The sequence below is a fragment of the Crotalus tigris genome, unplaced genomic scaffold (assembly GCF_016545835.1).
Source record: "Crotalus tigris isolate CLP2741 ecotype Arizona unplaced genomic scaffold, ASM1654583v1 scf7180000019953.484404808:943566, whole genome shotgun sequence".
NCBI lineage: Eukaryota > Metazoa > Chordata > Lepidosauria > Squamata > Viperidae > Crotalus > Crotalus tigris.
This window is the reverse complement of record NW_024097788.1, coordinates 849,197-921,285: the sequence shown is the minus strand read 5'-3', so window position 1 is coordinate 921,285 and position 72,089 is coordinate 849,197. Positions and strand designations below refer to the sequence as shown.

Sequence of the window (72,089 nt, the reverse complement as noted above, 5' to 3'; positions counted from 1 at the left end):
ACATAGATAGGGCAGGCTATAAAAATCAGGGCCCTCCTAACACTACCCAAGCACTCTGAATTTGTTCGTACTGTCCATTTTGCTGTATGGGTTCGTGGTGACCTAAACCTAACCCTAAGTGGAAGTTTCCTCCAATGGGATTTTCCCATGTATTTTACCAGGAAACATAGATAAGGCAGGCAAGAAAAGTCAGTGCCCTCCTAACCCTACCCAAGCACTCTGAATTTGTTGCTGATGTCTATTTTGCTGTATGCGTTCTTGGTGACCAAACCCTAACCCTAAGTGGAATTTTCCTCCAAAGGGATTTTCCCATGTATTTTACCAGGAAAGGTAGAGAGAGCAGGACAGAAAATTCAGAGCCCTCCTAACCCTACCCAAGCACTCTGAATTTGTTCGTACTGTCCATTTTGTCTGTAGGTTCGTGTGACCTAACCTAGCCCTAAGTGGAATTTTCCTCCAAAGGGATTTTCCCATGTATTTTACCAGGAAACATAGATAGGGCAGGAAAGAAAAGTCAGTGCCCTCCTAACCCTACCCAAGCACTCTGAATTTGTTCGTACTGTCCATTTTGCTTTATGGGTTCGTGGTGACCTAACCCTAACCCTAAGTGGAATTTTCCTCCAAAGGGATTTTCCCATGTATTTTACCAGGAAACATAGATAGGGCAGGCTATAAAAGTCATAGCCCTCCTAACCCTACCCAAGCACTCTGAATTTGTTGCTGATGTCTATTTTGAAGTATGCGTTCTTGGTGACCAAACCCTAACCCTAAGTGCAATTTTCCTCCAAAGGGATTTTCCCATATATTTTACCAGGAAACATAGATAGGGCAGGCTATAAAAGTCATAGCCCTCCTAACCCTACCCAAGTACTCTGAATTTGTTGGTACTGTCCATTTTGCTGTATGCGTTCTTGGTGACCTAACCCTAACCCTAAGTGGAATTTTCCTCCAATGGGATTTTCCCATGTATTTTACCAGGAATCATAGATAGAGCAGGCTACAATAGTAAGTGCACTCCTAACCCTACCCAAGCACTCTGAATTTGTTGGTGGTGTCCTATTTTGATGTTTGAGTTCATGGTGACCTAACCATAACCCTAAGTGGAATTTTCCTCCAAAGGGATTTTCCCATATATTTTACCAGGAAACATAGATAGGGCAGGCTATAAAAATCAGGGCCCTCCTAACACTACCCAAGCACTCTGAATTTGTTAGTGGCGTCCATTTTGCTGTTTCAGTTCATGCTGACCTCAACCTAATCCTAAGTTAAATTTTCATCCAAAGGGATTTTCCCATGTATTTTACCAGGAAACATAGATAAGGCAGGCAAGAAAAGTCAGTGCCCTCCTATCCCTACCAAGCACTCTGAATTAGTTGGTGAAGTCCATTTTGCTGGATACGTTCTTGGTGACCTAACCCTAACTCTAAGTGGAATTTTCCTCCAATGGGATTTTCCCATGTATTTTACCAGGAAACATATATAAGGCAGGCAAGAAAAGTCAGTGCCCTCCTAACCCTATCCAAGCACTCTGAATTTGTTGCTGATGTCTATTTTGCTGTATGCGTTCTTGGTGACCAAACCCTAACCCTAAGTGGAATTTTCCTCCGAAGGGATTTTCCCATGTATTTTACCAGGAAACATAGATAGAGCAGGCTATAAAAATCAGGGCCCTCCTAACCCTACCCAAGCACTCTGAATTTGTTATGGTTCCTTTTGCTGTTTTCAGTGCATGGTGACCTCACCCTAACCCTAAGTGGAATTTTCCTCCAAAGGGATTTTCCCATGTATTTTACCAGGAAACATAGATAAGGCAGGCAAGAAAAGTCAGTGCCCTCCTAACCCTACCCAAGCAATCTGAATTTGTTGGTTCTGTCCATTTCGCTGTATGCGTTCTTGGTGACCTAACCCTAACTCTAAGTGGAATTTTCCTCCAATGGGATTTTCCCATGTATTTTACCAGGCAACATAGATAAGGCAGGCAAGAAAAGTCAGTGCCCTCCTAACCCTCCCCAAGCACTCCGAATTTCTTGCTGATGTCTATTTTGCTGTATGCGTTCTTGGTGACCTAACCCTAAACCGAAGTGGAATTTTCCTCCAATGGGATTTTCCCATATATTTTACCAGGAAACATAGATAGGGTTAGGCTATAAAAATCAGGGCCCTCCTAACCCTACCCAAGCACTCTGAATTTGTTAGTGGTGTCCATTTTGCTGTTTCAGTTCATGCTGACCTCAACCTAGTCCTAAGTGGAATTTTCCTCCAATGGGATTTTCCCATGTATTTTACCAGGAAACATAGATAGGGCAGGCAAGAAAAGTCAGTGCCCTCCTAACCCTCCCCAAGCACTCTGAATTTGTTCATAGTGTCCATTTTGCTGTATGGGTTCATGGTGACCTAACACTAACCCTAAGTGGAATATTCCTCCAAAGGGATTTTCCCATGTATTTTACCAGTAAACTTAATTAGGGCAGGCAGGAAAATTCAGTGCCCTCCTAACCCTATCCAAGAACTCTGAATTTGTTGGTGATGTCTTTTTTGCTGTCTGGCTTCATGGTGACCTACTCCTAACCCTAAGTGGAATTTTCCTCTAATGGGATTTTCCCATGTATTTTAACAGGAAATATAGATAAGGCAGGCAAGAAAAGTCAGTGCCCTCCTAACCCTAACGAAGCACTATGAATTTGTTCATACTGTCCATTTTGCTGTATGGGTTCATGGTGACCTAACACTAACCCTAAGTGGAATATTCCTCCAAAGGGATTTTCCCATGTATTTTACCAGGAAACATAGATAGGGCAGGAAAGAAAAGTCAGTGCCCTCCTATCCCTACCCAAGCACTCTGAATTTGTTGGTGATGTCCATTTTGCCGTATGCATTCTTGGTGACCTAACCCTAACGCTAATTGGAATTTTCCTCCAATGGGATTTTCCCATATATTTTACCAGGAAACATAGATAGGGCAGGCTATAAAAATCAGGGCCCTTCTAACACTACCAAAGCACTCTGAATATGTTAGTGGTGTCCATTTTGCTGTTTCAGTTCATGCTGACCTCAACCTAATCCTAAGTGGAATTTTCCTCCAATGGCATTTTCCCATGTATTTTACCAGGAAACATAGATAGGGCAGGCTATAAAAGTCATGGCCCTCCTAACCCTACCCAAGCACTCTGAATTTGTTGGTACTGTCCTTTTTGCTGTATGCGTTCTTGGTGACCTAACCCTATCCCTAAGTGGAATTTTCCTCCAATGGGATTTTTCCATGTATTTTACCAGGAATCATAGATAGAGCATGCTACAATAGTAAGTGCCCTCCTAACCCTACCCAAGCACTCTGAATTTGTTGGTGATGTCCATTTTGCTGTATGCAATCTTGGTGACCTAACCCTAACCCTAAGTGGAATTTTCCTCCAATGCGATTTTCCCATGTATTTTACCAGGAAACATAGATAGGGCAGGCTATAAAAATCAGGGCCCTCCTAACACTACCCAAGCACTCTGAATATGTTAGTGGTGTCCATTTTGCTGTTTCAGTGCATGCTGACCTCAACCTAATCCTAAGTGGAATTTTCCTCCAATGGCATTTTCCCATGTATTTTACCAGGAAACATAGATAGGGCAGGCTATAAAAGTCATGGCCCTCCTAACCCTACCCAAGCACTCTGAATTTGTTGGTACTGTCCTTTTTGCTGTATGCGTTCTTGATGACCTAACCCTATCCCTAAGTGGAATTTTCCTCCAATGGCATTTTCCCATGTATTTTACCAGGAAACATAGATAGGGCAGGCTATAAAAGTCATGGCCCTCCTAACCCTACCCAAGCACTCTGAATTTGTTGGTGACGTCCATTTTGCTGTATGCATTCTTGGTGACCTAACCCTAACCCTAAGTGGAATTTTCCTCCAATTCGATTTTCCCATGTATTTTACCAGGAATCATAGATAGGGCAGGCTACAATAGTAAGTGCCCTCCTAACCCTACCCAAGCACTCTGAATTTGTTGGTACTGTCCTTTTTGCTGTATGCGTTCTTGGTGACCTAACCCTATCCCTAAGTGGAATTTTCCTCCAATGGGATTTTTCCATGTATTTTACCAGGAATCATAGATAGAGCAGGATACAATAGTAAGTGCCCTCCTAACCCTACCCAAGCACTCTGAATTTGTTGGTACTGTCCTTTTTGCTGTATGCGTTCTTGGTGAGCTAACCCTATCCCTAAGTGGAATTTTCCTCCAATGTGATTTTTCCATGTATTTTACCAGGAATCATAGATAGAGCAGGCTACAATAGTAAGTGCCCTCCTAACCCTACCCAAGCACTCTTAATTTGTTGGTGATGTCCATTTTGCTGTATGCATTCTTGGTGACCTAACCCTAACCCTAAGTGGAATTTTCCTCCATTGCGATTTTCCCATGTATTTTACCAGGAATCATAGATAGGGTAGGCTACAAAAGTCAGTGCCCTCCAAACACTACCCAAGCACTCTGAATTTGTTGGTGGTGTCGTATTTTGCTGTCAGACTTCATGGTGACCTCACCCTAACCCTAAGTGGAATTTTCCTCCAAAGGGATTTTCCCATGTATTTTACCAGGAAACATAGATAAGGCAGGCAAGAAAAGTCAGTACCCTCCTAACCCTACCCAAGCAATCTGAATTTGTTGGTTCTGTCCATTTCGCTGTATGCGTTCTTGGTGACCTAACCCTAACTATAAGTGGAATTTTCCTCCAATGGGATTTTCCCATGTATTTTACCAGGCAACATAGATAAGGCAGGCAAGAAAAGTCAGTGCCCTCCTAACCCTCCCCAAGCACTCCGAATTTGTTGCTGATATCTATTTTGCTGTATGCGTTCTTGGTGACCTAACCCTAACCCTAATTGGAATTTTCCTCCAATGGGATTTTCCCATATATTTTACCAGGAAACATAGATAGGGCAGGACATAAAAATCAGGGCCCTCCTAACCCTACCCAAGCACTCTGAATTTGTTAGTGGTGTCCATTTTGCTGTTTCAGTGCATGCTGACCTCAACCTAATCCTAAGTGGAATTTTCCTCCAATGGCATTTTCCCATGTATTTTACCAGGAAACATAGATAGGGCAGGCTATAAAAGTCATGGCCCTCCTAACCCTACCCAAGCACTCTGAATTTGTTTTTGACGTCCATTTTGCTGTATGCATTCTTGGTGACCTAACCCTAACCCTAAGTGGAATTTTCCTCCAATGCGATTTTCCCATGTATTTTACCAAGAATCATAGATAGGTCAGGCTACAATAGTAAGTGCCCTCCTAACCCTACCCAAGCACTCTGAATTTGTTGGTACTGTCCCTTTTGCTGTATGCGTTCTTGGTGACCTAACCCTATCCCTAAGTGGAATTTTCCGCCAATGGGATTTTTCCATGTATTTTACCAGGAATCATAGATAGAGCAGGATACAATAGTAAGTGCCCTCCTAACCCTACCCAAGCACTCTGAATTTGTTGGTACTGTCCTTTTTGCTGTATGCGTTCTTGGTGAGCTAACCCTATCCCTAAGTGGAATTTTTCTCCAATGTGATTTTTCCATGTATTTTACCAGGAATCATAGATAGAGCAGGCTACAATAGTAAGTGCCCTCCTAACCCTACCCAAGCACTCTGAATTTGTTGGTGATGTCCATTTTGCTGATGCATTCTGGTGACCTAACCCTAACCCTAAGTGGAATTTTCCTCCAATGCGATTTTCCCATGTATTTTACCAGGAATCATAGATAGGGCAGGCTACAAAAGTCAGTGCCCTCCAAACACTACCCAAGCACTCTGAATTTGTTGGTGGTGTCGTATTTTGCTGTCAGACTTCATGGTGACCTCACCCTAACCCTAAGTGGAATTTTCCTCCAAAGGGATTTTCCCATGTATTTTACCAGGAAACATAGATAAGGCAGGCAAGAAAAGTCAGTGCCCTCCTAACCCTACCCAAGCAATCTGAATTTGTTGGTTCTGTCCATTTCGCTGTATGCGTTCTTGGTGACCTAACCCTAACTATAAGTGGAATTTTCCTCCAATGGGATTTTCCCATGTATTTTACCAGGCAACATAGATAAGGCAGGCAAGAAAAGTCAGTGCCCTCCTAACCCTCCCCAAGCACTCCGAATTAGTTGCTGATGTCTATTTTGCTGTATGCGTTCTTGGTGACCTAACCCTAACCCTAATTGGAATTTTCCTCCAATGGGATTTTCCCATATATTTTACCAGGAAACATAGATAGGGCAGGACATAAAAATCAGGGCCCTCCTAACACTACCCAAGCACTCTGAATATGTTAGTGGTGTCCATTTTGCTGTTTCAGTTCATGCTGACCTCAACCTAATCCTAAGTGGAATTTTCCTCCAATGGCATTTTCCCATGTATTTTACCAGGAAACATAGATAGGGCAGGCTATAAAAGTCATGGCCCTCCTAACCCTACCCAAGCACTCTGAATTTGTTGGTACTGTCCTTTTTGCTGTATGCGTTCTTGGTGACCTAACCCTATCCCTAAGTGGAATTTTCCTCCAATGGGATTTTTCCATGTATTTTACCAGGAATCATAGATAGAGCATGCTACAATAGTAAGTGCCCTCTAACCCTACCCAAGCACTCTGAATTTGTTGGTGATGTCAATTTTGCTGTATGCAATCTTGGTGACCTAACCCTAACCCTAAGTGGAATTTTCCTCCAATGCGATTTTCCCATGTATTTTACCAGGAAACATAGATAGGGCAGGCTATAAAAATCAGGGCCCTCCTAACACTACCCAAGCACTCTGAATATGTTAGTGGTGTCCATTTTGCTGTTTCAGTTCATGCTGACCTCAACCTAATCCTAAGTGGAATTTTCCTCCAATGGCATTTTCCCATGTATTTTACGAGGAAACATAGATAGGGCAGGCGATAAAAGTCAGGGCCCTCCTAACCCTACCCAAGCATTCTGAATTGGTTGGCGATGTCAATTTTGCTGTATGGGTTCATGGTGACCTAACCCTAACCATAAGTGGAATTTTCCTCCAATGGGATTTTCCCATGTATTTTACCAGGAGACATATATAGGGTAGGAAAGAAAAGTCAGTGCCCTCCTATCCCTACCCAAGCACTCCTAATTTGTTGGTCATGTCTATTTTGCTGTATGCGTTCTTGTTGATCTAACCCTAACCCTAAGTGGAATTCTTCTCCAAAAGGATTTTCCCATATATTTTACCAGGAAACATAGATAGGGCAGGCTATAAAAATCAGGGCCCTCCTAACCCTAACCAAGCACTCTGAATTTGTTAGTGGTGTCCATTTTGCTGTTTCAGTGCATGCTGACCTTAACCTAATCCTAAGTGGAATTTTCCTCCAATGGCATTTTCCCATGTATTTTACCAGGAAACATAGATAGGGCAGGCTATAAAAGTCATGGCCCTCCTAACCCTACCCAAGCACTCTGAATTTGTTGGTACTGTCCTTTTTGCTGTATGCGTTCTTGGTGACCTAACCCTATCCCTAAGTGGAATTTTCCTCCAATGGGATTTTTCCATGTATTTTACCAGGAATCATAGATAGAGCAGGCTACAATTGTAAGTGCCCTCCTAACCCTACCCAAACACTCTGAATTTGATAGTGGTGTCCATTTTGCTATTTCAGTTCATGCTGACCTCAACCTAATCCTAAGTGGAATTTTCCTCCAATGTGATTTTCCCATGTATTTTACCAGGAAACATAGATAGGGCAGGCTATAAAAGTCATTGCCCTCCTAACCCTACCCAATCACTCTGAATTTGTTGGTACTGTCCATTTTGCTGTATGAGTTCGTGGTGACCTAACCCTAACCCTAAGTGGAATTTTCCTTCAAAGGGATTTTCCCATATGTTTTACCAAGAAAGGTAGATAGAGCAGGAGAGAAAATTCAGAGCCCTCCTAACCCTACCCAAGCACTCTGAATTTGTTCGTACTGTCCATTTTGCTTTATGGGTTCGTGCTGACCTAACACTAACCCTAAGTGGAATTTTCCTCCAAAGGGATTTTCCCATGTATTTTACCAGGAAACATAGAAAAGGCAGGCAAGAAAAGTCAGTGCCCTCCTAACCCTACACAAGCACTCTGAATTTATTGGTGCTGTCCATTTTGCTGGATGCGTTCTTGGTGACCTAACCCTAATCCTAAGTGGAATTTTCCTCCAATGGGATTTTCCCATGTATTTTACCAGGAAACATAGATAAGGCAGGGAAGAAAAGTCAGTGCCCTCCTAACCGTACCCAAGCACTCTGAATCTGTCGGTGATGTCTTTTTTGCTGTTTGAGTTCATGGTGACCTAACCCTAACCCTAAGTGGAATTTTCCTCCAATGGGATTTTCCCATGTATTTTACCAGTAAACATAGATAGGGCAGGACAACAAAAGTCAATGCCCTCCTAACCCTACCCAAGCACTCTGAATCTGTTGGTGATGTCTTTTTTGCTGTTTGAGTTCATGGTGACCTAACCCTAACCCTAAGTGGAATTTTCCTCCAATGGGATTTTCCGTGTATTTTACCAGGAAACGTAGATAGGGCAGACAAGAAAAGTCAGTGCCCTCCTAACCCTACCCAAGCACTCTGAATTTGTTGGCGATGTCCATTTTGCTGTATGGGTTCATGGTGACCTAACCAAAACCCTAAGAGGAATTTTGCTCCAAAGGGATTTTCCCATGTATTTTACCAGGAAACATAGAGAGGGCAGGGATAAAAATCCGGGACCTTCTAACCCTACCCACGCACTCTGAATTTGTTGGTGATGTCCATTTTGGTCTTTGAGTTCATGGTGACCTCAACCTAACCCTAAGTTTAATTTTCCTCCAATGGGATTTCCCCATGTATTTATCCAGGAAAGATAGATTGGGCAGCAAGAAAACTCAGTACTCTCCTAACCCTACCCAAGCACTCTGAATTTGGTGGTGATGTCCATTTTGCTCTTTGAGTTCATGGTGACCTAACCCTAACCCTAAGTGGAATTTTCCTCCAATGGGATTTTCCCATGTGTTTTACCAGGAAACGTAGATAAGGCAGGACAACAAAGGTCAGTGCCCTCCTAACCCTACCCAAGCACTCTGAATTTGCTGGTGATGTCTTTTTTGCTGTACGGGTTCATGGTGACCTAACCCGAACCCTAAGTGGAATTTTCCTCCAATGGGATTTTACCATATATTTTACCACGAAACGTAGATAGGGCAGGAAAGAAAAGTCAGTGCCCTCCTAACCCTACCCAAACACTCTGAATTTATTGGCGATGTCAATTTTGCTCTATGGGTTCATGGTGACCTAACCCTAACCGTAAGTGGAATTTTCCTCCAATGGGATTTTCCCACGTATTTTACCTGGAAACATAGATAGGGCAGGCAAGAAAAGTCAGTGCCCTCCTAACCCTACCCAAGCACTCTGAATTTGTTGGTCCTGTCCATTTTGCTGTTTGAGTTCATGGTGACCTCTCCCTAACCCTAAGTGGAATTTTCCTCCAAAGGGATTTTTCCATGTATTTTACCAGGAAACGTAGATAGAGCAGGACAGAAAATTCAGGGCCCTCCTAACCCTACCCAAGCACTCTGAATTTGTTGGTGGTGTCCTATTTTGATGTTTGAGTTCATGGTGACCTAACCATAACCCTAAGTGGAATTTTCCTCCAAAGGGATTTTCCCATATATTTTACCAGGAAACATAGATAGGGCAGGCTATAAAAATCAGGGCCCTCCTAACACTACCCAAGCACTCTGAATTTGTTAGTGGCGTCCATTTTGCTGTTTCAGTTCATGCTGACCTCAACCTAATCCTAAGTTAAATTTTCATCCAAAGGGATTTTCCCATGTATTTTACCAGGAAACATAGATAAGGCAGGCAAGAAAAGTCAGTGCCCTCCTATCCCTACCAAGCACTCTGAATTAGTTGGTGAAGTCCATTTTGCTGGATACGTTCTTGGTGACCTAACCCTAACTCTAAGTGGAATTTTCCTCCAATGGGATTTTCCCATGTATTTTACCAGGAAACATATATAAGGCAGGCAAGAAAAGTCAGTGCCCTCCTAACCCTATCCAAGCACTCTGAATTTGTTGCTGATGTCTATTTTGCTGTATGCGTTCTTGGTGACCAAACCCTAACCCTAAGTGGAGTTTTCCTCCAAAGGGATTTTCCTATGTATTTTACCAGGAAACATAGATAGAGCAGGCTATAAAAATCAGGGCCCTCCTAACCCTACCCAAGCACTCTGAATTTGATAGTGGTTTCCATTTTGCTGTTTTATTTCATGCTGACCTCAACCTAATCCTAAGTGGAATTTTCCTCCAATGGGATTTTCCCATGTATTTTACCAGGAAACATAGATAGGGCAGGCTATAAAAGTCATTGCCCTCCTAACCCTACCCAAGCATTTTGAATTTGTTGGTTGTGTCCATTTTGCTGTTTGAGTTCATGGTGACCTCACCCTAACCCTAAGTGGAATTTTCCTCCAATGGGATTTTCCCATGTATTTTACCAGGACACATAGATAGGGCAGGACAGAAAATTCAGAGCCCTCCTAACCCTACCCAAGCACTCTGAATTTCTTCGTACTGTCCATTTTGCTGTATGGGTTCGTGGTGACCTAACCCTAACCCTAAGTGGAATTTTCCTCCAATGGGATTTTCCCGTGTATTTTGCCAGGAAACATAGATAAGGCAGGCAAGAAAAGTCAGTGCCCTCCTATCCCTACCCAAGGACTCTGAATTTGTTCGTGGTGTCCTATTTTGCTGTTTGAGTTCATGGTGACCTCACCCTAACCCTAAGTGGAATTTTCCTCCAATGGGATTTTCCCATGTATTTTACCAGGAAACATAGATAAGGCAGGCAAGAAAAGTCAGTGCCCTCCTAACCCTACCCAAGCACTCTGAATTTGTTGGTGCTGTCCATTTTGCTGGATGCGTTCTTGGTGACCTAACCCTAACCCTAAGTGGAATTTTCCTCCAATGGGATTTTCCCATGTATTTTACCAGGAAACATAGATAAGGCAGGAAAGAAAAGTCAATGCCCTCCTAACCGTACCCAAGCACTCTGAATTTGTTGGTGCTGTCCATTTTGCTGTATGAGTTCGCGGTGACCTAACCCTAACCCTAAGTGGAATTTTCCTTCAAAGAGATTTTCCCATGTATTTTACCAGGAAACGTAGATAGACCAGGACAGAAAAATCAGAGCCCTCCTAACCCTACCCAAGCACTCTGAATTTGTTCGTACTGTCCATTTTGTTGTATGGGTTCGTGGTGACCTAACCCTAACCCTAAGTGGAATTTTCCTCCCATGGGATTTTCCCATGTATTTTACCAGGAAACATTGATAAGGCAGGCAAGAAAAGTCAGTGCCCTCCTAACCCTACCCAAGCACTCTGAATTTGTTGGTGCTGTCCATTTTGCTGGATGCGTTCTTGGTGACCTAACCCTAACCCTAAGTGGAATTTTCCTCCAATGGGATTTTCCCATGTATTTTACCAGGAAACATAGATAAGGCAGGCAAGAAAAGTCAATGCCCTCCTAACCGTACCCAAGCACTCTGAATTTGTTGGTGCTGTCCATTTTGCTGTTTGAGTTCATGGTGACCTCACTCTAACCCTAAGTGGAATTTTCCTCCAATGGGATTTTCCCATGTATTTTACCAGGAAACATAGATAAGGCAGGAAAGAAAAGTCAGTGCCTTCCTATCCCTACCCAAGCACTCCGAATTTGTTGCTGATGTCTATTTTGCTGTATGCATTCTTGGTGACCTAACCATAACCCTAAGTGGAATTTTCCTCCAAAGGGATTTTCCCATGTATTTTACCAGGAAACATAGATAGGGCAGGCTATAAAAATCAGGGCCCTCCTAACCCTACCCAAGCACTCTGAATTTGTTGGTGCTGTCCATTTTGCTGGATAAGTTCTTGGTGACCTAACCCTAACTCTAAGTGGAATTTTCCTCCAATGGGATTTTCCCATGTATTTTACCAGGAAACATAGATAAGGCAGGCAAGAAAAGTCAGTGCCCTCCTATCCCTACCCAAGCACTCCGAATTTGTTGCTGATATCTATTTTGCTGTATGCGTTCTTGATGACCTAACCCTAACCCTAAGTGGAATTTTCCTCCAAAGGGATTTTCCCATGTATTTTACCAGGAAACATAGATAGAGCAGGTTATAAAAATCAGGGCCCTTTGAACCCTACCCAAGCACTCTGAATTTGATAGTGGTGTCCATATTGCTGTTTCAGTTCATGCTGACCTCAACCTAATCCTAAGTGGAATTCTCCTCCAATGGGATTTTCCCATGTATTTTACCAGGAAACATAGATAGGGCAGGCTATAAAAGTCATTGCCCTCCTAACCCTACCCAAGCACTCTGAATTTGTTGGTACTGTCCATTTTGCTGTATGAGTTCACGGTTACCTAACCCTAAGTGGAATTTTCCTTCAAAGGGATTTTCCCATATATTTTACCAGGAAACATAGATAGGGCAGGCTATAAAAATCAGGGCCCTCCTAACACTACCCAAGCACTCTGAATTTGTTAGTGGTGTCCATTATGCTGTTTCAGTTCATGCTGACCTCAACCTAATCCTAAGTGGAATTTTCCTCCAATGGCATTTTCCCATGTATTTTACCAGGAAACATAGATAGGGCAGGCTATAAAAGTCAGGGCACTCCTAACCCTACCCAAGGATTCTGAATTGGTTGGCGATGTCCATTTCGCTGTATGGGTTCATGGTGACCTAAACCTAACTGTAAGTGGAATTTTCCTCCAATGGGATTTTCCCATGTATTTTACCAGGAGACATAGATAGGGCAGGAAAGAAAAGTCAGTGCCCTTCTATCCCTACCCAAGCACTTTGAATTTGTTGGTGATGTCTAGTTTGCTGTATGCGTTCTTGGTGACCTAACCCTAACCCTAAGTGGAATTTTCCTCCAATGGGATTTTCCCATGTATTTTACCAGGAAACATAGATAGGGCAGGCTATAAAAATCAGGGCCCTCCTAACCCTACCCAAGCACTCTGAATTTGTTGGTGCTGTCCATTTTGCTGGATACGTTCTTGGTGACCTAACCCTAACTCTAAGTGGAATTTTCCTCCAATGGGATTTTCCCATGTATTTTACCAGGAAACATAGATAAGGCAGGCAAGAAAAGTCAGTGCCCTCCTATCCCTACCCAAGCACTCCGAATTTGTTGCTGATGTCTATTTTGCTGTATGCGTTCTTGGTGACCTCAACCTAATCCTAAGTGGAATTCTCCTCCAATGGGATTTTCCCATGTATTTTACCAGGAAACATAGATAGGGCAGGCTATAAAAATCATTGCCCTCCTAACCCTACCCAAGCACTCTGAATTTTTTGGTACTGTCCATTTTGCTGTATGAGTTCGTGGTGACCTAACCCTAACCCTAAGTGGAATTTTCCTCCAATGGGATTTTCCCATGTATTTTACCAGGAAACATAGATAGGGCAGGCTATAAAAGTCAGGGCACTCCTAACCCTACCCAAGCATTCTGAATTGGTTGGCGATGTCCATTTCGCTGTATGGGTTCATGGTGACCTAAACCTAACTGTAAGTTGAATTTTCCTCCAATGGGATTTTCCCATGTATTTTACCAGGAGACATAGATAAGGCAGGCAAGAAAAGTCAGTGCCCTCCTAACCCTACCCAAGCACTCTGAATTTATTGGTGCTGTCCATTTTGCTGGATGCGTTCTTGGTGACTTAACCCTAACCCTAAGTGGAATTTTCCTCCAATGGGATTTTCCCATATATTTTACCAGGAAACATAGATAAGGCAGGCAAAAAAAGTCAGTGCCCTTCTAACCCTACCCAAGCACTCTGAATTTGTTGGTGCTGTCCATTTTGCTGTATGAGTTCATGGTGACCTAACCCTAACCCTAAGTGGAATTTTCCTCCAATGGGATTTTCCCATGTATTTTGCCAGGAAACGTAGATAGGGCAGGAAAGAAAAGTCAGTGCCCTCCTAACCCTACCATCATTATTACCGTGTGACATACTATTTCAGCCAGAAAAAGTAGTGAGCCACAAGAGAACCGATGCCAGGTTATTCTTCCATTCACATCAACTACCAGAACAAAGACATGTGCTGGGACAAGATTTCTGCTTCAAAAAATGTCAAATACCAAACTTGGTGCATTTCAAAACACCTGAAGGCCAAGGACTTGGGCGATGGCGAATGTCCCAACAGAGAGCGCTTTGCGTGCTACCTGTGGCACACGTGCCATAGATTCACCACTAATGAACAAAGACAGCAAAATAGAAATTCCAAACCAATTAGGAGTGCTTGGGTATGGTTAGAAAGGCATTCACTTTTCTAGCCTACCCTATCTATCTTTCGTGATAAAATACATGGGAAACCACATTGGAGGAAAATTCAGAGTTAGGATTACGTCACCATGAACTCATACAGCAAAATGGACACCAGCAACAAACTCGAAATGCTTGGCTCTGTTGAGGAGAGCACGAACCTTTCTAGCCTATGCTATCTATGTTTCCTGGTAAAATACATGGCATTGGAAATTTCCACTTAGGGTTAGGTCACCATGAACTCATACAGCAAAATGGACCAGCACCAACAAATTCAGAGTGCTTGGTTAGGGTTAGGAGGGCACTGACTTTTCCTGCCTGCCTTATCTATATTTCCTGGTAAAATACATGGGAAAATACCATTAGAGGAAAATTCCACTTAGAGTTAGGATTGGGTCACCATGAATCCATACAGCAAAATGGACATCACCAACAAATTTCAGAGTGCTTGGGTAGGGTTAGGAGGGCACTGACTTTTCTTGCATGCCCTATCTATGTTTCCTAGATAAATACATGGGAAAATCCCATTGGAGCAAAATTCCACTTAGGGATAGGCCACCATGAACCCATACAGCAAAATGGACATCACAAACAAATTTCAGAGTACTTGTGTAGGGTTAGGAGGGCACTGACCTTTCTTGCCTGCTCTATCTACGTTTCCTGGATAAATATATGGGAAAATCCCATTAGAGGAAAATTCCACTTATGGTTAGGGTTAGGTCACCATGAACCCATACAGCAAAATGGACAGCACCCACAAATTCAGAGTGCTTGGGTAGGTTTAGGAGGGCACTGACTTTTCTTACCTGCCCTATCTATGTTTCCTGGTAAAATACATGGGAAAATCCCATTGGAGGAAAATTCCATTTAGGGTTAGGGTGAGGTCACCATGAACCCATACAGCAAAATGGACATCACCAACAAATTCAGAATACTTGGGTAGGGTTGGGAGGGCACTGATTTTTCTTGCCTGCCCTATCTAGGGTTCCTGGTAAAATCAATGGGAAAATCCCATTGGAGGAAAATTCCTCTTAGGGTTATGGTTAGGTCACCATGAACCCATACAGCAAAATGGACATTGCCAACAGATTCAGAATGCTTGGGTAGGGTTAGGAGGGCACTGACTTTTCTTGCCTGCCCTATCTATCTTTCCTGGTAAAATGCATGGGAAAATCCCATTGGCGGAAAACTCCACTTAGGCTTATGGTGAGGTCATCATGAACTCAAACAGTAAAATAGGACACCAATAACAAATTTAGAGTGCTTTTGTAGGGTTAGGAGGACACTGACCTTTCTTGCCTGCCCTATCTATGTTTCCTGGTAAAATACATGGGAAAATCCCTTTGGAGGAAAATTCCACTTAGGGTTAGGGTTAGGTCACCATGAACTCATACAGCAAAAAGGACAGAGACAACAAATTCAGAGTGCTTGGGTAGGGTTAGGAGGGCACTGACTTTTACTGCCTGCCCTATCTATGTTTCCTGGTAAAATACATGGGAAATCCAATTGGAGGAAAATTCCACTTAGGGTTAGGGTTAGGTCACCATGAACCCATACAGCCAAATGGACAGCACCAACAGATTCACAGTGCTTGGGTAGGTTTAGGAGGGAACTGACTATTCTCTCCTTCCCTATCTATATTTCCTGGTAAAATACATGGGAAAAACCCATTAGAGGAAAATTCCACTTAGGGTTAGGGTTAGGTTACCATGAACCCATACAGCAAAAAAGACATCACCAACAAATTCAGAGTGCTTGGGTAGGGTTAGGAGGGCCCTGACTTTTCCTGCCTGCCCTAACTATGTTTCCTGGTAAAATACATGGGAAAATCCCATTGGAGGAAAATTCCACTTAGGGTTAGGGTTAGGTCACCATGAACACATACAGCAAAATGGACAGCACCAACAAATTCAGAATGCTTGTGTAGGGTTAGGATGGCACTGACTTTTCTTGGGTGCCTTATCTATGTTTCCTGGTAAAATACATGGGAAAATCCCATTGGAGGAAAATTCCACTTAGGGTTCCGGTTAGGTCACCATGAACCCATACAGCGAAATGGACATCGCCAACCAATTCAGAATGCCTGGGTAGCGTTAAAAGGGCCCTGACTTTTATAGCCTGCCCTATCTATGTTTCCTGGTAAAATACATGGGAAAATCCCATTGGAGGAAAATTCCACTTAGGATTAGGTTGAGGTCAGCATGAACTGAAACAGAAAAATGGACACCACTAACAAATTCAGAGTGCTTGGGTAGGGTTAGGAGGGCCCTTATTTTTATAGCCTGCCCTATCTATGTTTCCTGGTAAAATATATGGGAAAATCCCTTTGGAGGAAAATTCCACTTAGGGTTAGGGTTAGGTCACCAAGAACGCATACAGCAAAATAGACATCACCAACAAATTCGGAGTGCTTGGGTAGGGATAGGAGGGCACTGTCTTTTCTTTCCTGCCCTATCTATGTTTCCTGGTAAAATACATGGGAAAATCCCATTGGAGGAAAATTCCACTTAGGGTTAGGGTGAGGTCACCATGAACTCATATAGCAAAATAGACATCAGCAACATATTCAGAGTGCTGTATGGATAGATAAGGCAGGCAAGAAAAGTCAGTGCCCTCCTAACCCTCCCAAGCACTCTGCATTTGTTGGTACTGTCCATTTTGCTGTTTGAGTTCATGGTGACATAACCCTAACCCTAAGTGGAATTTTTCTCTAATGGGAATTTCCCATGTATTTTACCAGGAAACATAGCCAGGACAGGCAAGAAAAGCAAGTGCCTTTGTAACCCTACCCAAGCATTCTGAATTCGTTGTTACGGTCAATTTTGCTGTATGGGTTCATGGTGACCTAACCGGAACCCTAAGTGCAATTTTCCTCCAATGGGATTTTCCCATGTATTTTACCAGAAAACATAGATAGGACAGGGAAGATAAGTCAGTGCCTTCTTAACCCTACCCACGCACTCTGAATTTGTGGGTGATGTCCATTTTGCTATATGGGTTCATGGTGCCCTAACCCTAACGCTAAGTGGAATTTTCCTCCAATGGGATTTTCCCATGTATTTTAACAGGAAACATAGATAGGGCAGGCAGGCAACAAAAGTCAGTACCCTCCTAACCCTACCAAAGCACTCTGAATTTGTTGGTGATGTCCATTTTTCTGTATGGGTTCATGGTGACCTAACCGGAACCCTAAGTGGAATTTTCCTCCAAAGGGATTTTCACGTGTATTTTACCAGGAAACATAGATAGGGCAGGACAATAAAAGACAGTGCCCTCCTACCCCTACCCAAACACTCTGAATTTGTTGGTGGTGTCCATTTTGCTTTATGGGTTCATGGTGACCTAACCCTAATGCTAAGTGGAATTTTCCTCCAATGGGATTTTCCCATGTATTTTACCAGGAGAAATAGATAGGGCAGGACAACAAAAGTCAGGGCCCTCCTAACCCTACCCAAGCACTCTGAATTTGTTGGTGATGTCCATTTTGCTGTATGCGTTCTTGGTGACCTAACCCTAACCCTAAGTGGAATTTTCCTCCAATGCGATTTTCCCATGTATTTTACGAGGAATCATAGATAGGGCAGGCTACAAAAGTCAGTGCCCTCCAAACTCTACCCAAGCACTATTAATTTGTTGGTGGTGTCCTATTTTGCTGTTTGAGTTCATGGTGACCTCACCCTAACCCTAAGTGGAATTTTCCTCTAATGGGATTTTCCCATGTATATTACCAGGAAACATAGATAAGGCAGGCAAGAAAAGTCAGTGCCCTCCTAACCCTACCCAAGCACTCTGAATTTGTTGGTGCTGTCCGTTTTGCTGTTTGAGTTCCTGGTGACCTCACCCTAGCCCTAAGTGGAATTTTCCTCCAATGGGATTTTCCCATGTATTTTACCAGGAAACATAGATAGGGCAGGAAAGAAAAGACAGTGCCCTCCTATCCCTACCCAAGCACTCCGAATTTGTTGGTGATGTCTATTTTGCTGTATGCGTTCTTGGTGACCTAACCCTAACCCTAAGTGGAATATTCCTCCAAAGGGATTTTCCCATATATTTTACCAGGAAACATAGATAGGGCAGGCTATAAAAATAAGGGCCCTCCTAACCCTACCCAAGCACTCTGAATTTGTTAATGGTGTCCATTTTGCTGTTTCAGTTCATGCTGACCTCAACCTAATCCTAAGTGGAATTTTCCTCCAATGGGATTTTCCCATATATTTTACCAGGAAACATAGATAGGGCAGGCTATAAAAGTCAGGGCCCTTTTAACCCTACCCAGGCATTCTGAATTGGTTGGCGATGTACATTTCGCTGTATGGGTTCATGGTGACCTAACCCTAACCGTAAGTGGAATTTTCCTCCAATGGGATTTTCCCATGTATTTTACCAGGATACATAGATAGGGCAGGCTATAAAAGTCAGTGCCCTCCTATCCCTACCCAAGCACTCTGAATATGTTGGTGATGTCCATTTTGCTGTTTGAGTTCATGGTGACCTCACCCTAACCCTAAGTGGAATTTTCCTCCAATGGGATTTTCCCATGTATTTTACCAGGAAACATAGATATGGGAGTCAAGAAAAGACAGTGCCCTCCTAACCCTACCCAAGCACTCTGAATTTGTTGGTGCTGCCCTATGTATGTTTCCTGGTAAAATTCAAGGAAAATCCTATTGGAGGAAAATTCCACTTAGGTTTAGGGTTAGGTCACCATGAACCATAAAAAGCAAAATTGAAATCACCAACAAATTCAGATATCTTGGGTATTGTTAGGAAGGCGCTCACTTTTCTTGCCTGCCCTATCTATGTTTCCTGGTAAAATACATGGGAAAATCCCATTGGAGGAAAATTCCACTTAGGGTTAGGGTTGGGTCATAATGAACCCATACAGCAAAATGGACTTCACCAACTAATTCAGAGTGCTTGGGTAGGGTTAGGAAGGCCCTGACTTTTGTAGCCTGCCCTATCTATGTGTCCTAGTGTGTGGGGAAGCCAGCAGGAGGTTGCAACTTCTAGGCCAACAAATAGGTAAGTGGCTACTTCCAGATGGGGGAGGAAGTGTGGGAGTATGCGAGAGCATGGCATATGTCAAGGAGAGTTCACAAAGGTGTAACACAGCCAGACAGTGTGCAGGTGGTGTGGTGCAGATTGGAGAGGGTGTGCAGCGGTGGCCAGTGCAACATAAACACAGATTATTTGGGTGGAGTGTCCAGAGGGGAAAGGCTTACCCAGCAACTTGTATCTTTCCTTGCTAGATCCCCATCGACTTTCTTCCTTCAAGCTTCAGAAAAATAAGGTCACTAGGGAAGTAGCAGGAAGTAGGAAATTGCTTCTGCTTCCAATGGTTTTTTTTTCCCTGCCTACCCATGGTTATTCTGTTGATCTGTTTAGATAAGTAAATATCTATGAAACAATGTTTCCTGAATAAACTGAACTGAATCAATGACTGACTGGATCACAGGTTGTCTAGTATGGAATGAAAGTAGAATTGACAATATTGGCCTAGAAGTATATTCAGTGTAAGGCATTCTTACACTGTATGTATCTGTGCTTCTGAATTTATACACTATGTAAGTTATCTTGGTTGGTCTGGTTTCATAATTGTGATGGCCATCAAATACTCCTAATATGAACAATTTGTGATATCTGCATGCATTGAATTATTTCACAGTATTATCTATCATTATATGTTCCTCCAATCCAACAGGACTCTGAATTGCTTTTATAAGTCTTGCATTCTCTTCTTTGCTTAGCTGGCTCCCTGTGTTTTTGTTTATACTGAAAGGCATCATAACTCACTCTTAAACACATATTTGTTCTAAAGGTCCCAAATTTAGTTTGCAGCTAAGCAATCTGGTATCAGGTGTTAGGAAAATGTCTTTGTGAAAACTGTAGGGAGCTACCAGTAGTTAGAAAGTGAGATAACTCTAGATCAGGGGTCTTCAAACTTGGCCCTTTTATGACTTGTGGTCTTTAACTCCCTGGCTGAGGAATTCTGGGAGTTGAAGTCCACAAGTCATAAAAGGGCCAAGTTTGAAGACCCCTGCTCTAAGATAGAATCTCCTTGAGAACATTTGTCAGAATTTAAGTCTTCATTGAATTCTATAGACATTGTCCAACCTAATATGGGGCATGAGAAAACCAAGTTCCAATCCAAAGGCTAAGTTAATACAGCAATACATTAAAATACGGTATCTAATCTGTAGCTGAATGCATCATGTAAATACTTTCAGTAAAGTTAATGCTGTATGAATCCAAACAGTTGTAATAAGTCAACCAACTATGAATCCGTTAACCATGAATTAGCACATTATATGAACATAGTCAGTATAATGTAGCATCATTTGTTCATATGTTTAGATCAGCGTTTTCCAAACAGGGCAAATCACAAATATATGAAATTCACCTTTTGGAATTCCCCATCTAGCATTATTATTGCTAGAAATGCTTGAAGTATATCTACCTGGAAGTTGTCTAAGTTGAGAAACACTGTTTTATATCTATAAAAGCATTGTCAACCTAAAAACTGGAGGGATTTTTATAAGGTAAGAAAGGTTAAAGGAAGATGGATACCATATTCTGCTGAACCAGATTAAACTCCCCCAGATGACTGGGAATCCTGGTTGTCACCAATACTTAGCTGTGGAAAGAACTAAAATTATATTCAGCCACCATACTGTGGAGATCAGGTCCATGTAATAAGATGGTTCCTCTACCATTTGACTTCTGAATAGCATGAACAGGGTTTTTAGGTACTGTGAGACAAAAGAATCAAAGAGCCACATATTTTAAATGAAAAAAATAGCTTTATAAAACAAGGTTAAAAATCCAACTTGAAAACCCATCTCTTAAATAGGGTACATTCATGTTCTAAAACAAAATGTACAGCTTCTTAATGAGCTACTTGCAACATGGTTCCCCCCCCCCCTGGAAATTATTTCCAAAAGGTATTACATTCTATACAGAGACACCTATGAAACAATCTTTAAAAATCCACAGAGGAAGAATAACAGACAGATCTACTGCAAAACAGAACATATAAATATCTCCCCATCCCATTTAGCTTGAAAATAAACAGTACATATTCCATTCATTCCCCTCTGTAAATCTGAGGGTGAAAACAGGCAAAAAGCTTTTGACTTGGAAATTTTATCAACCTTGGAAGCCAGCCAACAGACAATGCAAAAGATTAGACAGCCTGCTTGTTCTGATGACATCACTGGAGTCCTGCAACTTATTTATAATTTAAATTAAAGATTCCTTCATACACTCAGGATTAAATTGAAAAATGAAACAAAACAACAATACTTTTTTTCTTCAAGAAACAGTTATTGCAACTGCTTGTTTAGAGAAAGCTTCAAGCCTGCTGTGTATGGATCCACACGAGTGCCACTTGGAACAAGGAAAAAGTGATTTTAGATAGTAGAATTTGTGTTTTTAGTAAAAGAAAAAATATTAATGAATCAGGGGCTTGGAGGGAGAAAGGAAAGGATATGTTAATTTTTTTTACAAATATATATATATATATTTCCCTTGGGTGGCAGAAAGTAGCAAAAATGTTTGTTTCCTTATATTAACTCAAGTTCATTCAATAGATGTGAACGTGGGACTGAACTGGTAGGAATACTAAAAAATAATCCAATTTAGCTTGGGTGAACTTGACACCTACAGGCTACAAATATTGGGAACTGCAGTTTCTGCCCATCTAAAAACCACAATAGCAAAAATGGACAAACACAGAACTAGCCACTATAACAGAATTTAAAGATTTTGGATCTATTGAATTGAAACTATAGCAATCATTTCTACAGAGTTATGGGAAGCAAAATGTGGGATACTTTTTGAAACTTTTGCGCGTGAGATGAATACCACTGACTCTGTTCTGGAATCAAGTATGTGCTTCATGACAGAGATGTAAGTAAGGAGTAGCTTGAGACATGGCAGAAAAGTGAGTTGAACAATGTTTCTCAAACTTGTGAACTTTAAAATGTATGAATGGGCTGGGGAATTCTGGGAGTTGAAGTCCATGCATCTTAAGATTGACATGTTTGAGAAACACAACTTTAAGATGCATTGAGTTCAGTTCCCAGAATTCCCCAGCCCTTCCGTGCATGATACGGCTGATAGGTTTGAGAAACAATATTGTGGTAGTAGAAGATGAATGGCCACTGGCCTCTTTATGCAAATGGAACTATGCTTTTCCTCGATTGTGGATTTGCCTTTGTAGTTTCTAGCCATGACATACCTTTTTTTATTATCAGTAACCAATGATAGGAAAGGGCACTAAGATAATATCATGAAGTCATGTAAGCAGAGAAAGAGAAAGGTTGCATTTAAGATGCATAAAGCACACCCGAATGCACGACAGCCTTTTTTTTTCTTTGCCTGAAATTGATCTGATATTGAATTTCAGTGATACCACGCTAGAGACTTCTTAAGGGCTAGAATATAAAATTTTATGGTCATTAATACATACTGGGCCAGAAGTGATTAAACAATGACATTGTTTGTCCGGGATGGTATAAGGCAGTGATGGCAAACCTTTTAGAGACCAAATGCCCAAACTGCAATCCAAACTGCAACTGCACTTATGCATCGTCGGGTGCTGGGTGGGTGTGGCCCATTGGGGGGGAGTGGCTACGGTGGTAACGGCAGACTGGGTGGGACTAAAAAGTTTGATCAATCAATTCCAACTTTGCAAGATCTTTTTTTCCCCACGAGAAGTTGAAATTGACTGATTGATTGAACCTTTTTTTTTTTTGTACACGGCGGCAAAGACCTAAAGCGAAAAGGTTTTATGAAACCCAGCTGAAGACCTAGGACTGGGGCGACGGCACGGGTGCCCACAGAGAGGGCTCTGAGTGCCACCTCTGGCACCCATGCCATAGGTTTGCCACCACTGGTATAAGGACTTGGGAAGAAGGTTGGATTAGAAAACCTCTAAGGTCCCTTATAGCTATATGATTCTATAACAAGTGGTCATCTGCTTCAGCACTTAATCTCAAACAGTTGCCAATGAAGTTAATAAATACATGCAACAATTTAGATTTGAAATTAATATAAATAGCAAATCGAGGTGGGTTTTTTTCCCCTATTATTTCTCTCTATTGTCCACGGAATTCACTGGAATTCTTGGATGGAGTCAGAGTCCAGATAAGCATTTTAATATTACAAAATAACAACAAAAGTTCTAAGATAGTCTAAGCTATCCCAGTCAGTCATATAAATATAAATAAGCATTGTCATATAGGAAAACTTTCCCCTCCCCCATTTAATTATTGCTAGCAGCAAGTGGCAAATGAAAGATCAGAGAACTTAAAACTACCCGCGTCTCATTTTTACCAAATGGACCTGGTTTCCTAGCATTTCTAAGAAAAGCTTCTGGTATAATTTATACATTGTGAGGCTGTGAAGGAATTTTACCACCTTCCGAAAACCTTGAATTGTTGTCTTGGGGAAATGGTATGATTTCAGGTGCTTCAGTCCTAATGTCAGGCTCTTGATGGTGTCTCGGTCTTTATTGTTTATCCTCCACAAATTCAAGAGCTTCAGTACTGGCTCTGTGGATTTGCACATCCTAAAAATCTGTTCAGTTTCTTCTCTACCCACAGGTTTCCCTGGCAAGTTGTCCATCAGGATACTGAGCTGTTCAAGAGAGATGTTGAGATGTCCAATGTGCTTTAAAACACTATTTTCACAAAGATCAATGCCTAAACAAACAAAAAAAAGAATTAGACTTGTTTAGTTTTCTTCATTAAGGTCACAAAAATATGATTGATCCTATCTCCTTTGCTACAATGCTAATAGACGTAAGCCCTGCTTTCTGTCAATACTTTCTTGAAACCAACTCTACAAATTAAAACCAATGGAAGGGAATCAGAGTTTATGGACATAATGTCATCTGGGCTGATTAGAGGCCATACAGATATAATAACCCCAGATTTCTCTAAAAGAATTTTCATTTTGTACTCTGTCATTTTGTGAATGGTTAAAGGCATGGGCTAGAAGCCAGAAGGCTGGGAGTTTGAGTCCTATCTTAGGCACAAAACCAGCTGACAGTACCAGTTCCTTTCTCTCAGCTCAAGGAAGAAGAAAATGACAAACCACTTCCCAAAAATGTTACCAAAAAACCCTGCATAGACTTGCCTATGTAGTCATCAAAAGTCAAGATTAACTTAAAAGTACTGAAAAGACACAATGTTTTTTCCTCACTGCTAAAGTGAAATTAAGTTGTCAGAAAATATTTTGTGTGTGTGCTTTCAAGTCAGTGTTGACTGGTAACTGCCTAGACAAGTCCCGGCAGTTTTCTTGGCAAGATTTCAGAAGTGGCTTGCCATTTCCTGCTTCCTAGGGCTGAGAGAGAGTGAACGGCCCATCTAGTTTCATGCCCAGTGGTGGAATGCAGCCAGTTCGCACCACTTTGGCAGAACCGGTAACTAATTTTTTTGTTGCCCAGGCCCAGAATGGACTTCCGGAAGCAGCATCCACATAGAGAACCGGTTGTTCACATATTTGAATCCCACCACTGTTTGTGTCTAAGATGAGACTAGAACTCACAGGCTCCTGATTTCTATCCCAGTGCCTTCACCACAACACCAAACTGGCTCTAGAAATCTATACTTCTAGAAAATTTTCTCTCCCCTTTCCTCCTGATCACAATCTAATCTAAAACTCCTTTTACCCTTCTTGAGATTGCTTTGGATGATATCCCAGTAAGGGATTTTATTTTAATACCAACACACCAAGTGATAACTTTAGCCTGTCCCATTCCTGAACTAAAGATGAGATGAAGGCAACATCATGGAGAAAATAGCAAGGAGGAAGATGTGGCCATGGCATCTTTATTTAATGCTTAGGAGTAAGTGGAAAGCCATAGAAAGCTGATTTCAAATAAAAAAGGACTTTTATTTGAAAAACCCAACCTTCAAAAGCAGTTTTAAGGTGATTGTAGTCAAGTCCACTGACTTCAAATGCAGTTCTTATCTTGCTCCAGGCTGCTATCGATACTGCAGCCGGAGAAAATTCCCTCAACCTACTCAACACTAAAAGGAAAGAAGAAACGGGAAAGGGGGAAATTATCTGTTGCTTTGCACTTGGTCTCCTACTTTCATACACTCAGTTCTCCAGAGCCTAACTGAAAGATGCAATACATGGCCACGTGGCTTCTGCACTCTGATTACTGAAGTGAGAACCACAATGGCCACCTTCAACTTATTGCTTTGACTGTTGTGGTGATTCGATCTATACTCAGGAACAAACATCTTACCTAAACTGACCCAGTGGGTAAACATAATCCCTTGCTTTACTTTAATACGTACCTTGGACAATATTCTTGACTGTATTGTGGTCCTTATTTTGCTCTTTCCATAACTTTAGTAGCAGAAAGGTCTGATCTTGCACACTACTCTTTTGTTTAATTCTTTCTCTGTTTTCAAGACTGATCTTCATGCCAGGCAGACTGTCCATGAGGGTGTTCAGCCAGGGGGATGATAGCGATAGCTTTTTGGGCACAATGAACCTGAAGAACGCTTCTTCACACAGGGTGACATCTAATACAATACAGATACTGACTTTAAAATCAAGACCTTAACTTTTGGAACAAATGTCAAAAACTGCTGTCAAAAAGTGCAGTCTGATTTTTCTATAAAACTACAATCCTATGAAAACCAACAGGGGTTGGACCCTACTGAAAAATAATGTTTATTAAGTTTACTTTAAACTTAACACTTTGCAAGTGTTAACAAAATGCTTCCTTTGGAGGACAAAGTTATTCAATAGAGTAGCTGCACTGTGTGGCTTCTGGTTTTGCTTCTGTCCTCTCAGGCAATAATGAATAAATACAGGCTCTTTTTTTACATGAGAATCCTTCCACCGGATGACAATTTTCCAGTCTGCGTATTAGTCTACTAGGTATAATCTACAAAATCAAGCCTAAATAAAATTTCACTGTGTGCCAGCTGCAAACTCATGAGGAATTTCATTATTTGCTTTATTATTATTATTATATACACACCGATTCCACATTGCTGGTCCAATTTATCATTCTCTTCTCCCTGGCAAACGTTGTCATGTGTGGAGTCTCCCTTCTGCACCAATTTAAGACTTAGGGCACTGCAGTTAGTGTGCATTTGACAGGCAGCTTTGGATGATGTATTATTAGAGAAATATCCTTCTGGACATCTCTCACAAATGGTGTCACTTTCAGGGGTACCTGCAGAAAAGGAAAGAGATTATTTTTTTAAAAAAACATTTATCAATCATTTTGTTTATAGCACTTCAAGAATTTCCCATTCAACAATGGCAACAGCACTAAGGATAGAAATGAAAAACAATATGATTTTCTTTGAAAGAGGAAGAGATTATCATCTCACATAATTTGGTTGATTAATGTTTTAAGTCTCATCCAGATCTTTCGATTTTCAAAAAACTCCCAGAGAAAGGAGTTTTTTCACCTCAGAGGGTGACAGAAGACATTAGTTGTATTTCGTTCATGTTAAATGAAAAACAATAACGCTGCACAAAGAAATCCTATTATAAGAGGAATAGTATTTTTCACCTACATTGCTTTTAAATGAAACATTCAACCAGATGGAAGATTCATACAGAACTAATCTGACTCAACCAGAATATCTCTCTCTCTCTCTCTCTCTCTCTCTCTCTCTCTCTCTCTCTCTCTCTCTGTCCAGCTAATCTATATCATCTGTCATAAACATTAGGCATTTCAACAATAATTAGGAAAAGGTATTTTGGAATATACAAGCTTATATATAATCAGAAGTGCAAGAGGAGGAGGAGTTGTTGTTGTTGTTCAGATGATGTTGTATGGTTACTGGATAGTCTACCTAATTCCTAAATTCCAAAACTGTAGTTGATCAGCAGACTTTTTTTCCCCCCTAAAGATAAAATTAGCATCAGCCTCTTGTCTCTGGCTGGTATCAGCACCTTGAGACAATGAACTAATACAGATCCCTGGTTTGGCATTTCCTAATTATATACATTCCAGCATTTTTCCTAATGAGTCAGAATACCTGCTGAGCCATAATGTGTCTCCAGAATACTGGTAGGAAGTAACATGCCAAAAAAGAGGCTGTTATTTCAATATTCTACCACCTTATGTCAGAAAGCTAATGGAAATTCAAAATGGCAGATTGTTATTACTCACTCCTGTTGTTAAATACAAAGAGAATAGCAGCTGTTAGAAAGGCTGATGAAGAAACTGGTGCTTTGTCCCACAGATAACACCACTGATAAAATAATTCCTAACCACTTTTAATGAATTCTTCCCTTTTCATTCTGGCCACTGAAATCAATTATATTGTATCATTCAGCAGACAAATATTATTTTCCTTGAAGCGGGCTTTTAAAACTACTCTTGCGTGAGTTTCACGGAGCAAGTCAACCCTACATTATAGCCTATTGGTGCTTAATAACCCTATATTGCACAATCTGGAATCAGAAAAGGGAGAGTTTATCAAGCAGCTGGTGTCTTATAATTCATGGTTACTCTTTCATAGATGGCTTCGGGGCTTCCAACTTGATAGGATAGATTTAAGCCTCTGCTGAGCAAATTTCCATTTGTGTAATAAACTAAAGAAAATGGTTATTTTTCCAAACCAACTTGTATACATATCTATGTGCTTCTTTCTTTTCAGTCTTCCTCTATGTATATTACTAGAAACTGGGAGACCATGAATCCTATTACCACTTTAGATGTAAGGCCAGTTGGGTGACTTTGGGCCAGTCAGTCTCTGTCACTCCTAGAGGATTTCCAAAAAGCCATTTCCAAAAATGTTGCCCTGAAAATAGCATGGATTTGTCCAAGCAGCCAAGAGTCAAGATTCACCTGAAGATACAAGTTTACTTAGTATGTCCCAAACTTAGTTGCTCTCCAAACTTGCAAGTTATACTTGAATGAGGCTGTTTAAAAATATCATACCATGTTCCTAAACATAAGTTGCTAAAAATATTTTTTGAGGCAAATATAGCAATAATTAATACATGGGAGCTATTGCTGATAAGCAGTTTTCAAATATACTAAATAAAATAGAAGAAAACAAATAACCAGTCCATGATTTGGAAGATCAACAATATGCAATATGAACCGATGTGTTATGTTTCGTGTAAGTATCTTTAGATTTTTCTATTTTCTATATCCTAAACAAAATACTTTATTTGAAACACAACTTGGGTTTGTTTTCTGCATGTCAGATTTGAATTCTAAGAATGCTTATATTTTTGTCAGTATAGGAAATCCTCTTTATGTATTAGCTATTTGTTTCGTTCAGTATTAGCAGATGCATTAAAACAAAAGTCTGTTCAATAAACAGAGAAGAACAGCTACATTAAATGATGGAAGTAGTACAGGCTGAGCCATTGTGAAATGTTTATTAGCTCTGGACAACAATTTGTACACGTTGTTTTAAATGCAGATCGTATTTACGTTTAACTTCAGTCTGAAATCTGAAATTTGCCCATTCAATGACAGATTACATTTTTCTTTCCCTATCACTATCCTTTTCAAAATACATTTAATATGGTTTTAATCCTGACTTTGAAATACAGGATACTGCCATTTTTTTTCAAGACAACTCTTTATATCTTTGAGGATTTTGTATCCTCCTACAAGGATCATTAATTATGCAGGTAATTAATTATGTCCATCCAGGTATGATGACATTCACTGATACCCTAATACTGTTATAATTATTCTCCTAGTGCTATGTCAATTAACACTTTTACTGTTTGCCAAGGCACACAAGGCCCTGGAACAGCCTTCTTTCCAATGAAAAATGTTACTAGTTATCACCCATAAATATTGCATTTCAAATAATGTTCCCATGAAAGAGGGCACTCCATCATGTTACTCAGTAGAATGCAATTTGAAACTGCTGTTAGATTAGTCATTATCATATAAGAAGAATATTTTGTTCGGCTGCCAGCAACATTCCTTTTGATAACAGTCCGAGGAGATGGTTCTTTCAAGTTCTCACAAGAAATATACTATCCATCATGTTCATCTGAGCACACTTATTTAGGAAGTGTTCAAAGCCAGGTGGATGTTTGTTTTCACAGTTCCAAGCAGATGGCAAAAACAGTAAGCTTAGTAAGAGCTTTTTCTTACTTATAACTGCATAAGTATACCCTGGTAAGTTCTTTTTGATGTTGTGTCCTCATGACATTACTTTCATCAGATCATATCTCATGGTTCAGATGGCTTTAAATTATTCATTCCTACCTGTACCAATGTTAAAGTAGGGTGGGTCCTTGGTATTTGGTTGTTTTCTTGCAGACATTTCTTTACCTAACTAAATAACATCCTCATGTTGCTGGACATGTTAAATCTTGTGGCATTACTTGGATAATTTTTAGGTTCCTAGTTGGAACTTGAATTTCCAAAAGACATCTGTCATGGCTGCCATCCTATGAATAGAATAGAATAGAATAGAATAGAATAGAATAGAATAGAATATGGAAGGAACCATGGAGGTCTTCTAGTCCAGCCCCCTGCTCCAGCAGGAGAACCTATACCATTTCAGACAAGTGACTGTCTAGCCTCGTTTTAAAAATCTCCAGTGATGGAGCATCCACGATTTCTGAAGGCAAGCTGTTCCTCTGGTTAATTGTCCTCACTGTTAGGAGGTTTCTCCTTAATTCCAGGTTGCTTCTCTCTTTGATCATTCTTTATTCTTTGTACAATGCTATTCTTTGATTAATAGAAACAGGATAATTATAATGTAATTTAAAATACAATAAAATCAAATGCAGTTAATATATTTGTCCATCCTATGTGGTTATTCACTTAGTATGATGTTCCCTCCAACTGCTAGTCATTCTAGCATACTGTCTTTCCAATAAACTCTGCCTCAGTTAGATCAGTCTCTGCTTTTGTTTTGTTTTTAATCTTTGGGATCGGATAAACCAGAGTTTACTCTTTTATCGTAACACCTGACAGGTGGGAGCAGTAACTTTTCCATCTAATTGTCTGGAAAATATTTTTACTCATTGACCTTGAAACAGCTTTTGATAGTTGAACAATCTTGAAATCATCCCTTGAAAATAAAGACATACCTACCTTTTTGAACAACACCAAATCCAGGAGGACATGTTGCGTGCTTCAAACAGAATTCAAGTTTCAGGTACCGTCCTTCTACACATTCACAGACACGGTTTCTGGTGCTGGTGCATTTGATTTTTTCATACTGCAGTTCCTTGCATATCACGTTGCAGTAGTGACATTTCTCATTATTGTTCCATTCATCTGCATAAGACTGATCTGGACAAGGAGCACATTCCGTCTTTGCTGAGGCTGTACAATGCCGTTTGACGTAGGTTCCTGGAGGACATTGGTCACACATCAGCCGATGGGAGGTGATAGGATCATAATGGATATACTTTGGATGAGGAGTTTCTTGGACTGTCCACCTGACTGAGATGTCCAATAACTAATAAAATAAAATTAAAGCATTTTTAAAGTTTGTATTTTATTTATTTATTTATTTTTGCAATACAATGATGGTGCCCTCAAGTACTAAGTTGTCCTTTATCACTATGATTTGGCTGGATTAACACATTGAATTAAACCATATTTTTAAACTATGTTAAAAATAAAAAAAATCACAAGATCTATCACACAAAAACTGGTGTCCCACAAATGGTAAGTTACTGGAAAATATTTACTGCTATGTAAGATCTCAGATATTTGTCACAGACCATTATGACAAATTTTATCATCTCTGCCTGTCAACTGCAACCAATTGTCATATACAATAACCTTCCATTGTATTAGTTAGCCTGAAATTTTGTCATAATATAGCTAATTAAAAACTAAGTAAATTTAAAACACTCCAGTATTGTAAAAAGAGTTATTATCTCTTTTTTAGACAACCTTCTCTGGATGAAGAAGCTAAGCAGAGCTGGTCCTAGTTAGTACTTGGGTCAGAGAGAACAACCAGGGAATTATGGTATAACTAATTAACTGAAAAAAATACATTTCAGAATAGAATACAGAATAACAGTGTTGAAAGGAACCTTGAAGGTCTTCTAGTCCAATCCCCTGCTCAAGCAGGAGACTCTATGCCATTTTAGACAAATGTCCAGTCCCTTCTTAAAAGCCTCCAGCGTTGGAGCACCCACAACTTTTGAAGACAAGTTGTTCCACTGGTTGATTGTTCTTGCTGTAATTTCTCCTTAGTTCCAGTTTGCTTCTCTCTTTATTCAGTTTCTATCCATTGCTTCTTGTCCTGCCTTCAGTTGCTTTGGAGAATAAGTTGACCCACTTCTTCTTTGTGGCAGTCCCTCAAATATTAGAACACTGCTATCATGTCACCGCTAGTTTTCTTTTCACTAGACTATACATACCCAATTCCTGCAACTGTTCTTCAGCCCCCCAATCATCTTATCCCTCTTCTCTGCACTCTTTCCAGAGTTTTTTATATTGTGATGATGACCCAAACTGGATGCAGTATTACATTAATAATACATTATATAGCAGTAATATCATTGTTTTGTGATCTTGTTAATGTAGCCTAGGATTGCATTGGTGTTTTTGGCAGCTGAAGCACTTTGCTGGCTTATATTTAAGTGACTGTCCACTAGGATTCCGAGATTTATATAATTATAATAGTAAAGTTGGAAGGGACCTTGGAGGTCATCTAGTCCAACCCCCTGCTCGGGCAGGAAACCCTACACCATTTCGGACAAATGGCTGTCCAGTCTCTTCTTAAAAACTTCCAGTGTTGGAGCATTTACTGCTTCTGGAGGCAAGCTGTTCCACTGATTAATTGTTCTCACTGTCAGGAAGTTTCTCCTTAGTTCTAGGTTGCTTCTCTCCTTGATTAGTTTCCACCCGTTGCTTCTTGTCCTGCCTTCAGGTGCTTTGGAAAATAGCTTAATTCCCTCTTCTTTATGGCAGCCCCTGAGATATTGGAATACTGCTATCATGTCCCCCCTTGTCCTTCTCTTCGTTAAACTAGACATACCCAATTCTAGCAACCGTTCCTTATATGTTTTAGCCTCCAGTCCCCTAATCATCTTTGTTGCTCTTCTCTGTACTTTTTCTAGAGTCTCAACATCTTTTTTACATCGTGGTGACCAAAACTGGATGCAGTATTCCAAGTGTGGCCTTACCAAGGCATTAAAGAGTGGTATTAATACTTCACGTGATCTTGATTCCTGTGTTAAGCTAAGTTTTACTTAGTCCGTACCTATATATTTGTTTTTTCTTGCCTAAGTGTAAAGCCCTATCTTTTTCTACATTGAATTTCATTTTGTTAGATAGGGCCGAGTGTTCAAATAATAAAGCTAAGGGCAATCACATCTGTACTGTTATCATCACAATAACACTAATGACAATCCTGTTTAAAGGAGACTTCTTTCCTTTGGTGGCCTCGTTTTTAAAAATTACATTCTATTAATTGAATTCTGAACTTTCACAAGTTTTTTCCTGCTCTTCAAATGAAAGCCAATGTCACTGCTCCACCCTTGTGAAATAAATACAGATTGGATGCCAATGACCAACACAGTCCATATTCCTTCAAGTATCTTTTTCCCCCCTTTCAATCACAGCCTTGTGATTTTTTAAAAAAAAATTAAAAAGTACTTTTTTCAACATTGATTATATGCTTCGGTTTTGGGTTTTTCACACAGACCGCAGAAGAATGCTTGAATTTACTAAAACAGATAAAGCATCCTCTGTTTAGAATTGCAAACACATCCTGAAACCTAGTTTTCCTTTGATGACAGCTGCCAGGGGCTGGGCAAGTGCCAAGGCAAATCTGTAAATTCTGGCATTCACTTTTCTACATTATGTAAGAACATTGTAATTGCCTCCAGGCAAAAATCCAGTTTGGCACTCATTCTACTTCCGGCTGTACCCAACAAATGGGAGCTTACCAGCAAGACATACACTTGATTATCCCCAAACCACTGTTTTTTGCCGGATACTCAGGGAGATATAACTGTTCTGGTGACAGAGATTCAGTTCAGCTATCACAACCAATAGCTAATAAACAATTAATCTGCTCTGATTTCTTTTCTTTTCAATGCTGTTAAAAGCAAACAAGAACCACCAAATTATAATGTTGAGGCATTACATACAGTGGGAAGAAAAAAGTTTGTTATTCATTTAAAAGCCCTGATACACTTTTGAAAAGGTTTTGAGTGGATAAAGCAATTTTAAAAAATAGGCTTTGTGTCTTAAGTTTCCAATCTTAAAACACACACACACACACACACAAAGGAAAAACAGGAAGAGGACTGTGGATGAAAACAAACCTGAATCCCCATTACTGGCATTTTTTTATGTCATATGTATAAATACCAGACTGTTCAGTTTCTCTATTTACTTCTCTAGCCTGAAGGAACAAATGCTGGACCACAGTTCCTTGGGTCATTTGTTAACTAATCAATCTCACTGAGTGAATATTTATATTATAGAACTATAATTCTATTTTGATAAGTTTATTCATTACAATAGCTTGAAAAGAACCTTGTACATAACAGCTGTACTTATGATCATCCTCCAGAAAAACTCAGAAATCAGGAATTAGGTGAGCAGTCCTTTATCTCATAACCGCATCACTCTGTTTGAAAGACAGTCCAGTTCAAGTCCAGTTTGCAAAGGAAGTTTCATGGGACGAGGGGGCTTCCAGCCATTTCCATTCTATAAGGTAGCAGGGAGGTGGGAAAGATGACAGAGAATGAAGAAAAGATCCAGCTGTTTACCTGAGATAATGCAGAGAGTAGTTGGCAATCAATGATCATTAGCTATCATCGATAGCTATCCATCAATAGCCTTCTGCCTGATTTAATGTCATCTTTATTCTATCATGGCAATAGACAGGTGTCTATTTGTGGGTGCATTTATGCAGAATAGTGAACATTCATTTGTTTAGAAAAGAACTTGCTATGGTGATATATCTTCTTCCCACAACCTGGAAAAATGAAGCCTAATGTCTTGCTGTGTTGGACAAGTCCTGTCCCAAAGAAAAGAGAATCATCAACCTGAAGATTAATCCATGAGAGAATCACCATTTCCCAGCTGAGTGCAGGAAGTAGAGAGAAGAGAGAGGTTACTAGGGAGAATACCTTGGGAGTAGTGCTCTGTTTGGAAATATGCTTTGGAAAATTGGCCAAGGAGTTGGACTAATGATATTCAATCCAAGGAGCACCAGTCCCATGGACTGGGCACAGGACAGATGTTTGTGGGATTAAAGGCTTTGTCTAGTTTAAACTATATTTATCACAGCCTGGCCTATATTACTTTTGAAATGACCTCTGTTTTTACTACTGGATATACCAAAGTATTTTATGACTGTGTAAAATCCACAGCATCCAAGAATTGGCTTCCAAGTCAATTTAGTACCAACCAGTAGTTGTGGCTTCATATTTAGCCCAATGAAAATGCAAAGAACTAAGAGAGTACTTCCTCCCTCTGAACTTTGCTGCAAATACTAAACTCTTTGCCTTGAGCCATGGATTTAAATGTGTCCTACTCTATCAACTCCTCATCTGGGTGGGTTGGCCCAGATTTGTCAGCCTAAGGTAGAGCAATTGTTAACATTTTGTACTTGCTAGTTCTGTAGAAATGTACAGAAATTAGTTTTAGTGGCCGAACATTTGGTTATCTTATGTCTGTAGAAGGATATCTGCTGAATTTTTGTTGTCTACACTTTGGTCACCAGTCTGAGAGACCTCTGGCTGAACAGAATCCTTACTTAAAACAGACTTCATTTCAACTCTATTTCTTTTTTACTGCATTCTACCAATGTTATTCTGCATTAGCTTTTTAACCACCGAAGTCAAAGGTTCACAAAGCAAGACTGTAGAGAGAACCCTCCAATATTAATATCTCTCTCTCTCTCTAATGGTTTCATTTATTTGACCTGTACTTAACTTTCCTCCAGGAAATAAAAACAGCATACACAGCACTTCCATTTTTTCCTATGACAATAATCCTATCAAGTTGGATAGCCTGAGAGATGGTGATTGGTTCAAATCTAGTAAGTGTCCAGGGCTGAAGTGCTTAAACTTGGACCTCTTCAGACAAACTCCTCAATCACAACCCTGCAAACTTTTGGATTGCACTGCCTGGCATTGTTCATCCTAAAAAAAACTAAGCAGGATCAAATCTTGTTAATATTTGGATAAGGAACCATTCAGAAGTACAAATGCTGTAGGCTAGCCTTGAAATATAAGAAACATTGTGATCATAAATGCATCCACACTGATGCCCAAAAATTGAGAGAGAGAGATATGATTCTTTTTTGACCGATCCAAACCAATATGACTGTGAAGGCAGAAACTTTGGCTCAATTCAAAGGAGAGTTTACCTGAAGACAGCGAAATAAAACATTAAACCATCCTCTTTTAAACTGGTGTGGAATCTCATTAGACGTAAGAAGCAACATACAGTACCTTCAATCATCACTTTGTATGGCTCAGTATCTGCAGCAGGTGGCAGCACCTGGCTGACTTAATTAAAACCTGATGAGAAACCAAAAGGAACGGAGTTCTCCTGTGAAACTTACTACTTCTGCTTACATTTCATAAAAGCAATGAAACAAAACTAGAGAAAGCAATTGCAACTGTGTTTAAGATTGCCAGGCTGCTATGCAACCCCCCCCACAGTAAAGGTAGTCCTCGACATACAACAGTTCATTTAGTGACCCTTCAAAGTTACAACAGCACTGAAAAAGTGATTTTGACCATTGTTCCCACTTACGACCATTTCAGCATCCCCATGGTCAGGTGATCAAAATTCAGATGCTCGGCAAGTGGTTCACATTTGTGACGGTTGCAGTCATGTCATATGATCACTTTTGGGACCTTCTGACAAGCAAAGTCAATGGGGAAGCCAGATTCACTTAAAACCGTGTTACAAAGTTAACAACTGCAATGATTCACTTAGCAACTGTGGTGAGAAATGTCATTAAATGAGGAAAAATTCACTTAAATATTTCACTTAGCAACATAAATGTTGGGCTCAGTTGTGGTCGTAACTCAAGGACTACCTGTAGTAGAGAGTCAATAAGAGGTACCTATATTTCCTTGATTCAGCCACGCTTACTTCTTTAAAAATTAAGCCCATGTAAGGCTTTTTTAGGCTCTCCTTGAACCTCATGGCACATAAACATGTTTTAACCTAGGCTGGAATATTCCCATCGCATTTAATGCTTTCTGTATATTTGGTGTACAGCAATTTTATATTTTTGTATTTTTTTAATCAGTTAGTATGAATGGACAATCTGAGAAATGTTTTTCAAACCTGTATGGTATTAGTGTAGATTTTAATGCATCTGGTTCAGTTGGGCCTCTGGGTTTTTTTTTATATATATATATATATATCATACTTTTGTTTTTGTGGGGCAGGGAGTAGGGCAAAACAACAGCAAACTTTTTCTTTATAACTACTGGGGAAATGAGGCTTGAGTAAGACATTTCTTATCGGACAGAATTCCATTTAAAAACAAAATCTAATCATTATAAAAATCAGAGCTCAAGGACTTTTATTGTCTGAAAAGCTCCTTTTCAGTGAAAGATAGCATTAATTCACCACTTATACACATGAAACAAACTTGGCAGGAAATAAAAGAAGCATTCACAGTTATTTTATCAACAGCCTTTGACTTCTTTTCCCAAAATGAAATATATTGAATATATAGCTTCAAAATAACACCAGGCATTGCTGTTTCTTGCTATGAGCAGATTCTGAGATAAATTACATTTATAGATATTGATTCTCCCAGGATGGGATATAAATTCAGTATATGATCCCCCATTGTAATTCCATAATAGAACAGCTCAAGGAATTGAAGAATAGGTGGCACTTAATAGTGCATATAATCGTTTACTGATTCTAAATTATCTATGGAAGTTTTCTATTTTCTTCAATGTCACTGGGAGCTCTGTGTACACAACTTAGTATATGAAAATGCCCCAAGATTTGTATTATTTACTAGGAGGAAGCAGTAGAAGGAGAAACATCCAGATTCTGAGCTTGTCATCTCTCAGTATAATGATGGATCTCAGTCTGAGACCCTGGAGAATACTTGCCCAACCCAATAGACATTGCTGGGAAAGATAGCTCAATGGTCTGACTCGGCATCCAGCAGCTTCTTACAGACCCATTTAAAATTAAACACCCCTATGCTCTATCCAGTTCCATCCCATAGATTATTGCTTACTGTCCCATAGACAATCACGATCTATCAGCCCGCTAATGACATTTGCAATGGTTTTAGTCCTATCAGGTGAAGATACAGTAGGATTCAGAAGATACTCCTTCCAAAAAAAAAAAAAGCATGCCAGGGAAGCATTTCCTTTACCTCCACAAGCAAAAGCGACCTTGCCCCAAATTTGTTCCAACAGCCCAAAGAGCTACTGAAGACTTAAGAGGCAAATGCAGCTTTAAAGAAACAGAGAGAAAACAGCCTCATTGTTTTGGAAAGTACAACCGTTAGCCTTGAGGCAAAGACTTACCAGCAGCGTGCAGCAGAGAAATTTGGTCATCGCACCCGGCATTACAACTCTTAAGAAGCTGGAAAGGCAATCAGAGATAGCCCGGGAGTAACAGCTAGCAAGCAGGACCTCAGCTTATTTAAGTCTCGTTTATATATATTTCTGTGGCCCCATGCAGCAGGAAAACGTGGCTCAGCTTAAAAGCCTCCCTCTCTCCCCATGATCAATTTTTTTTCTTTTTCTTTTTTTTAAGGAACCTGTTGATGATTTCATGCAACTTCTTAACCACAGGTTCTGGGAGGGGAGAAAGGAAGGAGGAGTAGGATTCAGGCAGAAAGATGGGTTAACTAATTACTGTCTGCCAGCCTCCACCTCCATTGTGAAACTGTCCCCCCCCCTTTTCTGAGCAAAAAGGGGGAGTCCAAAGAAGGCTCACCTTCAGGACAACAAAGACTGAGTTATTCACACAGTCCCGGCTGTTAATAGGAACAGCGTTTTAAAAATAACTCCCTGAAACTCTTTTTAAGTTCCTGCTTTGGACTTGGTGGTTTGTGAAGGGAGAGAGCAAGAGTGGGAAGTCTTTGTATTGTTTTATTTCCCCATCAGGTGAAAAGACTGCAGATGTTTATCATTTAATTCAAGGTGTTTTTATGCAAGTTTGCAAAATTACCTGTGTTTTGACTGGCACCTTTAAATTTTTTGGCTTAAAAAAACTTAAGCCCAAGTTTTTTTTTAAGCCAACTTAGTGTATTCTATGAAAGAGGCTAGTCTCCTTTCCCTCTCTTAAGGAAATGTGTATGAGAAGATTTATTTTGCTTGTGATGATGTATTTCTTCGGAAAGAATCCTCCCTAAAAATCAAAACAAAAAGCAGGATGGAAACAATTTAAGGGCATGTTGAAGACCTCCAAGCAAAGATATAATTGCCTGATTATGATGTGTGTCAGAAAAGATAAGTTCAATAGTTTCTCCTGAAGGTTTCATTTGAACTGAAGAAGAGCTATTGAGGTGAGAACCTATTGGCCAGTGATTATGGCAAATCCACTATAAGTCCCAGCAAACTCTTTTCCACAACTCCATTCATTTTTTGTGGATAAGCACATATGCATCTATTTTTAAAGGAGATGGAGTTTTGCCTTTTCAGGAGTTGAGTGTTAACCCACATGGAGAAAACTCTGCTTTGGTGTCTTCAAGACATTTTTGACAGTGAGTTCCTTGATGCTCTCTGAGTTTGATTATTTTCTTGCAGACGTTTCATTATCAAACTGGGTAACATCATCAGTGCATTGATTGTTGACAATCACACACTCCTGCAAGCTATCCCACAAAGTTGTATTGGAAGGAGGCTATAACAAAAACAAGCTTAACAGCAAGTCACCTAATTTCCTTCCACACTTTTCTGCATCTCCAGTGGTTTCTTTTGCAGTGAAGAATTTGATCCTCTGCCATAAAAACTACTTTTTATTTCTTTAAAATGTCTGATTCTTTTATCCCTCCTCCTGTTGTTACATTCAGTGAATCAATGAGATGTTTGCCTGAGACTCTTCTAAATATTGTTCTGGACTTTTTAAAAAATGCTTCAGCTCCCTTTGCCTAGGCCAGGGGTAGGCAACCTTGGCTCTTTTACTGCTCAGGAATTCTGGGAGTTGAAGTCCATGAGTCATAAAAGATCCAAGGTTGCCTACCCCTGGCCTAGGCCAGTGATTCTCAATCTTGGTAACTTTAAGATATGTGGACTTCAGCTCCCAGAATTCCCCAGCCAACATGCATCTTAAAGTTGCTGAGTTTGAAAAAAAAAACCCTGCTCAAAATCAACTGATGTCCAATGAACTTCCTTTGAGAACTTTAGGAAGGTGAACTTTATGAAAGAATGGAAACACACTTCCTAAATTCAGCTCACTGTCACCTCCTGCACCCTTTCAATCAGAATTTTGCTTTACAATAAACCATTGTAATATATGTGTTCCTTCTTGCAACTTTTTCGTTTGCATAGGGAACAATGATGGTATTCTTATAGTTCTCATACTGCAAAGGTGCAATTTTACAGACATGCCATACAAGTCTCAGAGCCACTCCATAAATCGATCATATCCATAAGCCATCTACATCTGGAGATTTACCATTTTTTCCAGTACACTCATCATATTTATGGTTTCCTCTTCGTCAATTTTTTTGAACACTGCCATTTATAGCATTTTTTTCAAATCTACTTTTTGACATAGTATCCTTAGTCCCGTATAAATCATCAAAACATTTAACTTAGCATTCTTCTATTTTCGTTCCTTCCAGATTATTTTTCTTTTTAATTCCATTCCTCCTTTTAGTTCTTTTTATTCACTTCCATAGCATTTTTTTTCATCAAAATCATTCAGCATTTTCTCTGCCACTTTCCTTACCATTGTTATTTTCCTTCAGAGCATATACACATTATTTGATATATTTCCCTTATTCTCGTTTTTGCAGCATTCTCCTCTGTGAATTTGTTCCTCAGCCACAGCTTCTTTCCTTCATCAATCTACCCAGCATCCTTCTCCATGCTTCCCACAAGCCATGGTCACTTGCAGGGAGACTAATGATAAAGCATGTGATGAAATCATCATATAATACTGCAGCCTATATACTTGTAGGTTGCTTGTATGAGATGCCAGGACATAGTTCTCAACGTAAAACCCCAATGGGACCAAAATTTCCATTACTAAGCAAGGTAGTTGTTAAATGAGTTGAGCCCAATTTTATGACCTTTTTTCCTGTGGTTGTTTAGTGAATCAGTTTAATTGTTAAGTTAAATCACATAGATGTTAAGAGAATCCAGCTTCCACATTGGCTTTGCTTGTCAGAAGCTGACTGTGAGAATTGCAAATAGTGATCACATAACCCTAGATGCTGCAACCATTGTAAATAAATACTGGTGAATGTTGATCACATGAGCACAGGGATGCTACAATAATCTAAGTACAAGGACTGATCAAAACTTCTTTTCATTACCATTCATTGTCGGTCCAACAAACCACAGTTACAGCAGGAAACGGAAGACAGAGAACAGATCAGCAGAGACTTCCCTTTATACAAAGGCTCTTAAAGAGACACAGACCCTGCTGAGTCATTCCCATCATTACATCTTATATTATACATTACATATAAGTAGGGCTTTTTTTCTCATAGAACGCCCAGAACGGAGTTCCAGCACCTTTTTGGATGGAACCTTGTAGGGGAGGCAAAGCAGGTTGTATGACATGTGTGAGTACTGGCACTTTTTTTTTTTTTAAGAAAAAAAGCACTGCATATAAGGAATGGCTGCTGGAATTAGGTATGTCTAGTTTAATGAAGAGAAGTACGAGGGGGGACATGTAGCAGTGTTCCAATATCTCAGGGGTTGCCACAAAGAAGAGGGAGTCAAGCTATTTTCCAAAGCGCCTGAGGGCAGGACAAGAAGCAACGGGTGGAAACTAATCAAGGAGAGAAGCAACCTAGAACTAAGGAGAAACTTCCTGACAGAACAATTAACCAGTGGAACAGCCTGCCTCTAGAAACAGTGAATGCTTCAACACTGGAAGCATTTTAAGAAGAGACTGGACAGCCATTTGTCCGAAATGGTATAGGGTTTCCTGCCTGAGCAGGGGGTTGGACTAGATGACCTCCAAGGTCCCTTCCAACTTTACTACTACTACTATTATTATTACTACTAGTAGTATAAATTGGTTAGCTGTTAAATCAATACCTTGTAACTTCGAATAGTCATTAAATAAATGGCTGTAAGTCAAGGACGACCTGCACATAGGGGTAGTATTTGCCTGATGACATCACCACTCAAGTGTCATTTTGACTTTGTTGAAAGTGGTGTGGCCCTTGTGGTTCTCCACTGAATTCTGTGGCACTCTGTCACATCCTTCTTTCCATTCTGTTCCATTCTGTAATATATCCTCTTTCCTTGTATCCAACTCTCCATTCATTCTGTTGGAGGTTGATCTATCTTGTAATATTTTTTTTTCTTACATGATTTGAGTTTTTTCTTCCTGCAGTTGTTCTACCTTCAGTCTTTCCTTTCCCTTCTTTCCTCTTCTTCTACCACCATTTTCCCCAAGTTCTATTATTGGCATTAACAAGAAACAGTCTGGACCATACTGAGAACTTTTCATTAGTGTTGCGTGGTATAGCATGAGCATGCATAGAGTAAAACTGGAAACTAGTTGTATTTGTGGCATATTGACCAAAATAGGTCAAAACCGGCTATTCCTATCCCTGTTACTCTATGCTAACCAAGATTTTTTATCCTGTGGCTACATTTTTCTTCTTTTTTCTTTACTTCCTCTTTTACCGCTTCAAGTGTCAAGACAGATACAAAGTTCTGGTTCTTAACTCTTCTGGCAGCCTCAACCATTGATATTTCATGCTGTTGTAATGTGCCTTTGATGTTGTCTCCATCTTCTTCTGGGTCTGCCTCATATTCTTTGGCCTTCTTTTCTTTTTTCTATATGCTTTATATGGTATGGAATCCCAAGACATTCTTTCCCGGTGAGCAAATCACTTTATTTGCTGTTTTTGTTTAAGATTGACTCTATGCCAATTCTTTGTCTTAACAATTTCATTTCTGATTTCATCTCTTCTGGCCACTGTCAGCTACCATAGAAAATACATGCAGTGTACTGACCTATATTCAGGATAGTCAGATTCAAATTTAGAAATCTGAATTAGCTAGTTGTGCTTTTTCCACCATACCAACCTATAAATTTTCTTGGGAAGCAACTCGCAGAATACCCAGCTATAATAGAGAGATGAGATCATACAGAAAATACAGCCCACTCTGTCAATTTGCGGTTATTGTGTACCAGACTAGTATTAGCAGACGAATAGCAGGAAAGTAGGCTCCCTCCTAATTTTGGGCGTGTGCAGTAAAGCCAGAAGAGACTTTTCCATCCTGCAGAGTTTTGTAGTAAACTCATTGGAAATAAAGCCTGTTTCCTCCATTTTAGCTACAGTGATGGCCAGGTGCAAGAACTCAGGATGCAAGGTGGTTCAAATGAATGCAGGTTTAAGACTCTCTACAAAAATCTGAACTAACAGTCAAAACAAATTGGTGATAGATAAGAGACGGTGGGATTCAAGGTGGGTTAGACTTAGATCTCTTGTGAGCATGAAAGGATTAGAGACTGATGGCATGCTTGACTCCTCCCTTAGGCTCAGCCTGGTCATCTCCTACAATAGGTCTATCTGAGTTGCAGTGGGTTGTGTATCTTGTCAAATACTTTTATTATCTGACAGTTATGGAGAGAAAGAGTTTCCAAAGAAATGCTACGAAGTTTGCTCTTGTGGCTTTAACTGCTAACAACAAAAACCAATGTCACAAATGCAGAACTATATAGATAAATACATTATTTTTTCTTTACAATATATCCAACAGCACTTATTTCAGGAAGGTGGAATGTTTAGCTTTGTGTCGTTAGATAGGAGAGCACTTTCTATAGAGCAGTTGTCATTTTATGGAACCAGCACTGGAAAAGCAGGTGACAATCTGCTTCATCCTTGCTTCAGAATTGCCAGATTTGAGCTCCATTGAAATGTTCAGCACATCCACTAAAATTTATCAGGAAATATTTATGATAAGATTTATTAACTTTTTTTCTACTTGAAGCTGTAAAAATGGTTGGGGAACTTTAGTTTTTCAATCTTTGCCTATCAAATTTTCCTTTAAAAAAAAAAATTTTTTTTAAAAAAAAATAACAGAATGACAAAGAGAGGGAGGGAGGGAGGGAAGGAGGGAAGGAAGAAAGGAAAGAAAGAAGGAAAGAAAGAAGGAAGGAAGGAAGGAAGGAAGGAAGGAAGGAAGGAAGGATAATAAGAAAAGAGAATAAAAGACAGAAAAAATAAGAATAAGATATAAAGAATTAGCTTCTGATATTCTTCACAGCAGTCAAAAGGACATTTATATTTTAACCTCTCTACTAAAGTTACATTGTGACTATCTTCTTTCTATACTCTATCCTCTCTAATCATTAAAATCATAAATCACAAGTTCATTTTTTATGCAAAAAAATACATAAGGGATTTCCAGGCACCAATAAATGTGTAGATACTGTCTTTTCTCTAATCAAATAAATCAATTTATCCATCTCAGCAAATTCTGCCAATTTCCCCAACCATTCTTCCATGATAAGTCGTACTGAATCTTTCCATCTCTGTACATATAGTGGTCTCGCCACAATAATCATATACTGAAATAGTCTTCCATGACTTTTTTCTAATTATTTATCCATCAAACCTAAAAGTGAAAGTTCTGGCCTCAGTTCAATATTAACCTTTAAGTTTATCCAATTTTCCAGTTCACAAATAGAGCAGAAAATTCTTCCAATCCATCTCTTTTAATTCACTGTATCTTTCATCCACTGCAGCAAATTAACAATAAACTTTTACTCAACCTGAAAGAAGCTCAAGTATTTCAAGGCCGATTAAAAAATTTCACTCCCATTTTTGTACTATAATCTCAATGATTTTCTTCAAATACTCAGGGAATTTCAAGAAATCCTGAAGAACAATAGTTTTCATAAGAGAACAATATATTTTCTTTCTTTCTTTCTTTCTTTCTTTCTTTCTTTCTTTCTTTCTTTCCTTCCTCTTCTTTCCTTCCCTTTCCTTTCTTTTCTTCCTTCCTTCCTTCCTTCCTTCCTTCCTCCCTTTCTCTTTTTCTTTCTTTCTTTCTTTCCTTTTTTCTTTTATCTTCAGTAAAGTTCTCCTGTATTGCCAATGAACCCTGCACAACATAATTAAAAAGGACAACAAATCCCATAAATCTTGCATAGTTTTATTTTATTTTAGTAGACAATGTAGAATGTTCCTCCTCCACCTCTTCCTTCCTCTTCCTCGTTCTTTTCTTCTTCTTTTCTTCTTCCTCCTCCTTCTCCTCAACATCTGAAGTTTTTAAGTTATACTTAAAGATTGTTTTCTCTTGGACTCTTCTAGTCTATATCTGTCTCCTGATGAGACTTCGGTTTTTGATGTTCATCCATGTTTAAAAAACTGAACAGGACTTCCTAATTTAACCTGCTGCTTCAAGAATAGTAAAACATTACCTCACTTCCAGAACAGAAGGCAAGTTTAATCATTTTTATGCAAGCATTGAAAAGAGGTGCCATTTTGTCTTTTTTCCCCAAGCAGTAGAATATTTGTTGCTGGTCCTGATTATGAGAGAATGGAATTAATCTCTGAAGAGTGATATTTGAGGAGCCAAAATATCATAGTTAATGAGAATAGTGGATCATTGGCAAAGGCATATTCCTCACTGTCCTTTCATGGACATTTTCCTACTTTTTCTCAGATAAGATAGATCCTGCACTATATTCTTGTCTGGTCTCCTGTCCTCTGGTTCCAATTTTGCCAGCTTCAGCTCTCACAACCTTTTGCAGAGTGAAGTTCCCTCCACCCAGTGGTGGGATTCAGCTGGTTCGCATCAGTTCGGTAGAACTGGTAGCTAAATTTTGTTGAGTTTGGAGAACCGGCTGAACCCATGCTGCTTCTGGAAATCCATTCTAGGCTTCGGAGGCCTGGAGGAGGTCTTCTCCCAGGCCTAGAACGGCCCACAGGAAGTGCGTTGATGTCACTTCCAGAAGTCCTTTCTAGGCCTCGGAGGCCCAGACCTGCATCCACGCAGAGAACTGGATGTTAAGGTGTTTGAATCCCACCACTGCCTCCACCCATTCCTGACTCCCAAGAAACTAGCATGAAATTTGCTGCTCCCATTGCCAGTATCTATCCCACATCAGATCAGTGTAACATGACCTCTCATGTCAGAGTTTACATACATTGCAAAGCTTTTAAAAATAAGGGAGGGAAAATATATTTTAACACCAGCATATCTAAGGAAGATGTAAGCCTATCTCTCTCCTGAGTTAGATATCAGATGAAGTTAGCATTATGGAGATAGGGTAGAAAAAAAATATTTTGCCAATAAATGCTTGTACTGGAATTAAGTGCAAATAGGAAAAGCAATAACTATTTCTTGCAAAATATGCATCTCTTAGTAGTGCCTTTGACAGATAAAACTGCTTGTACGCAATTTTGCTACTGACTTCCTACCATGGGATTGAACAAGCAAAAAAATCAGAATCTTCAGAATTCTTTAGGTCACACATTGAAACTGTCTACTTAAAATTACAAGCAGTTTGTAATTTTAAATCTGAATGCCTGCTGCCAAAGTTTCATTCAACATGAATCGGGCATTGTTGATTACATCCAGGAAGTACCCAATACAGTTTCAGGATGTGATGGACCTGAATGAACAATGTAGGTGGTTTATAAGCTAATACTGGGAAGTTTGAAACTGGGAACAGATGTCTCTCTCGACTGATCTTGCAGCAATTACTTATTTATTTACTAAGCAAATAGAGCCAGTTTGGCATGGGGGTTTAAAGCATCAGGCTAGAAACAAGGAGAGTGAGACTTCTAGATTCACTTGAGGCATGAAGCAAGCTGGGTGACCTTGAGCCAGTAACTCTCTCCCACCCCTAAAAATAGCAAAATGCTTCTTGAAACATTTCCAATAAAACTACAGGGAATTGGATAGGCAATCACCAGAAGTCAACAGTGACTCAAAGGCATAGAGTACATAAAAAAGCAACGGGTGCAGGGCATGCCTACAAAAACAGTATGCTGAAGACACATACACCCAATTTAGCATAAGAGGGGGAAAGGGTATATATAATTTTTTCCCAATACAACTCTTTATCAAATTAAGATTCCATGTTGATTGGAGGCTCAAATGAGGACTCAGATTATTGGGGGCAATATGCTGACTCTGTAAACTGCAAAGAGAGGGATGGAAAGCACTATGAAGCAGTATATAAGTTTAAGTCAGTGGTTCTCAACCTGTGGGTTGGGACCCCATTTGGGGTCGAACGACCATTTCACGGGGGTCGCCAAACAAGGCTGTCCGCCATTTTTTCCCCCTTTTCTTTGGCCATGCCCCTGGCACCCAGTGATGTATAAGTGGTTGGGGGTCACCACAACATGGGGAACTGTATTATGGGGTCGCGGCATGAGAAAGGTTGAGAACCATTGGTTTAAGTGCTATTGCTATTTTGGGTTTTTCCATAACACATTAAGTCATAAGCCATAGTTCTGAATCACAATGGCTAGAGATACCAGAACTAGGCTATAGAAATATGGAATATCATAGAAGGCAGCAAAGGAACCCAGAAAAACCCAATGAATGCTGCCCTATAGTAGACATCTGGACGTCTGCAGTTTAGGTCTGGTAATCCTATACATAATACACCAAGCCAAAGCCAATAAAAATGGACCGTAATATAAAAAAGCCATCCTGTGAAGGATACTGAGACAAAGGTTCCATGGTCCATTTTCTTTATAAAATATGTCTTTAAATTTCTTAAGAAGGAAGAAGGCAGTCAGCAAGCATGTAAAATATTTAAGACTATTAAAGAGTATTTTCTTTGGGGACTAAAAAGAAGCATCTGGGAAGGATACATGAGTAGGATTCTACAATGGTATTTTCATGTCAAGTAGAGTCCTCTTCCAGTAAAAGCAATAAATACTTGTATGGTACTACTGAGCGAACAAATATATTATGGCACATACTTTTATTGCAAACAATCAACTTAATCAGTCTCACATGTACGTAAGGGTAAACACTTACATATCTCCCCGGGGTACAATTTTAAACAACAAACAGAACAATGGAGAGAAATGAGATGCAAAAAGCATGAATAGTGGGGATTTATTTGTCTTAACAGTAGTCATTCACAGTTATCAGTGATCATTCAGATATTCAGGCATTGGTAGCCTAATTATCATTGTGGGGTGATAAAAAATTCAGAATCCTGTACAAGATGTCATTCAGCTATTGCATTTTGAAATATCTCTTTGAAATTATTTCAGAATGACTGCTTTCTAATCAGTTTCTGTTGAAGCGCAGAACATTTCTCTGTTGAATGTCTATGGAGATTCTCAGTCATCCAGGTCATAGTTGTCTCAAAGGTGCTTTTTATCAAAAGGCAACTGGACTGTTTTTTTTTGAGGAAGAAGAAGATGTTTTGTTTCTCATCCAAGAAGCTTCACCAGTTGTGACTGGATGGTGGGGGGATGGATACCTACTCTTCCATCCCCTTACCATCCAGTCACAACTGATGAAGCTTCTTGGATCAGAAGCAAAACTTCTTCTTCCTCAAAAAAACAGTCCAGTCGCCTTTTAAAAAAGCACCTTTGACATTCCTCTGTCGAGAGTTGTAGGAAAATGGTTGATTAGTTGATCAATGGTTAGATGGAACTGAAAAAACTGGTAGACGATCCAAAGTCCAGATTGGTGGGCTTCCCTTTCATTATTTGTTTTATTTTTAATTAAATTTAATTTAACTTTTCCAACATTATTTCCTTTTTTCTCATTCTTTCCTCTTTCTGGAATAGTCTTCTCTCCCATGCCTTAGAGTGCCAAAAAAACAGACAGATCACTGTTACCGAAGTCAGTGGTAATGTTATTGATTTATTTATCTGAAAGATTTGTATGGCCATGAATATGACATAAAATAATTTTGGGTAACAACAATTAAAGAAATAACAAAAGAAAAATGTCTCAGTGGGTCAAAATGTTCCCCAACTATTTTTTGTTTTTAAAAAGTGACTTATGATAGGTTTTCACACTTACGACCATGGTCACATGATCAAAATTTGGATAGTTGGCAACAGGTTCATATTTATGCAGTCTCCCAAGGTCCAGTGATCACCTTTTGTGACCTCTGCAAAGTCAACAGGGAAGCCAGATTCACTTAACAACTGTGTTACTAACTTAACTAGAGTGATTCACTTAACCACTGTGGCATGAAAGGTTGTAAAATGGGGCAAAACCTATTTAACAACTATCTTGCTTAGCAATGGAAATTTCGGGCTCAGTTGGAGTCATAAGACAAGGACTAGCTGCACAGCTGCTGAGCCATTGGCTGAAGCTGAATTCACAACAGAGGGGAGGGCAAATCCCAAAGCATTTGAAGGAATGACAATAAATTGGATTGAGATTTCTTTGGTTTCAAATCCTTGGATGGGAAGAATAACATTCCACACTAAGCATGAAATATGACCTTCCAAAATCAAATAAATTAAGTTAATGTGACTTGCTCTACTGTATCTCCAGAGGCTGGACTCATTTTTTGTGTGTGTTTTCTAGGAAAGAGGCTCTTTACTTAAAGTATTCTTCTCCAGTCTACACATCCAGAAAATGAAAGAGTGCACTGATTTGGTAACATTGCACACACACTTCTGAGAAGTCAAATCTCAGAGAAAAAACAGTTATGTTTGTTCAGTAGCTCCTTGATTCTATTAGTCTTGGTTTGCAAGTTATAATGAATGCTATTGAAGTGGGCAACTGTGGTCCTTGAATATAATTCAAAGAGTTTCCATCCATCTACTTTTAATCACTTCTGCAAATATCCAGTTTGATTTTGCAGGCTCACTATTCATGGGCCTGTTTGATAAGCCAGAATTGACTGATGCCAAGATCAACATCTCTTCCACTTGCAAGCTATGAATCCAAAAGAAGCAATAAAATATTGTCTTTTTTGTAAACCCGTCACAAGCTACACACGTGGCATTGATGCAAGATAAGCTTTGATGGGTATATTTTCCCAACTTTGATGGGTATATTTTCCCCTATTTCTGTCTCTAGCTAATATTTGTTTTATGATCCTGTACTTTGGTTAACCAGCTGTGGGAGTGTTTTGTTATTCTGAGAACAATGTTAATCCATCCATAATCTCCCCTCTTAATGGATATCAGATCATGACAGCAGAAGTTGTCAAAATGTTTATATCTTGAGTACCCATTCAAGAAGCTTGAAGTGGTTGCACACAAGTGGTGTGACCTGAAATGCGCAATGTCATAATGAAGTCTGTTACATGGAAAGGAATCACACACTTATATCAGTGATAGTACTATGGACAAAAATGTATAGACAGCAATATGTACTAGCCAATTTTACTGTGCTCATTCGTTAACTATAATATCAGATATGGTAGCATATCTGTAGGAAGGTTCAAACATTTTATGCTAAACTACAATGTAGCTTGTTGTGCTTATGATAATATATGTCTAGGGTCAATGAACAAACCATGGCTCATTTTAGATTGCAAGTCATAGTTCTAAATTATTGCTGACTTAGCTATTACAACTGTGGATTTATGTGAAATATGAACAAATGGCTTGTTTATAACTTTCTGATTATTCTTGATATGATTTATGCTCCTCAAACCGTCTAATCATTCCCAGAGTTCCAAGAAAAAAGTAACTAAAAAAGGGAAGGAAATCACAGAACATAGAATCATGGGACTGGAAGGGACCTCAGAGGTCTTCTAGTCCAGCCTCTTGCACAAGACAGGAAACCTTATACCATCTCAGTCAAATGGCTGTCCAATCTATTTCTGAAAACCTTCAGCGATGGAGTACCACTGTCAAAAAATTTCTCCTTACTTCTAGATTGGATCTCTCTTTAACAAGCCTCCACCCATTACTTCTTGTCCTCTGATTCTTTGGAGAATAAGTCAGTCCCCTCAAATCAAACCAAGAATTGACTAAGCTGGGATTAATCTGCAAGACTAGATCTAGCCTATCAACAAATCACAGTTAGAGAAAACTAAATTCACTGTGTGGAGGAAGATAATGCCACCTAATCATTGGGTTATTAATTGAATGAAAGCTCTCTTGCATTAAAAAATACAGCATTGTTTATGTTAACAAGGCAACTATTTGATATCACAGATTAATCCTCTATTCTTAATAATGAAACATGAATAAAATATAAAAACTGGAGCCTGCTGTACTGATGAAAACAGCAAAAGTGTCTTATGTGTCTCACTTGAAAAATGAGTGAGGCAATTAGTTTTCTTAAACTTACCACTAATCTTTCCCAACAGTCAATCCTTCAAGAGAAAACTACGGTATGGAAGCCTGGAATCGCATTAAGAATGCGGAAGGAGCTGTGGGAACAGATGTTCTGCCTTCATTTTCTGAGGAAAAAATAACTCGGATTGGTTTCTCACTAAATGGAAGAAGAATTTTGCTGCCGAGACAACGTTCTCCAGACTCAGCTAAGCAACTTCATTGCCCACCCTCCCGATTTAGGAAGGCAAGGGTGATGGATATGCAATGCTATTTGCTTTAACACAACATCTGGTGTCCCTTGGGTGCAAGAGATTCACATATGTTGCATTTGCTGCAGGCTGACTCTTTTATTTAGTGGGGTTGAAAGCAAAACCCAAAAAAGAAGTCATTCTATTCTCTGAATATGCAGTTTCCTGTACACCTTTCCTTATGTTTTTTCTTTATTTTCTTAGTTTAATTCTTTTACAGGTAGTCCTCAACTTAGAACAGTTCATTTAGTGATGGTTCAAAGTTACAACAGCACTGAAAAGAGTAACTTATGACCATTTTTCACACTTATAGCCATTGTAGCATTCCCACGGTAAGGTGATCAAAATTCAGACACTTGGCAACTGACTCATATTTATGACGGTTGCAGTGTCCCGGGGTCATGCAATCACCTTTTGTGACCTTCCAACAAGCAAAGTCAATAAGAAAGCCAGTTAGTAACAACCGTGTTACTAACTTAACAAATGCAAGGATTCATTTAACAACCGTGGCTAGCCAAGTCGTAAAATGGGACTAAAATCGCTTAGCAATAGAAATTTTGGGCTCAGTTGTGATGGTAAGCCAAGGACTACCTGTATTGGTTTATTTTTTTCTGTAAATCTTTGGCCAGTCCCTTCTTCTGAGTGGTGTCACATTATTGGTAATTAGCAAAGGTACTGCTATAACTATAAAACAACTTTGCTTTTAAATCTGACCTGATGTTCAGTTGTTCCTGCACCATGAACACATATGCTTTTCCCTTTTGCTAACCATCTTTGTTCTTTTGGGATTCATTTTCTGTAGGGTAGCAACAGAATTTTTTAAATTTCCACTTAGAAAGCAGAAAGGTTATTTCCTTTGTTCATATCTCTTTCTGCAGAATAATGGACTATAGAACAGTGTTTCTCAACCTTGACAATTTTAAGGCATGTGGACTTCAACTCCCAGAATTCCCCAGCCAGCATTGCTGGCTGTGGAATTCTGGGAGTTGAAATCCACATGTCTTAAATTTGTCAAGGTTGAGAAACTCTGCTATAGATAGTCCTTAATTTACAACCATTCATTTAGTGAACATTTGAAGTTACAGCACTAAAAAAATGGTCCTCACATTCACAACAGTCACAGCATCCCCACAGTTACATGATCAAAATTTGGGCACTTGGGAACTAGCATGTACAGTACGATGGTTGCAGCATCTTAGGCTCATGTGTTCACCGTTTGCGATCTTCCCAGCCAGCTTCCGGCAAGCAAAGTAACAAACTTGAGTTGCAGAAAATATTCAAATGATGGAAAATGAAATAGGTTTCTATTTCTCTCTATATATTTTTCTTTTAATGTCCCTGTAATCCCTTGCATCGGAGTAGAGTCAGGGTGACTGAACGGAACTTGGCATTTACTGGCCAGATGCCCTTCCTGATGCCTATGCGGAGTTTGCAGCAGACAATCTCATTGTTGCCAGAGAGAGAAATAGCTGCTGCTACCTAGGATCGAACTCACAGCTTCCTGATTTTGAGGCAAGAGCTCCACCTCTAGGCCATCACTTTTGTATTTATACCCACGCCTATATCCACTCCAGCTTTGGAGGACCCCTGACAGTCTTGGATAGGTTCCCAAAGGGAGTTGATCACTAGGTGGGCATAAGAAAATTCCTAAGGGAGACAAAGGAGGAAATAATATGTGTAAAAAATTACCTATCTAGTGTCTATTTTCTATCCTATCCTAATCTATCTATCTATCTATCTATCTATCTATCTATCTATCTATCTATCTATCTATCTATCTATCTATCTATCCAGCGCTTTTTTTGGGGAAAAAAAAAGGTGCCGGAACTCACACATGTCATACAATCCGCCTTGCCTACCCTACAAGGTTCCATCCAAAAAAGATGCCGGAACTCCGTTCTGAGCTTCTATGACAAAAAAGCCCTCTATCTATCTATCTATCTATCTATCTATCTATCTATCTATCTATCTATCTATCTATCTATCTATCTATCTATCTATCTATCCATCCATTTATTTCTATCTAATCTATATCTATCTGTCTGTCTGTCTGTCTGTCTGTCTATTATCTGTCATCCATCTAATTGTCTATCGTCTATCTTCTTTACAAAAAAGGCCTCCTACCTGGAACCCATGTCTTTTTAGAAGTGGGCATAAATGGCTTTTCAAAATTCTTCACCCAATTCGTGGGCAAGAAAACAGCTGGCCAATTTATATGCATTTCTAAAATTCTCTGACAATTTCTCAGGGGCAGGGGTGGTCCCCCAGAGAGGGACAGAAGAGAAAAACAGAGAAACCACTTAAAGAATCCAATTGGAGAATAAACCCTTTGGATTTAATGGAAGTATGTGAAAACAAAAGGCTGCGGTTTACTACAGGGATTATTGTTTAGCATAGAAAGGAAAATGTATTCACACCCAAGTTTTAATCATTTCATCTCTGAATTGAAATGCTTGCATAAGATTTTCAGGTGTATCCAACTTGTTGTTATAGGTATTCCTCATCCACTATTCCCGTATCCCACAATTTCCAACAAACTTCATGTAGTATGGATGTATTTCAACCAATGATTTAGATGCCCTTTCATAAAAGCAAAATCCAAAGAAGGCTGGAGGTCTAGGTGTTTTCCCAGCAAGAGGGGAAATATGGATGCCTTGTTTACTGAGAAAATTCTGGGTCACTGCCAAGGAATAAGGTGTAACTTTGCCAAGCTGTAAAGACATATCTTGCAACCAGGTGACTTCTGGAAAGGATTAAGAGAACGTCAACCACAAACTTTTCAGACAGTAACAGACTGGAGCTTAGTACAAATAAATCCCTACAGAAGTTATAAATATGGAGAATATTACAGTACAGTGGGAACCTTTGGTACGTAGACCATAAGGTGTGAACAATAAAATCTCAATGTTATTGATCAGTTGGGGGAAGAAGAGATGTCCATTACATTTGAATGTTCATAATGTACATAAATGTTATGTGATATATAGGTAATGTGCACAATGTACATACATTTTATGCAATATGTATGAAATGTAGATTGATTTATCTGGATTCAGATTTAGCCAGTTGCATCTGAAATCTGCTGAATGCAGGTTTATTAAAATCAGGGATTTACTGTCATCTATTGAGAGAGAAAGCTAACTTACCAGTCTTGCTTTTTGGTGAATTAGCTATAGGAATAACTCACTAACAAGTTCCAGATATATTTAAAAACAATTTGAAGGGGCCCCAGTGCTGGCAATCTCTCCATAAAGAGTGCTTGAGAATAATTTAAGAGGAATTGCAGGGTCAAACATTGTGATGTTGCTATGCATGTAGTTGTGTATAATTAAATCCAATAGTTTAATGTTCTGATCTGAATGACTTTTGCCCTGGGGAACTGATGGAGATGTGCCATCACAAAATAGGAGGAGGAAAAATTTCCCCTTCTCTTTGAAAGTGCAATTTATTATTTTTAATCATATTGAAGAAAAGTGATGGGGGGAGATGGGGAGGAAAACAAATAATAGAAATGATACATAGAGATAGATAGATAGATAGATAGATAGATAGATAGATAGATAGATAGATAGATAGATAGATAGATAGGATAGGATAGGAGATAGACGCTAATATAAAAGTAAAGGTAAAGGTTCTCTTGAATCAAGTTGAAGAAGATTGATGGGGAAGATGGGAAGGAAAACAGATGATAGAGATTAGATAGAGAGAGATAGAGATAGAGATAGAGAGAGAGAGAGAGAGAGATGGATAGATGGATAGATAGATAGATAGGATAGGAGATAGACGCTAATATAAAAGTAAAGGTAAAGGTTCTCTTGAATCAAGTTGAAGAAGATTGATGGGGAAGATGGGAAGGAAAACAGATGATAGAGATTAGATAGATAGATAGATAGATAGATAGATAGATAGACAGACAGACAGACAGACAGACAGACAGACAGACAGACAGACAGACAGACAGACAGACAGACAGATATAAAGGTAAAGGTTTCCCCTGTCCAGTCATGTCTGACTCTAGATGCTCATCTCCATTTCTTAGCTGAGGGAGCCAGCGTTACCTGAAGATGCTTCCATGATCATATGGCTAGCATGACTATATCTTGAGGAGCGCAGAATGCTCTTATCTTCTCACCATATCTATATACTCGCATTTGCATGCTTTCGAACTGCTAGATGGGCAAGAGCTGAGGCAGGTAATGGGAGCTCACCCTATGGTGTGACACTCGGGTCTCAAACTCGGGTTGTCAGCTGGAAAACTGATGGGCCATCATGCCCCCTAGATAAATATAGATAGATATAAATAGACAGATATTATTTTGCAAAATCGAATTTGGGTCAATCACCAGGACCAGAGATTGCAAAATTCAATTTTGCGTCATTATCCTGGGACATGTATGTTTGCCTTCATTCGTGAGATATTATTTTGCCTGAGATTAACCAGGGCATGGCAGACTGTTGTAGTGGGAAGTGGTAATTGGCAATCTTAACTCTGACAATCGAATTGTTATTCCCAGTGTTCCTTATTTGTGTAAAGTTGGAAGGTCTCTTTAGAGAAAGACGTCTGTCCAAAAACCCCTTCCACCCCATCAGATGTTGCCTGCTGACAATTAGCATCCTTTGTTCTCTTTTCTTCTCATTATTGTATTACAGCAATTGTGAAATTTGGTAAATGCATTTATGTAATACTTCAGTATCAGAAGACATGAATGGCCTTGTAAATTTGACAAAATAAATAAGACATTTTCAGCTTGTACTGTATAAGATGCTCATTTCCTTGAGCTTGAATTTATGTGAAAGAAAAACATTTTCTTTCAATCAACTAGCATCTCTAGATAGCTTCTTTACCAATTCTGACACAAAAGAACTGAATTTATCAGGAATGAACTGGCAACAGAACCATGCAGAATAAGTGATTTGGATGTTTATTTCCAATAATTCAGTTACAAATTAGACACTGCTATTCAATTTACAAATAAAATACTATACACATCACAATAATCTCACAATCCGTAAAATTTGGAATAGACTACTGCTGATTAATGTGAAAGAAAAGCATAGGATTAGTCTCTGAAAATCTGTTCAGAGAATCATGTGGTCTTCAACTTACACTGACACTGAAAAAAGTGACTTATGACCATTTTTCACACTAATAACCATTGCAGCATTCCCATGGACACGTGATTAAAATTCAGAAGTTTGAGAATTGGCATGTATTTATGATGGTTGCAGTGTCCCGGGGTCATGTGATCACCTTTTGTGACCTTCTAACAACTAAAGTACATGGGGAAGCCAGATTCACTTAACAACCGTGTTACTAACTTAACAACTGCAGTGATTCATTTAAGAAGTGTGGCAAGAAAGCTCATAAAATGGAGAAAAGCTCACTTAACAGCTGTCTCGGTTAGCACAGAAATGTTGAGCTCAATTGTGGTCATAAGTCAAGGACTACCTATAATTGGATGTTGGATTTTGGAGAGGCATATTTGAAAGTGGCCAGGCAGCATTAGAGAAAGATTTTGGAATCATAGAATCTTGGAAGAAACCTTTGAGATCTGCTAGTCCAGCCCCCTGTCCTCTTATAAAATCCTAGACAAATGATTGTCCAATCTTTTCTTGAAAACCTCCACCAATGCAGCACCCACAACTCTGGGAAGCAACCTGTTCTGTTGATTAAACACTCTCACTTCAGGAAATTCCTCCTTATTTCCAGGTTGGATATGCCTTTGACAAGTTCCACCCATTGCTTCTTCCAGCCGTTTCTTTTTCTTCTTGATTTAAAACACTAAATCCCATAAATCTTGCATACTTCTATTTTATTTTAATAGAACAAGATACAATCTTCCTCCTCCTCCTCCTCCTCCTTCAATATTTCACATTCTGAACTGATATTTGTGGTTGATTCATCTGAAAAACAAATGTTCCAGGATTACCAGCGCTGGTTTGTTGGGTGAGTTCATGCTTTCCTGTGTAAACATGTTACATGGCTAAACTAATATGCAGTCAAAGGAAAGAACATAGGGGAATTAGTGTGAAGTACTTTTCCATCAACAAAACATGCCAGATCATGGAGTCCTTACCATGGACTCCTTTCAAGCCAACGTGGTACATACTCTACTACTGAATGGAATATTGTGTAATGGAAAATGCTGTGTTTTGCTTTGTTTGCTACCATTTCTCTGGAAAATATACCAAGAGCGGTAAATACACATTTATTAAGGGTATAATAAGGGTATAAAAAGGCAACTCATAATGACTTAGGAGTGTTGCTGTGCAACAGATGTACAGTCCACAAAGACTTGCATGCTGGCATGGAACAGACACAGCATTTGTTTGCAAAGCAGGAATGGGATGGAAATATTTCTTGCAGGTTGTTTAAAAGGTTTTTTTGCCTTGTTGTAATCTGAATTCATTGAGATGTGTTTTATAGTTTCAGAGAAAATGTGTTTGGAATGAGCTGATTAATGTAAAATATTATTAGTCTCCTATATGGGGTGCAGGTTGCTGACAGTGAAATGTATTTGTCCTTTTTAATTCAAATAAATTCTGATGCTGCTACCAAATTCTTAACACAAACCTTTCATGCATGTTATTATTATGGCATATTTTAGGCAATGGGGATTAGGCCAAACTGAGATCTTAGGGATACAGGTAGTCCTCAATGTGTGAATGCTCATTTAGTGACTGTTCAAAGTTCTGACAGACCTACATAGAAGCTATTTATAACCTGAATTCAAAGTTCTGATGGTTTGTCCCCCCATGGTCACATGACTGGACTTTCGGCGCATAGCGACTGGGCCACATTTACAGCCATTTGCAGCATTCCGTGGTCATGTGACTGCAGTTACTTCCTGGTTTTGGCAAAATCGGTCCCATAGCAAACCATTGATTCATTTAAGGACTGCAGCATCACTTTACAAGGCTGTAAAATTGGGTCAGTTATCTGACCGACCTGCTTTGTGACTGTTTTGTTTTACGACTGTAATGGGTAGGCTCCACTGTAGTCATAACTCAAAGATATGAGTTGTATTTCCCATTACTATGATGATTCTCTTATTCACAGAATCCACGATTCATGCTCCAGATCATTTTGTCTTATGCTAGTTTCCTTCGAAAACTTTCTTCCTGATTTTATTTTTATCATGATTCTTTGGTGTGGTGGGGTCTTTATAAGTATAATCTGTGCTGCTAGAGTGGATTTCTAGTTATAAGCAGACATCAGTCCAAGTTATTTTCTGTAGAATATGAAAGGCATTAGAATGGCTTAATAGGCACAGCTTGTCAGGATTCATGTTGAACATTTCATCATTTTGGTGTTACCATGGTTAAAAGCCTAGATTCCTTGTGAAATTGACCAGAAAGCTAGGAAAAATTCCAATAAAAAGGGGGTATGTGTCGATTTGCTTAAAAATTTAAAGAACTGAATCCTCAAGAAAGCAAGGGAGTTACTGTATCTTTAACTAAAGTGGATAAGAATCAAAGAAGAATTGCTTGAACATTCAGTGGTAGAAAAGCTGGGGCAAAAAAATCTGGACTATATCACTACTTCTCCAGTACTTACATGGAATGTGCTTTGTGTCATTTGCCTATTAAGAAGCAATTACTGTTTGAAAAAGTATTACAAAAGTATTAGTGTCACACACTAAGAAAAATTCCAGTGTTAATTCTAGAACTCTACAACACTTGAGATTTGAAGGTAAAAAGATGCTTCAGAGCCAAGATGCGCAAATGCAGTCTTATCTCCAGTTCTTGAATCAACTGCATGATAGTTGCAGAGGACAGGAATGTGTGACCCCACAAGAAGATTTTTCTTTAAAGAGCTGAAACAAGTGCTATATTTCTATCACAGCATGCTCTGAAGAACCTCTTTGCATCTAAATCTGAAACACTGCATAGTCCTGATTAATTCTGTTGTGCTATGATCTACTGAGAATCATAAAAAAATGATGTTAAGCCTACACCAGTGATCATGAATCTATGACATGCCTGTCAAAGGTAACACACTACATTTTGGGGGACACGCAAGCATGAATGATGAATGTAATCACAACTATGTTCAAAAGCACACCCCATTCTCACACAGTTATTGGAGGCTGCGTGAGAATGGGTGTGTTCTCTCTCACAGCTTCTGGACCTGTCATGTGCAAAGAATCAGTACAATTCATAATGTTGCAGCATAAGATGATTCATTGAAGGCTAGACAATAAATCTTCAATTTATTGAAGAGCTGCAGTCGCACAATGGTTAGAATGCAGTATTGCAGGCTAACTCTACTGACTGCCAGCTGCCAGCAGTTCAGCAGTATGAGTCTCACCAGCTCAAGGTTGACTCAGTCTTCCATCCTTCCAAGGTCAGTAAAATGAGGACCCAGATTGTTGGGGTCCTGACTCTGTAAACTGCTTTGAGAGAGCTATAAAGCACTGTGAAGTGGTATGTAAGTCTAAGTGCTATTGCTAGTGCTATACACAAGAATCTAGCCACCTAACAATTAGACCCTAGACTGTTGTTTAAATAAAAATTGGTCCTCTAATATGGCTATTTGCATTTGGAAGAGCATTTTCCACTGAAACCTAACCATGAGTCCCAGTGACTATATAGCTTTATAATGACTTACATTTCTACATATGTACCCAAACAGCTCCCAGCTAAAATCTCTTAAACACCTAGAAGTTGCCAGTTCTGAAATGGCTTTCTTAACTTCTATAATCCAAACTAGGTCATCCCACTTTTCAACCACAGATTAGATTGGAAGAAAAACAATCCTGCAGATTGAAAACAAAGATTGCGTCGAGCCATCACTTCTGGCATCCATTAAAAAACCATTAAAATGGTTTGTTCTTAAGCACTGTTGCCTAATCCAAACTAAAAAGCCATTTAAAGAATTGAGATACTCAAATCTGTAGATCTGAGTGAACCTTAACTGTTGTGCAAATGGTTGAAACCTGAAGTTAGTGGTTGCAACTTCCAATTAACTTGTGCTTTATAACATATTTTTCTGTAAGTCATTTGGGGTCAAAATAAACATTTTAGGCAAACATCTGTTGGCCCTTTTCTTACTTATTTTGAAAGCCATTTTGGGCAGGAGAAAATTAGAACTGGTAGAGATATGTGTCTAAAAGAACATTTGGCAAAGTAACTTCTAGTGAAATGCTCTTTTTTTTGTGACTTGGATCAGTATACCTGATAATGATAGTAGCTGTGAATAAATCACGATGTTAACATTGGTAACTCAGTATAGAATTCAAACAACAACCAAAAGCCCCCGATTGTTCATTTACATATTCCCATTTTTAGAAAGTTAAAATGGAAAAACAGCTGATTTATACCTTAATGCTATGCCTTGGGATAATAATAGAGAGAGGACCAATGGGAGAAAATTTAAATAAATGCATTTATATCTGTAGTAGGGTCACAATGGCAGCAAGTCCAAGAGCCTTTCCCAACTACTGAGTTCAAGTGTGGTCTACTCATCCGTGAGTCAATAAAAAAGTACACATTGTGTGCTTCCCTTTAGAAAAACAATTTTATGTTAAGTGTAAATGAAATAGAAGAAAGAGAGGGAGAAATGAAATCTAGCTGAATCTCTTCTACAGAAGCATAATTCAATATACTATATCTCTCCATGTCTTTCTATCCTTACTCTTGCTTCCATGTTTTCCTATCTCAAGTGAAAGGCCCCAACTTACAAAAAACCATGTTCTGGTAAGGTGACAGCATATTACCAAACTAGACAGCAAGGGAGAGTGAAGGAAAAACAGAAATGAAACAGTTATAATTGAGTTTAGGAGGGAAAAGGTGACAATTCCATCCAAAACCACATCTGAACTTCCCCAAAGGCTAAGTTTACTTAAAAGTAAAAAGGCGTTTTTCTTTGGTAGCAGAAATTATGTAGAAGAAAGCACATTTATTAGAGATTGGGCAATTAACACATCATTTAAAGATTCAGTAGATCAAGCATTCTGCTTATGACCTAAAATGAATGCCTGGAAGAGCCCTTAGATTAAAATTCTTAACTTGTGTAAATTATACAGATGAACTATTTTACTGGAGCAACTCTTTAAGCCACAGTTATCACGATATTCAATACTTCTTATTTTGACCAATCAACCGGGTGATCAAAAAAGTCCCTCCTTTCCCAGGAATATTATATATGATAGACTACAATTAAGACCGAAATGCAGATGCATCCTCAGAAGAATTGGGGGGGGGAGGGGAGGATGAATTTTGCAAAACTTGGTATAACAATTTCCAGGCTACCTTTTTACCCCTTCCTTGGCAACAAGAAATTCTGCCTATCTGCATCACTTTGTTGGTTTCTTCAAAGGCATCTAGGAACACCAGAAAGTCATGATTATGGGATTTTCCAAGAGGTACTAGGCTATATTTAGTGATTGTGTGCAGTGAGTCAAAGTTTCCATCTTTATCATCCACAAATAGACATTATAAATAGTTCTGACTGAAGTGACTAAATCCTAGCTTCTTTTGGCCAGTTTTAGAATGAATTCAAATAGTATTCTTGCTTCCAAGAACTGTAGGCTGATCTCTGAAAAAGGGGGTGTGAAATACTGGAAACCTCGTAGTGATTTTTACTACCAGCTACGTTAGTAGAGAAAGTTAAAGAAAGTAGACTTCAGAATATTGCAGTTACTTCCTTCTCTGCATCAGCATCAGCATCCCTCAGTCTCGAGAGACTATGGTATCGTGCTCTGGAAAGAGGTCCTAAGGCAGCATCTGGTGTGGCTAAAAAGGTCAATTCAAGAATGGCAGTCCCTTCCACACTGGGGGACAGATATAATCTGTCCCCTGTCTAGCCCCCAGATTTCACTGGTTCCGGGACTGCTCTTTGCCTCAGCCTGTCGCACAAGTGTCTCTTCGTATTGGAGAAGGCCATGCTGCGTCTTTAGCCTCCAGGCTGAACGATCAGAGGACAAGGATTCCCAGCTATTAATGTTCATTCCCAAGGCCTTTAGGTCCCTCTTGCAGATAACCTTATATCGCAGCTCAGGTCTCCCTCTGGGGCACTTTCCCTGCACTAGTTCTCCATACAGGAGATCTTTTGGGATACAACCATCAGCCATTCTCACAACATGCCCAGGCCAGCATAGACGTCGCTGTTTCAATAGTGTATACATGCTAGAGATTCCAGCATATTCCAGGACTGCACCATTTGGGACTTTGTCATGCCAGGTGATACATCAGAGACAGCGCATATGAAAAGTGTTCAGCTTTCTCTCCTGCCGTGCGTGAAGAGATCAAGACTCACTGCAGTACAAGAATGTGCTCAAGATGCAGGCTCTATAGACCTGAATCTTTGTATGTTCTGTCAACTTGTTATTAAGCCATACTCTCTTTGTAAGTCTGGAAAATGTGGTGGCCGCTTTACCAATACGTTTATTCAGCTCAGTTCTCTGCATCATGGTTCTCTGCATCAGATAACCATTATTTCTGCCTTATTATGAATGAATTTCTTAATATTCAGTAGTATGTCTTGAGACTTCCTAATGGACAATCCCTAGTACAAATAACTAAAAACACTGTTCCCATTTAATTTTTTCTTTTTGTATGGTTAAAAACAATATGGGAAATAACATGGACAGATATCGGGTAGGTATAAACAAAAGTTGCTTTTGGGACCTTTGGTGAAATTCCAGGAATAAAAGAGGGGAATTGCAGATTAAAAACATTGTAGGCATGTGGCATGTAGTGCAAATTCAATTTAGGAACAATTAATCAATCATTGTCCATCACAATGAAATAAGATATATAATGCCACTGCAATTTGATTAAAGAATACACTAACAGATTTATTAAATGGGGTTATCAGAGAATAACCGCTCAACAGTGAGAAACACAGAGGCTTTGAAAGAGGTCAGGTGTCTTCCAGGTGCTACTGCCAGTAGGGACAAGAAGCGTATTTCTAAAATAATCAAGAATGGCAGCAAGGACTGTGATGTGGAGGCTATTGTACATCTTGGCACTAATGATCTGTCCCAAAAAGATGTACTCTCTGTGCAGAATGATTTCCAGAGCTTGGGGAAGGAACTTAGCAGAATAGGCTGTAGGCTTACTTTCTCAGAGGTTTTACCAGTGTATAAGGAGCAAAACGGAAAAGGCCAGCGCATAGCACAATTCAATATGTGGCTAAAGGAGTGGTGTAAAGGGGAAGGCTTCGGATATATTAGTCACGATGTCAGTAGCTGGTCCAATCAAAAGATGTACAAAAGAGATGGTTTGCATCCATCAAAAAAAGGGACTGAGTTACTCGGCTATAAATTCACAGATTTTCTGGAGGGAAATTTAAACTAAACAGCGGGGACAGGGAGTTAATTGATACGGAACAACCCTGTCCCCGGCAATTTAAAAACCATAGGGCTATCAGTGCATGTAGCATAGATGTGTGTGTGGACAAGAATACCAACCTTGCTACCAATCAAAATGAAGCCTTTAATAGCGAGTGCCACATAAAGTGCACTAACCAAATAGGTGGTAAGACAATAGGGGAACTCAGGCACCACACAGGTTATGTAGAAAGGAAACACAGGGCCACCCACAAAGGACTCAAATGTTTATACACCAATGCACAGAGTATGAACAGCAAACAGGGTGAACTAGAAATTCAGGTTAACGAGGGCAGATACGATATTGTTGCCATTACGGAAACATGGTGGGATGAAACTCACACATGGAACACACAGCTAGAGGGATTTAAATTATTTAAAAGAAACAGACCAAATAAAAGAGGAGGTGGAGTTGCTCTCTATATAAGAAATAACTACATCTCCACAGAAATAGAGTACAACAATGATAAAAACTCTCTTGAATGCATTTGGGTCAATATAAAAGGGGGGGGGAAATGACATTGCCATAGGTGTATACTACAGACCACCCAACCAAACAGAGGAAATAGATGAACTTTTTGCTAGTCAGCTAACTAAGGTATGTAGGAAGCACATCACAATAGTAATGGGGGACTTTAACTACCCTGACATCAACTGGGAGACAAACTCCGCACCAAGTGGAAGATCAAACAGGTTCCTGGCAAACCTAGCAGACAACTTTGTCTCCCAAAAAGTAGAGAAGGGAACTAGGGGATTAGCCATTTTGGATCTAATTCTCACTAACAGAGATGAAATGATAGACGGTGTTGAAGCCATAGGAACCCTGGGAGGAAGTGATCATGCAATATTAGAATTCAACATTATAGAAGCACAACCAATAGAACACAGTCAAACTAGAGTCTTGGACTTCAAGAGAGCTAATTTCAATAAACTTAGAGAGGGCTTGGGAAGGATTCCATGGATGAGAATCCTCAAGGGGAAAACAACTCAAGAAGCTTGGGAAATTTTGAAAAATGAGATAATAAAAGCACAGTCTAGCACAATACCAACAAAGAGGAAAAATAACAGCTCTCAAAAGAAACCAGCATGGCTGCATAAAGAACTCTCTGACAAATTGAAAGATAAAAAGGACAAGTACAGAAAGTGGAAAGAGGGGAACATAACTAAGTCAGAATATCAGCAAATAGCCCGAGCCTGCAAAGATGAAGTGAAGAAAGCCAAGGCTCAAAATGAACTAAGGCTTGCGACCAAAGTCAAAAATAACAAAAAAAGCTTCTTTCAACATGTAAAAAACAAGAAAAAAGTGAAGGAAATGATTGGTCCATTAGTGGGTGGAAGTGGCAAGAAGTGACAAGCAACAGGGAGAAAGCAGAACTATTTAACTCATTTTTTGCATCTGTCTTTACACAAAGGGAAAAAACAGACCAACCTATCAAAAATAGTGCCATAAAAAACAAAACAGAAACACAAGTTAAGATAGGCAAGAAAATGGTTAGGGAGCACCTGTCCAGCCTAGATGAGTTCAAATCGCCAGGACCAGATGGATTACACCCCAGAGTTCTCAAGGAACTGGCAGATGTGATATCGGAGCCACTGAACTATATTTTTCAAAGATCCTGGAACACAGGGGAACTACCAGAGGACTGGAAAAGAGCTGATGTAGTTCCCATCCTCAAAAAAGGAAAAAAAATGGATCCAGGAAATTACAGACCTATCAGCCTGACCTCAATACCTGGGAAGATCCTGGAAAAGATAATCAAACAACGAATCAACGAACACCTAGAGGCAAACAAAGTCATTACTAAAAGCCAACATGGGTTTGTCAAAAATAGATCATGCCAGACAAATCTTATTGCATTCTTTGACCAAGTGACAAAATTAGTGGATCAGAGGAATGCTGTGGACATAATTTACTTGGACTTCAGTAAGGCATTTGATAAAGTAGATCACAACCTACTACTTGACAAGATAGAAAAATGTGGGGTAGACAGAACCACCACCAGATGGATCCGTAGCTGGCTGACCGGCCGTACTCAGCGAGTGGTCCTCAATGGAACTGCATCTATATGGAGGGAAGTGTGTAGTGGGGTGCCCCAGGGCTCTGTTCTGGGCCCAGTACTCTTCAACATCTTCATCAACGATTTGGATGAAGGGATAGATGGGGAACTCATCAAATTTGCAGATGACACCAAGCTGGCAGGAATAGCCAACACTCCAGAAGACAGGCTTCAGTACAGAAGGATCTGGACAGACTTGAACACTGGGCACTAACTAACAAAATGAAATTCAATGGTGAAAAAAGCAAGGTTCTACATTTAGGCAAGAAAAACCAAATGCACAAGTACAGCATAGGTGGCACCATGCTCAATAGTAGTAACTGTGAGAGGGACCTCGGAGTCCTAGTAGACAATCAGTTAAATATGAGCCAGCAGTGTGCGGCAGCTGCCAAAAAGGCCAACACAGTACTAGGCTGCATTAACAGAGGGATAGAATCAAGATCACGCGAAGTATTTATACCACTCTTCAATGCCTTGGTAAGGCCACACTTGGAATACTGCATCCAGTTTTGGTCACCACGATGTAAAAAAGATGTTGAGACTCTAGAAAGAGTACAGAGAAGAGCAACAAAGATGATTAGGGGACTGGAGGCTAAAACATATAAGGAACGGTTGCGAGAATTGGGTATGTCTAGTTTAACGAAGAGAAGGACAAGGGGGGACATGATAGCAGTATTCCAATATCTCAGGGGCTGCCATAAAGAAGAGGGAATTAAGCTATTTTCCAAAGCACCTGAAGGCAGGACAAGAAGCAACGGGTGGAAACTAATCAAGGAGAGAAGCAACCTAGAACTAAGGAGAAACTTCCTGACAGTGAGAACAATTAATCAGTGGAACAGCCTGCCTCCAGAAGCAGTAAATGCTCCAACACTGGAAGTTTTTAAGAAGAGACTGGACAGCCATTTGTCCGAAATGGTGTAGGGTTTCCTGCCCGAGCAGGGGGTTGGACTAGATGACCTCCAAGGTCCCTTCCAACTTTACTATTATTATTATTATTATAAACTGGTGAAGCGGGCACAGCAGAGCCTGCATTTTCTGCATTGCATGAGAAAAGCACATCTTCCTTCCCCTGTCTTGACCACTTTCTACAGGGGGACAATCGAAAGCATCCTGTCATACAGCATCACAATCTGGTTTGGACAGGAAGGCGGTGCAGAAAGTGGTGAGAATGGCCAAAAAGATCATTGGCTGTTCCCTCCCTCCCATCCAGGACATAACACAGAAGTGTTGCTTGAGCAGGGTCCGTAAGATTATCTGGGACGCTACACATCCTCTTCACGACCTGTTTTCCTTGTTACCTTCTGGGAGGAGGCTTTGTGGTATCCGAAGCAGAACATCCAGATTCAGCCAGAGTTTCATTCCATACTGCATTAACCTTGTGAACTCTCAAGCTTCCTCCTTCCGTTATATATTCAAGATGGACAATATTTAATATTTATTTGTTATGTATATGTCGGGGTGTGGGTATATACATATGTTGTACATAGTATGTTTAGGTGTGTGTCATGTATGTGTTTCACTATGAGAGTGGGCAACTAAATTTCATTTTTGATGCGTGCCGTTGTGCCCACAGTAAAAAAATGACAATAAAGATTATCTTATCTTATCTTATAGGGCTGGAAAGGACGTCAGAAGTTTTCTAATCCAACCCCCTGCTCCAGGCAAGAGCCTTATACCATCCCAGTCAAATGGTTGTCCAGTCTATATTTGATAACCTCCAGTGATGGAACACCCACAGCCCCAGGAGGCAAGCTATTCCATTGATTAATTGCTCTTACTGTCAGAAAATTTCTCCTTCTAGCTTATCTTTTTGACAAGCTTCCATCCATTACTTCTTGTACTTCCCTCTCGTGTTCTAGAGAGTAAGTCAATCTCCTCTTCTTTGTGACAGCCCCTCAAGTACTGGAAGACAATTATCAAGTCCCCCTTAATCCTTCTTTTTGATAGGCTAGACCAGTGGTTCTCAACCTTTCTAATGCCGCGACCCCATAATACAGTTCCCCATGTTGTGGTGACCCCCAACCACTTGTACATCACCGGGTGCCAGGGGCGTGACCAAAGAAAAGAGGGGAAAATGGCAGACAGCCTTGTTTGGCGACCCCCATGAAATGGTCGTTCAACCCCAAATGGGGTCACGACCCACAGGTTGAGAACCACTGGGCTAGACATACCTGCATCCCTCAACTGTTCGTCATATGATTTAACTTCCAGACCTTTTATCATCTTTGTTGCTCTTCTCTGAACGCTTTCCAGGGTCTCAGCATCTCTTTTGTATACTGGTGACCAGAACTGGATGCAGTATACCAAGTATGGCCTCACCAGTGTGGTATAAAGCGGTACCATCACTTTTTGTTGTCTTGATGCATCTTAGGACTGCATTGGCTTTTTTGGCAGCTGCAGCACATTGCTGGCTCACACTAGGGTAGGTCATACCACCCTAGTGGTGGTCCACTAGGATACCTAGATCCCTCTCACATTTACTGCTGTTAAGCCAAGTACCACCTGTTCTATACCTGTGCATTTGATTTTTTTTTCCTGCCTAAGTGTAGGACCTTACTTTTCTCATCACTGAACTGTATCTTGTTGGACAGCAGTTGTACCCCACTTCTTGGAAAGGCATAGCCTGCAGCATAATTTCTCTTATTGCAGAGGATGAATTGCAGCCTTTGGGATGAAAATCATTGCTCATTTAGGCCCTAGTGTAAAGAAAGAGGCCACGAGCAGATTAAAGATTTATATTGCAATATTTAAATCATTAGAGCAGAGGTCCCCAACCTCCGGGCTACATCCCACTACTGGGCCATGGGATGCAGATGACCATGCAAAGCTCTATTTGAAACTGATTCTTCAATTATTTATATCTGAAGTGACTGGTTTAGTGTATTTAGAATAGTTTGCAACATTATGCAACTTTATTTCCACGTTGTTGTGGAAATGTTCATTATTATTAGTTATCTATTTAATTTTTCTGGAACCATCTCTAAGGGCTCCCAGATATTTGGAATCTAAAAAAATGTGTGGCCTCACAAAGAGAAGTTGTGTTGTTAAAAGTGTTAGAGCACTGAGCTTGAACAGCAAACCTTATTTAAAGTGCACAGTGAGGTCTTTTCCTAAGACAAACCAAGACTGTCCTTGTTTCAGAAAACTTGCTCATTTAAAAGCAGGATATTCATTAATCATTGACCCAACTACTCAGTTGCACAGCCAGCTACACTTAGGTTCAAGCAGAGCCAGACAGTTCTAGAAACACAAGGGGTATTATGAAAGTGCCAGCAATACCACACAAATGGACAGGAAGGAAATAAAGAAAAGTGTACTTGGCCAGTTAAACCAAGAACAGAGTATGAGATTTTTTTTCCCCTACCTAGTTAGAAGGCCAAGAAACCAAGGCAGACTGTGCTTTTCTTAAAAGTTACATTGTTTAATTGCCCGTGAAATGGTTTTGGAGAGAAAAATCAACACTTAACAGGTCACCTGGAAAAAGCTGTCCTCCACCTTCTCCCAACGTCACAGGTCATAGACATAAATACCCAGGAACAAAGGTACCTGCCGATAGTTAACCACTATTGACTCATGTGGCTAACAACTGAGTCACAAGTAGCTTTGCTTCCTGCACTACTATTTTTGTATTCTTAGAGGATTCCCACTCAAAGTAAGGAAAAATGAGGAAAAAACTTTCAGTCAGTGGTTGTAATGGATATATTTGATGTACAAGAAATGTCACGTCCTATCTCTGTCATCTCCAGGGTTGGGGTTCTGAACATGCTGCTCAAGATGGACAAAACTGAATGAGATGGCCCAATGATTTGTCTCTATAAAAGAGAGATTCTCATGTTTGTTTATTTGTTCCTTCAAATTAGATCCCCCTTCTTCTTCAGCTGAAGGTGGCATACTGTTAACCCTTTGCAGTAGTCCAGATGAGAAGAACCACCAGCAGTCCTAGCTGTATCTTCATTATAATGTCATATTAACCAAATCACATCAGACTACAAGCGTATGCCACAATCTCGATCTGCAGCTATAGTCTCCGCATCCTTGCATTTAAGATTGATGTTTTTCATGTGTTTCTTTGAAAACCAAATGCATAGGTACAAAATAGGTGGCTCATCAATTCAGTTTGGTACCAGGTTTTTTTTGGCCTTCCTTTTTTTTCCCTGACCATCTGGTTAAGCCCTATGTGCTTAGCACAGAACATGAAAAAAAAACTTGCAAATGAAAGTACCCCTCCCGTACATCACAGCACCTTAAACTCCCATGCCAGCATGGGAGAATACTTGAATAGGAAGCATTGCAACAAAGTATTCTTCAACAAAGGGGACATGGTGGCCTAGTGGTTAAAAAACTGGGCTTGTCGATTAGAAGGTCAGCAGTTCAAACCCATACAGGGTAAGCACCCATTCCTGCCCCAGCTTCTGCAAACCTAGCAGTTCAAAAGCATGCAAAAGCAAGCAGATAAATAGGTACCACTTCAGTGGGAAGGTGTTCTGCATGCCTCAACAAATAGTCATGTGGGCCATATGACCATGGAAGCATCTTTGGACATTGCTGACTCCCTTAGCTAAAGAAATGGTGGTGAGCACCACCACCTAGAGTCAGACATGACTAAACAGGGGAAACCTTTACCTTTATTCTTCCACATTCTGAATTTCCTTATTCGACACTTCCTTTTCTGATACTGCCCTTTTCATCAAATTAAAGTAAAATTGCCACAACTGAGTTACAATTAGAAAGATCTCATCTGCATATTGGAATTACCCTTTCAGCCAGCTTCAGTAGCTTGCTTTCCAGAGCAGGCAGAATGGAGAATCCCACTGTAATTCTGTCTGGATTGAAATAGCAGCAGTTGAAACAGATGGTTAAATATGGTTAAAGACAGAATCACTGGCTAATGCATCGTAACTCCTTCCTGGTTTGTACCAATGGGGTTTCTTGCTTTTTGCTAGGTGTGGTTTGAAAGCCAGTTTTTTTCCTGATGAGCTCTATGTGTAGCCATTTGGTTTTTTTGCCCTGGTTGGTTCTGCCATGAGATAAAAAATAAGTAGCAATTGATACATTGAAAAATAGATCCTTTTTTGGGGATTTGGAGCCAGATGTGAAACTATAGTTATCTTGTAGTCTGGAAGAGCATTGCAAACATTAATTTACCCACTCCGACATATCCATACCTAGATGGCACAATACAGTAAACTATGGCATGGTTAGTACAATTCTGAAAATGGACCATGGGTTAAATTATGGGTGAGAGGGAACATCTTAACCACAATTTATATCCATGGTTTATTTAAAATGTACTCACCTGAACTACAGCTTTACATGTTGTCTAGATCCAGACCACTATCGTGCAAAACAAAAATAGTGTGTCATCTGGCCAAACACAACTATGATGGCTGGGATGTTATCCAAGGCAACCAGCAGATTGTAACTGGCCATGGTTTGCTGTTTCCTCCAAGTATAACTAACTTATTATGGTTACAGCTCTGCTTGTCTTAGCATGTTGTATCTATGTACTCCGTCTTCTCCTTCAGCTGAAGGTGGCATACTGTTAGCCCTTGGAAGTAGTCCAGACGAGAAGAACTACCAGGAGTCCTAGCTGAGTCTTTATTATACATCATATTAACCAGCCAAGAACAGCCAAGAATTGATGACTGTATCGTAGAAGGTAAATAACATAAGGGAAATAAGCTTTCAGTTTCGGAGCTCTATAAAATATAGTTAATATACCACAGTGTCCATTTGATGTTCTTCATACACGTCCTGTAATGAAATGACCTGAGAGGTCAATTAGAATAATTTCCTACCCATGCAGGAAATGCATTAATGAATTCTCATTAATTCTTGTATGTGCTTCAGAGAATGTGTAAACTTTTATGTCCTTCAGAGTGTGACCTAATTAGGTAGGCAAGCACTAATCATTTGAATTTCCCCCCAAAAAAATCAGCATTGTTCTGCGGTGCCGTTTCTATGGAAAAGACTGATCTGTTTGGAAGTTACTTCATTTCCCTTATGTCCGGGAGTCCACTGAAAACATGTTCATGTTAACACAGGAAGATCTAAATTCTCAAATTTGCTTAGAAACAGAGCACAGACAATTTAAATCCTGTGTTTTATATCTTGCGGTTTAGTGGCTTTTAAATGAAAACAGGTTTCAGTTATTACTGCTGCAATGTTGCATAACTTGGCATGGGAATCTGGACAGGACTAAGGAAAATATTACTGATGTAACCGTTCCTTAAATATACCTATCCAGAGCTACCAGATTTGATGCAATTAAAGCACCCATTTGTAGTCTCCGAATTTAAATTTTCATTGTTGAGAACACTAAATTCTAATCAAATAATATATGTCATAAATTAAAACTGCAACCCTATACTCACAGATACAGAGATAGTGTACGTCACAGTATGTTCTCAGCTTGAGAAGAATGGAGAATGTCCCACAAGCAGAAAATTCATGAACATCTTTAAAAGGATGGATATATCTAGTGTCCTTGGGAAATTTTGACAATGCAGCCCAGTCAGAGACTATGCCAAAGGCAGTGACTATCTATATATTCATGAAACCAACAAATGATTTAAAGATAAAGGTAAACCTGGCCTGTCATAACCGACTCTAGAGAGTGGTGCTGATCTCTATTTCTTAGCAAAGGGGGGCATTTATTTATTTATTTATGAGACTTATATACCGCTTTAAGTGCAAGCACTCTCTAAGCGGTGTACACCAGTAAGCAATGTATATATATATTTACATTGCCCCCAACAATCTGGGTCCTCATTTTACCTACCTCGGAAGGATGGAAGGCTGAGTCAACCTTGAGCCG

The 72,089-nt window shown here is 39.6% G+C and overlaps 1 protein-coding gene across 1 annotated transcript; it reads right to left on the bottom strand.

The window, feature by feature from the left end:
* Window positions 1-23,131: 23,131 nt before the first annotated feature.
* On the bottom strand, window positions 23,132-38,279 carry TNFRSF11B (TNF receptor superfamily member 11b). Its single transcript, XM_039365075.1, has 5 exons — window positions 37,782-38,279; window positions 30,376-30,745; window positions 26,317-26,514; window positions 25,622-25,852; window positions 23,132-24,013 (listed from the first exon to the last, which is right to left on the bottom strand). Exons 1-5 carry the CDS (start codon window positions 37,821-37,823, stop codon window positions 23,625-23,627), a joined length of 1,230 nt encoding a protein of 409 aa, XP_039221009.1. The 5' UTR covers window positions 37,824-38,279; the 3' UTR covers window positions 23,132-23,624.
* Between the last annotated feature and the right edge of the window lie 33,810 nt (window positions 38,280-72,089).

Bases quoted from the DNA above. Each gene is read 5' to 3' on its own strand.
- TNFRSF11B (XM_039365075.1), bottom strand. From the start codon at position 37,823: ATGCCGGGTGCGATGACCAAATTTCTCTGCTGCACGCTGCTG. The intron at 30,746-37,781 runs GTAAGTCTTTGC...TTATTTTATTAG, and splicing joins TTCTCTGCTGCACGCTGCTG to TTATTGGACATCTCAGTCAG. The intron at 26,515-30,375 runs GTAGGTATGTCT...CCTTTTCTGCAG, and splicing joins ATTTGGTGTTGTTCAAAAAG to GTACCCCTGAAAGTGACACC.